This window comes from Callorhinus ursinus, unplaced genomic scaffold (assembly GCF_003265705.2).
Source record: "Callorhinus ursinus isolate GAN/ISIS: 27379988/994484 unplaced genomic scaffold, GSC_fseal_2.0 scaffold6, whole genome shotgun sequence".
In the NCBI taxonomy this organism is placed as follows: Eukaryota; Metazoa; Chordata; class Mammalia; order Carnivora; family Otariidae; genus Callorhinus; species Callorhinus ursinus.
This window is the reverse complement of record NW_027397068.1, coordinates 8054561-8126649: the sequence shown is the minus strand read 5'-3', so window position 1 is coordinate 8126649 and position 72089 is coordinate 8054561. Positions and strand designations below refer to the sequence as shown.

Sequence of the window (72089 nt, the reverse complement as noted above, 5' to 3'; positions counted from 1 at the left end):
ATTAATCCTTTCACATCCTAACATTTAAGCAATTTGCCACTTTGTTCTTAAATTTTAGCAACTTAATATTCATTTCTATGAATATTACTATTCATTAATTACATGAAATTAATAATACTATTCATTAATTACATGAAATTTTTATTAAGAAGCAAAAATTGAAATATGCATTATCTTACACAGAAATATTATCAAAAAATAGTTAAAATGTCACTATATGCCGATGACATGATATTATATATAGAAAACCTTAAAGACTCCACCACAAAACTGTTAGAACTAATCAACAAATTCACTAAGGTTGCATAATACAAAATCAATATCCCAAAATCAGTTGCATTTCTATACACTAATAACAAACTATTAGAAATAGAAATTAAGAAAACAATCCCGGGTCCCATTCAAGATGGCAACATAGAAAGATCTAGAATTTACCTCTTCCCACAGACACACCATATCTATAGCTATTATGTGGAATAATTTCCTCTGCAAGAAACCTAAAAACAGGTGGAACAACCCCCTCATACCAGGCAAACAAGAAAGAAACCACATTGAAGTGGGTAGTAAAGGCTGAGACATGATCTTGCCATAAACACCAGCCTCATCAGCAACCCCCAATCGGGAGGTAACACAAAACCTGGAGTTTCTCCCTAAGGAGTGAAGGGTTTGTACCCCACAGTAGGCATTCCCACTTTTTAAGACTGGCACCTGAGAGACAAGCCCTCAAAACATCTGACTTTGAAGATCAATGGGGATCACATCCAAGAGACCCACAGGGCTGTGGCAAACTGAGGAACATTTCTTAATGGGCCCACATAAAGACTCTCACCTCAGGGCCCAGTGCAGAAGCATCCCTTTAAAAAGACCTAGACTTTATATAAAAGAGACTCATTTCCGAATTTTGAAGCATTGGTCTGAGGGGCAGGGGCCTGCTGGGATGGTCTGAGGGGCAGGGGCCTGCTGGAATACTCTCAGGGTCAGAGACTGTCGAGAATCATCTTCCTTCTCTCCCCTGACTTGCTAAAGCCATCAGGCAACATGCTGTTTGTTTGCTTTGTTTTGATTCCTTTCCCATCTTGCCTGTTCTTCCTCTGCCTTGCTAAAGCCAGGGGAGAGTGCCATCTTTATTTTTCTTTTCTTTTCATTTCCCTTTTTCCTTTTTTCTTTCTTTTTATCTTCGTTTCTTTTTCCTTTCTTTTTTCCCCCCACTTTCTTTGCAGGTGCCATCTTTTTATGCTCCCTTTGTACTCTCCCTCTGGTACTCCAAAGCACCAGGATCTCCCAGAACAGAGCTTCTACACACATCTGGGGGTCTGATTTTTACAGCTAGTGACCCAGTTTTTCTGGCTGCCACTTAAGGGATGCTTCTTGATTGCCTGGCTCTGGAGGCCAAAGGGGATTGTGTTCCTGGGTCCCACAGAACTACAATTGGAGAGACAGTTCTTTGGAGACTGCTGCTCCCCAGGCTCAGTACAGATAGCAGACTGAAACACACCCCCAGTATTTCCGAGAAAGAGGTCTGTTTTCCTGTCCAAGAGCTTTAGCCTAAAGGATAGGCTTCTGGTTTAGCACTTACAGGAGCCTACATATGCGCTCTCACAGAACAGAAGCTGATGGACACAATCATTGTGCCCTCCTGCCTCACTCCAGCTCACTTCCTGGTATCTTCCAGAAAGAAGTTTATACCCTGGCCTGGTCAGTTAGTTTTTATGGCTGCCGCCAGGATACCTATACATCACTTGGCTCTGGCGTCCAGCAAGGCTTATACTCACAGGTCCCGCAGGACTCTAACCAATAGAGAAAGAGCTCTTAAACAGTTACCACCCCCAGGACACAGTAAGAAGCAACAGACTCAGGAACTCAATCTTTTTATGACAGAGATCTGTTAACTTATCATCATAGCTATAGCCTGAAGGGCAGGTTTCTAATTAAACACACATTAAGGACTGACTGTAAACCTTTCCTAAGAACTCAGAGGGCAGGCACTAACTTTGCCCTAACCTCTGCCCTACTTCAGAGAGCCAGAATCTCTCAGATGAGAGCTCTTACATGTGTCTGGTACCCCATTTTTGCACCTGGTGCCCTGGTTTTTACAGCTGCTGCCTAGGGGATACTCCTTAATTTCCTGGCTCTAATGGCCAGGATGGCTTGTATTCTTGGATCCCATGGGACCATACCAATCAGAGAGACAGTTCTTGGTGGGCTACTACCCCTGGAGCACTGCAGAAAGAACAGACTGAAACATACCCCCCAGCCTTTCAGTGAAAGAGGCCTACTTGACAGTCCTGGAGCTTCAGCCTTAGGAGCAGGCTTCAGGTTTGGCACAGATCTAGATACTACAGAAGTACTTTCAGGAAATGTAGGCTGGGGGGTGCCACTGTGGCATGCTCCCTCTGCCTCACTACAGCTTATTTGTATCTCCCAGAAAGGAGACTGTACACCTTTCTGGAGCCCACATTTTGGTGCTATAGGGGACACCTCCAGATCACCTGGCTCTGGGAGCTGGCAGGACTTACACTTGCAGTCCCATAAGACTATACATATTGCATTCTTTAAAAGCTGCTTCCTGAAGGTCTGGCTTCCCATCAGCCTGAATCTAAGTGGTGTAAGTGGTGACTGAGCTCCTCCCCTTTGAGACACTGATCTTGGCACACCCTCAACTACTGGGAGTTATTAAAAATAAAATAGGCTGCTTAAACAATCACAAAGGCTTGAGAGACAACCAAGAGCTAAGGCAGGGTTGAACAAAGTTCACTATATACCCAAGGCCAACCCTTCAAGACTGGGAGAGGAGGCTGTTTCATCAAATGCACAGAAAGCAAAACAAAGAGTCTGGCAAAATGAAGAAACACAGGAATATGCTCAAAATGAAAGAACAAGATAAAACCTCAGGGGGAAAAACCTTAATGAAATAGAAATAAAGTATTTGAACTCCTGATAAAGGGTTCAATGTAATGGTTATAAAGATGTTCAGCAAACTCAGGAGAAGAATATATAAACAGTCAACAAAAATATGGAAAATATAAGAAAGCTCCAAACAGGAGTCGCAGAACTAAAGAATACACTAGAGAGTTTCAACAGCAAACCAGATAAAGTATAAGAAAAGATCAGTGAGGGGTGCCTGGGTGGCTCAGTTGGTTAAGCGTCTGCCTTTGGCTCAGGTCATGACCCCAGGGTCCTGGGATCAAGCCCCATGTCGGGCTCCCTGCTCAGCGGAGAGCCTGTTCTCCCTCTCCCTCTGCTTGTGCTCTCTCTCTCTCTATCTCTCTGTCAAATAAACAAATAAAATCTTAAAAAAAAAAAGATCAGTGAACTCAGAAACAGGGTAGAAGAATTTACCCAGTCAGAGCAGGAAAAAAAAGAAAAGAAAAGAAGGAAGAGAAAAAAATGAAAAAAGTGAAGATAGCTTAAGGGACTTATGTGACAACATCAAGCAGACTAACATTTGCATTGTAAGAATCCCAGAAGAGAAAGATAAAGGGGCAAAAAGCTTACTGGTAAAAATAATGGCTGTAAATAAACTTCCCTAACCTGGGGAAAGAAACAGGCATCCAGGGACGCCTGGGTGGCTCAGTCAGTTAAGGGTCTGCCTTCGGCTCAGGTCATGATCCCAGGGTCCTGGGATCGAGTCCCACATCAGGCTCCCGGCTCAGCCAGGAGCCTGCTTCTCCCTCTCCCTCTGTCTGCCGCTCCCCCTGCTTGTGTTCGCTCTCTCGCTCTCTCTCTCTGACAAATAAATAAAACCTTAAAAAAAAAAAACAAAGAAACAGGCATCTAGATCAAGGAAGCCCAAAGAGTTCCAAATAATATGGGACCCACACCAAGACAGATAAAAATGTCAAAAGTTAGAGACAAGGATAGAAGCTTAAAAGCAGCAAGAGAAAAACAATATGTAGACAGGAGAGTGCCAAAGGGTAGAATTCAAGGACTTTGAAGCTAATGGCCCGGTTTTCCAGATTTAAGGGGGTCTCTAAGACCATCAGAAAATCCCACATTCAGCACCACACCATATCTAGCAAGCCTGAAGAGAAATTGCACAGCATTACCAGAGGAGAGTGTCTGGACAGATGGGCAGACATAATACAGTTTTCTATGGTTTAGTTGTGGTAGAAGATCCAGAAGTTCCCTTGAGTCCCCAAGCAAACTTGCAGCCATTTAAAAGATGAGAGAAAAAGCAGAAGCTTGGGCTTAGTAGTAGGTGGCAATATCCAGAATCATAAGCAATGCATGCCAGTGCACAAAGACCAGAGGCCCAGTTACTCCAGTAAAACTAGTGAGGTCAAAAGACAATCTACTTCAGACAAAAGACAAAACAACTTAACCAAAACCCAGTGAGGATCCAGAAGAAGGTCAAAACCTTGGTGCATATATCTGAATTCCTCTTTCTTTACTTTATTAGAGTTATTCAGAAAAGCAGAGGATAGATGATAGATAGATAGATGATAGATAGATAGATAGACAAATAGATAGGAGATTTATTATATAGATCGGCTCACACAGTTATGGGGACCAAAAATCCCACAGTCTGCCAACTACAAGCTAGAGAGCCAACAAACAGAGTGGTATAATTTAGTCCCGGTTCAAAGGCTTAAAGCCAGGGGGCTGCGGGTATAAGACCCAGAGTCCAGAGGCCCAAGAACCAGGAGTTCTGATGTCCAATGGCAGGAAAAGATGGATGTCCCAGCTCAAAAAGAGAGGGAATTTGCTCATCCTTCACTTTTTTGTTCCATTTGGGACCCTGAAAATTTGGATGATGCCCACCCTCATTGGTGAAGGCCAATCTCTTTATTCAATCTATTGAATCAAATGCTAATCTCTTCTAGAAACAGCCTCACAGACACACCAAGAAATAACATTTTACTAGCTATCCAGGCATCTTTAAGCCAATCAAGTTGACACAAGATTAACCATCACACCCACCTTTACAAGCTCATGAAAGTGCCATCATATACACAGGCACCAACTTAGCAAGGAAAAAAGGAGAAAGGAAGTGACTCCAAAAGTCTGATGATTTACCTACAAGAGACTATTTTAAACCAAAACAAAAAAATTAACCAGAAAAAAAGTAAGTCACCTTTAATTGGAAAGTTTAAGTTATAGTTTTCATACGAGTGGGATAGAGGCTTAAGAGCAATAAAAATAAATGAACTTTCATACTTTCTGATAGACATAAATGTCTATTCAATTTTAACCTCAAAGTCTACATAACACATAGAAAAGATCTGAACTAAAAAGATGGCAGTGAAAACAGACACAAGATTCAAGAATACAGTTGGATGTAGAGGTGTAGATAGGAAAGGGAGAAGTCTAGAAGATTTTAAGGTTTCAGGTTCGGATGTCTTACTTGATGGTAGTACTATCCACCAAAGTGTGCTCTGGCCTCCTCCAGAGCTCACTGTTTAATGGAGGAGCTGCTAACTATGAATCTTCCAGATGTGGTGGAAAGGAAGTAGGGAAGGCATATAACCTTTTTATCCCCCCCACCAAACTTACCATCCCTTTCAGGAATGGGTATTGGTCTCAAGGGGATATTATTTCCTCCAGAAAACTGTGGCCCAAACTGTAGTTCAGCTGTGAAAAGTCTAGAATGAAGCTTCAGTAATGACTCAGATATAACAAGAAATAAACTAGAAAACCTAACTTACAAGAGATGAGTCCCTCTCCAGAGCTTGCAGAACCAAGGCATTCTGGGTTCTGTGGTTAGTAACAGCTGAGTGATCCTTCCCCCTACCGCCCCATCCCCCACCGCACCCCCACCTTTAAAGAGTTCATGCCTAGATATCTACTCTCCTTGAAATCTCAAAATCCCTCTCCTGCCTGCTGAAGGTTTGCCTTCCATGTACTGCCCTCCATTGAGAATATACTATTTGCCTTAATAACAATAAGCAATTTTACCCACCAGAATGTGCCCATACTTTATGGTCTCAACCAGCTAATCATGTCAGAATACATCACAATCCACCTTATGTCTATACAAGATATAGGTGCACGCAATACTGAAGAATGGAATAGTTTCCTTGTAGTTTGCTGATTCAAAGCAGAGAATAGGCAAGATAACCTTGACACACATGTTAAGAAGAATAAGACAACAAAGACCTGAGGTGATAATTTAGGTAAGAAATGAACCAAGTCCATGAAGGAAAATTTGACCAAATCTGGAAATAGAACTAGGTGTTTATTAAGGTGATGTCAAGTTGAATGTGCTAACCATGTTTCTTGTTTAAGATCAAGTAAACTGGGGGCGCCTGGGTGGCTCAGTCGTTAAGCGTCTGCCTTCGGCTCAGGTCATGGTCCCAGGGTCCTGGGATCGAGCCCCGCATCGGGCTCCCCGCTCCACGGGAAGCCTGCTTCTCCCTCTCCCACTCCCCCTGCTTGTGTTCCCTCTCTCACTGTGTCTCTTTCTGTCAAATAAATAAATAAAATCTTAAAAAAAAAAAAAAAGATCAAGTAAACTGGAGTCCTTGCACACTGAGCGAGGGAACTAGGTATAGGTATAGGAAATAGTGCACCTTTGACTTTTGCTTTGCATCTTCCCAAATCCCCAGCTGTGGCCTGAGAGCAGATGAAGAACTTGAGAATGCAACATTCACTATATAAGGTTGATCTGTGCCCTCCTCATCTTCTCTGCCTCTGCATAAGCATCACAATTTTATGCCCCTGAAAATCTTTTTTTTTTAAGATTTTATTTATTTATTTGACAGAGAGAGACACAGCGAAAGAGGGAACACAAGCAGTGGGAGTGGGAGAGGGAGAAGCAGACTTCCCGCCAAGCAGAGAGCCTGATGTGGGGCTCAATCCCAGGGCCCTGGGATCATGACCTGAGCCAAAGGCAGAAGCTTAATGACTGAGCCACCCAGGCGCCCCGCCCCTACAGATCTTGAGAGCCAGAAATCATGAATTACGACTACATTCAAGTTGATTCCATGAACAGAAGCAAATTCTACCAAATCTGCATTAGACAATAATCATTCTAACTGTGTAATGTCATTTGACATAATTTTTCTAGTACAGCGGTCTGTATCATGCAACCAAAGGATAATTTAGGTTAAGTTGCCCCCTAGAGGTGGCCAGAAAAAAAATTAACTGTCAAGAAAGAGTAAGGTAAAGTCCAAATAAAATGTTAGTAAATAGAAAATGCAGGGGAAAAAAAAGAAAATGCAGAAATGGATAATAGAATCCCTGCAAAACATATTTCCCCTTTTCAGAACAAAGAATAGAGATATGATTCCAAAAAATAGGATTCCTTCTGGTAAATTTGTTTAACTCAGTAATACAAACAAGATACTAGAGCATAAATAAAGACAACAATATTTTTTTTAAATTTGATTTCATATGGATTTTTTTTTTAGATTTTATTTATTTATTCATCAGAGACAGAGAGAGAGAGAGAGAGAGAGGCAGAGGGAGAAGCAGGCTCCCAAGGAGCAGGCAGCCCGATGCGGGACTCGATCCCAAGACCCTGGGATCATGACCGGAGCCGAAGGCAGACGCTTAACCATCTGAGCCACCCAGGCGCCCAAGACAACAATATTTTTTAAAGACAGTTGCCTTCCTCAGAATTAATATTGATTTCTAAATGTACATTTGTTTTAACAAATTGCATATTGGTTCAACTTTTTGATGTTGTTGTTGCAGTTTTTAAAGTTCTGTTGCTATATCTTTAAGAAACCCTTTGTGTCACTTGACTATATACCCACTGACCCAACTGAAAAATGACTTTTAATCAAGGAAAACAGGGAGAGGCCACAAGAGGCGTTGATGCCCTGCTTTATGTGGCATACATAATACAGCTGGAATTTCCAGGTAGGAATCCAGTGCAATCCTCACTCCTGATGAGTGTTCTAAGGGAAAGAAAAGGACCAGTTTAATGATCACTGAAGGCAGTGGGCCTGTGATACTGTTAACTAAAATTTAGAGGAAGAGCCTGCAGAGGAAAATGGGTTTGGTTCAACTGCAATTATTGATACTTTCAATAATAGCATTTGTTTGGGGAAAAAATACTATTGACAGGTATGAGAGAAGAGTTCAAAAGCTCAAACTAAAATAAAAAATGATCCAGGGAAGGCAGCATAAAGTTGATTTGAACATGATGAATATTCAGAATCCAGAAAAAAATAAGCCTCAAAGTTAATGAGCTGGGAGAAGGAATAGGGCTAGTAATTGACCATTTCTTGGGTAATGATTAATATATATAAAAATGTTAGTTACTAAGTGGGAAATGTTCACTCCTTTCCTAGCATAATGGTTTCCATATTCTAAAAAAGATATCTCTAAATTTAACCATCTAAGAACATTTCTTTAAAAACAAAAAATTCTTACACATTAGAATGTATATTCTATTATGTTTCTACATAAGTATGTCAAACATCTCAATAAATTTGTAAGATCGATTGCTTATCTGCCCAGTTTGTATCCATCAATTGATGTCACATGACTAACATTATTTAGCCTTTATAAAGTGATAAGAGACATGTATGCAAAACATCCACGAATATTTAAAAATGAAAAATATATTCTGGTAATAATTGTTCTATTTAAGTAACTTCAGATGACAAAGAACATAAATCAGGGGTGCCTGGGTGGCTCAGCTGGTTAGGCATCCAGTTCTTGGTTTCAGCTTGGGTCATGATCTTGCGGTAGTGGGATTGAGCCCCACATGGGCCTCCCTATCCTGTGTGTCATCTGCTTGAGATTCTTTCCCCCTCCCCACCTCCCAGTCTGCTCCTCCCCATCCCCTACACTCATGTGTGTCCTCTCTCTCCCTCAAATAAATAAAATCTTAAAAAAAAGACAAGGGCGCCTGGGTGGCTCAGTTGGTTAAGCGACTGCCTTCGGCTCAGGTCATGATCCTGGAGTCCCGGGATCGAGTCCCACATCGGGCTCCCTGCTCAGCGGGGAGTCTGCTTCTCCCTCTGACCCTCCCTCCTCTCATGTACTCTCTCTCTCTCTCTCATCCTCACTCTCTCAAAATACATAATAAATAAATCTTTAAAAAAAAAAGACAAAGAACATAAATTAATACAACTTGCTCTACATTTTTAAAAATTCTAGATTTAGCTCAGATTAGAATTTGATAGATGGCAAAAGCTTCCAGGCCTCACATTTTATCATGACCATATTAGTAGCCTAATTGTGAATTGTTTAAGTGGTACCTGGAAAGCCCATCCCAACTAAAGGTTTCTTTCCAACTTTCCGCCACAATTTCTGCAAACTCCTCATTAAGAACCTGCCACTTTGAGTTCACAAAGGGTTTTGGGGCTTCACTGTAGTGATTAAAATTTTTGCAACTTGGGGCACCTGGGTGGCTCAGTCGTTAAGCATCTGCCTTCGGCTCCGGTCATGATTCCAGGGTCCTGGGATCGAGCCCCGCATCAGGCTCCCTGCTTGGCGGGAAACCTGCTTCTCCTTCTCCCACTCCCCCTGCTTGTGTTCCCATCCCTCACTGTACCTCTATCTGTCAAATAAATAAATAAAATCCTTAAAAACAATTTTTTTGTAGCTTTTAAAAACTAAGGATTTTTTTTACTCATGCTATGTCAATTGCAGTTTGGCCAGGTGCTCTGTTCCGTGTCTTCTTATATCTGACACAGGCTGATGGAGCAGTCTCCATCTCAAACAATGCCAGTCAGTGTGGTAGGGGGAATAAAGCTCTTTAGGGTCCCACATTGGCTACTAAATGCTCTGGCCTTGAAGTAATACATATCACTTCTGTTCATAGCTCATCACATGGCTCTACCTAACCATAAGGGAACTAGGAAAAGCAATCCTATCAAGGGAGAAGAAATGGAAGTATCTGAGGAATAGCATTTGATTCCCAGAGAAGCATCATTAGTTTTCTTCTATGACAAACAATGCTGCAAAGAATAACCTTGTACATCGGGGCACCTGGGTGACTCAGTCGTTAAGCGTCTGCCTTCAGCTCAGGTCATGATCCCAGGGTCCTGGGATCAAGCCCCACGTCGTGCTCCCTGCTCAAGCAGGCTTGAGCTTGAGCTCAAGGAGAAGCAGGCTTCTCCCTCTCCCACTCCCCCTGCTTGTGTTCCCTCTCTCACTGTGTCTCTCTCTGTCAAATAAATAAATAAAAATCTTAAAAAAGAAAGGAAAGAATAACCTTGTACATCTACCATTTTGCAAGTATTATCCATAAAATAAAGTCCCAGAAATGGGATTGCTGGACCAAAAGTTGTACAGTACCCATTCATAATTTTGATAGATATTGTCAAAGTTGTGTTAGATAGCAGCTTCTACAATCCATTTAAAATTGGGCTTGCAAATTTCAAATTATGCATGAAGTTTTTTTAAATACCTCAACTGAATAAATCTCAATGGATATAGATGCTGTGTACACAAATAGCTGTATTACATGGCCATTTGAAATAAATGTCATAAGAGTACTGAACACTCTGAGTTAGAGTTGTTCAGAACAGCTGAAATGACTCATCAAGGTTTCAGGGAGAAAGTGGGCTTTAAGTTGGGCCTTGCTCCCCTGATACTCCTTTCCTTAAATCCCTATTAGCTATTAGGAGCGAACACTCTGGAGTCAGAGCACCTGACCTTAAATCACAGCCCCACCACTTCAGTTTACCTTTGGCAAGGTGCTATAATTCTTGATGGCCGCTATATCTTCCCATAAACCCTTGAACGCTTTCTTTGGCAACCTTAAATGTCTGCTTTCTATGCTATCTTGTAATGCTAATTGATGTTATAAATGACAGCAGCCAATCACTGACTTTCTCAGTTACCCCAAGTCCAACCCAAAGTCCAATCAGTAGCTGACTTCACAGCTATCTCCCCACTTGCTTGTGATTGGAAGAGCAGTAATTTCACAGGGTTGGGCTAACTAATGGATAAACATCCAGGAGTCATTTTGAGTGACAGACTTTCACTTCTGTAGAAACTATAAAATTGACTTTCCATCACCCCAAAAATAAACTATTTAAATTGTAAGGTCCAGAACCTCAGCCTCTGAAAGCCATTTTTTGGCTGTGATGCAGCAGTCAGATACTACAGATGTCAATAACTTTACAGATGATATCAAAAAAGATGACTGCATAGGGTAAAATACTGACACTCTGCTAAAGACTACAAAATGATACATGGACATTACTCAGCTAATTTGTTCTCTTCAAGTTAAGAACAATAAATGTCCTTTTATTTAAATGACTGATAGTTGGGTTTGGCACTTCCTTTATTTGACAGACAGACTAGACAGATTGATAGATAGATAGATATAGATCAACAGATATAGGTCGATAGATAGACATAGATATATAAAATGTGTGTGAATATATATTATATATGACTTTTTAAAATATATACATACATCATATATATTATGTTTTTCCAGCTCTATTGAGGTATGGTTGACAAATAAAAATTGTATATATTTAGACTGTACAATGTGATGTTTTGATGTACACATACATTGTGAAATGATTACCTCACTCAAGCTAATTAACATATCCATCACCTCACATAATTACCCTTTTCTTAGTAATAAGAAGACTTGAAATCTCCTCTCTTAGCAAGTTTCATGTATATAATACATTATTATTGAGTATAGTCATGATGCCGTACATTAGGTCTTCAGGACTTATTCATTTTATAACTGAAAGTTTATACCCTTTGACTAACATCTCTCCTTTTCTCTCACTCTCCCAGCCCCTGACAATGAACATGCAGCATATTTCTCTAAGATGGTGATTTTATTTTGTCTGAGTATATATGAAGAAGTGGGATTGCTGGATCATATGGTAGTTCTATTTTTAATTTTTTTAGGAAACTCCATGCTATTTTCTATAATGACTGTATATATGCCTTTTTCCAAATTATGATTTTCCCTTTGAGATTCTAAAACAAAATTATTTGTGTGATTTAAATAAAATGGATGTTGTTACTGGCTTTTTTAAGATTTATTTATTTATTTGGGAGAGAGAGAGTGCATGAGTTGGGGGAGGAGCAGAGGGAGAGAACCTTCAAGCAGACTACCCTCTGAGTATGGAGCCCAGCATGAGGCTCAATCTCACAACCCATGAGATCAAGACCAGAGTCAAAACCAAGTTGGATGCTCAACTGACTGAGCCACCCAGGCGCCCCTTTACTGACTTTTATAGAAGTATCTATCAAATTCCATAGATATAGAACACATAAAATTACAGACTGATACATGGTAATAATCACTTTAGTTTGGCATTATTCTATCTGGACTCATAGATAAAATCAATAATCCATCTTAGGTAATTGGGATTTTTGTTTTACCCCAGTAAACATTATTATTCTTTCTTAGATTCCTTTTTTATTATTATTTTCATGTTTATATCAATCAGGAAACAGAAAGCACCCAGCAATTTGAACAGAGAAAATTTAATATACAGAATGGTTAAATGATACGTATTAGTTATCTTCTGCTATGTAACAAATTATCCCAAAATTTAACAGCCTAAACCAGCAGACATTTATTATTGTCTTAGTTCGTTCAGGTTCTTATCACTATATACTACAAACTGAATAGCTTATAAACAACAAGCATTTATTTCTCACAGTTCTGGAGTCTGGAAGTCCAAGAAGAGAGTGCCAGGATGGTTGGGTAAGGGCTCTTTCTCAGACGACAGACTTCTTATATCCTCACATGTTGAAAGGGGCTAGGGATCTCTCTGGAGCCTCTTTTATGAGGGTACTAATCCCATTCATGAGACTCTACCCTCAGGACCTAATTTTCTCTCAAAGGTCCTACTTCTTTTTTTTTAAGCATGGGAGAGAGGTCAGAAGGGGCAGAGGGAGAGGGAGAAAGAATCTTAAGCAAGCTCTACACCCAGTGCAGAGCCTGACATGGGGCTTGATCTCAAGACCCTGAGATCATGACCTGAGCTGAAATCAAGAATTGGATGCTTAACCCACAGAGCCACCCAAGTAGGACCTGGCACCCCCAAGGGTCCTACTTCTTAATACTATTACCTTTGGTGTTAGTGTTTCAGCATATGAATTTGGGGGGAACACAAAATTTCAGATTATAGTAATTATCTCACAGTTTCTATGGTTCAGGAATCTGGGGGTGCCTTAGCTGTATGGTTTGGTTTTGGCTCGGTCTTTCATGAGCTTGGTTAGATTTAGTAAGCTCATTTCAAGGAAAAACAAGCCTCATACTCTACAAAGGAGGCAGATAGTCAGTGGTTGCTGCTCAGTTCCTTATACTATATGTTGGCTAAATTTAAATTAAAAAAATAAAAACCTTAAAAAAAATAGGGGGGGCCATACATGGAACGAGGCTTCTTAGACCCTAGTTCCATAAGGGACCCTCCTGCCATAAACAGGCCTGGAGGAAGTGAAGTTTAATCCAGTCCTCATGCCCCATCACTTGTCTTCAGGGAGCAGCCCCATCCAGGTGCTGTGCTTTCCCCAGGCCCCTCGCCATTCTAACAAACAAATTTTTTTCCCAAAAAGAAAACAAAAATTTTGTGAAAGGAGGAATGTCAGCTGAAACTAATAGTATCTTTTCACTCCCAAAGTGACTACCATAAGAGAAGAGAGGAATTTATGAGCAATGTGGAGGATTCAGTACATAAGTGGTCATCGTGGTGGCCATGCAGCGAGACCATACTGCCTTACTTACTGTTTGGGTTGAAAAAAATATTATTTAAATATAGAGTGTCAAAATCAACAGTATAGTTTTACACCGCCTGTGAAGAATTCTAGAAGTCCCAATGGATGTCTAAAGAAAACACAGAGGAAAAGTTCTCCTTCTGCATTTCTAGGCAAAAAGGATCTAGTTTAAAGCCAAGGTCAATTTGCATATTATTAGGGGCCCCAGAACAAGTGGTAAAATTGAAGAGAAGGAAGCTTTAGTTAAATCACAAGCTAAACTCATGGGAAAGGCTAAATTACACTTGGAAAGTGATTTCTGTTGACAAAAGTGGACTTTTTTTGAAGGAAAAAAAATGTTCTCAAGGAAAAATTTTGCCAAAGAAGGAAAAGCCATGCCAGACAGAATCATTCCCAAGTTTCACCAGTGGTACAGATGATTTAGAATAAAACTTCTTCCACCAGTTATACGGAAGTTCAGCCTTATGGTGGAAGACAAAAATAATATTTGAGAATTACTTTGGTAAAAACAAGCATTGCTAATTCTCAGTGGTGTTCTGACCATCCAAGCACCCTTGAATATATGGATTCTGACATCACAATGGTATTTATATGCATCCATCCATTCATTCACTCACTTATTCTTTCAGTTACCAAAAATTGTTGAGAGTCTCCTTTATGCTTTGTACCATAATGGGATTGGAGGATACATTAATGAGTAAGACATTGCCTCTAACCCTAGCCACAGGCTAATTACAAAGCAGTGTGGTTATTTTGGGCTAGGGTAAAGATCATCAACCCTGTCAGGCCCAACATCCCTTTCTGTGTTTTGTAATGCTCTTTTTACTATCCTGAAATAAAAGTTGTAGATAATATATCCTCTCTATACATATACTTTTTTAAACATTAATATGTTTTAAATATAATTAACATAAAAGGGAAATAAAAGGGAGAAAACATATAATAATAACAGATGTATTTTAATATGAAATTTTCTAGCAAGACCACACTAGAAGTTTTTATGAATAAATTAGGTACTTGCATATTTCTACCATATTTAGTGCTATGGACTAAATTGTGCACACACACATACCCCACCCCCAAAATTCATATGTTGAAGCTCTAACTGCAATGTGACTGTATTCGGAGTAAGGAAGTAATTAAGATTTCATGAGTTCATAAGGGTGGGGCTCTGATCTGATAGGATTAGTGTCCTTATAAAAGAAGACACCAGAGAGCCCTCCCTCTCCGTCCTGTGAGGACACTGCAAAAAGGCAGCTATCTACAAGCCAGGAAGAGAGCCCTGACCAGAAACCAAATCTGTTGGCACCTTGATCTTAGACTTCCAAGCCTCTAGGACTGTGAGAAACAAATGTCTGCATTTAAGCTACCCAGTTTATGGCACGTTTTTATGGCAGCCTGAACTGACTAATACACTTTTACAATCACCATGAAGGAAACATGTCTACAAATGTAGACTACAAATGTAGACTGATTCAAGTATGTTGCTTTTGCCTCAAAAACCACAAGAAGCCTTTTCTGAAATGAAGAAAAACTCTTGGGTAAGTTCCCAACCAACCAACCAAACAAACAAAACAAAACAAAAAAAACAGCCTATCTTCACTAGATTTACTTAGAAGCTGCCTTCCTAGAAAATTCAGAATTTATTTCAATGGTGCAAAAACTACATTGTGTTTATATGTAAAGTAAGTTCTGTTCTAGGCTAGGTATGTATAAATATTTTTTAACTATACAAATGTCCAGCGGGACATTCAAAAGTCATATAAATGTGAGACAAATCTTCATTGTGTGAAACTGTCCCTTAAATTGCAAGATGCCAGCATACCAGTTCCCCTCACACAAAATTCCAGTAACATCTCATCGTGACAACCAAAAACGTCTCCATTAGTCTCAAACTATCCCTCAGGAGGCAGTACTGCCCCCACTGAGAACCACCATCCCAAGGTTTAGTAAGAGGGGCATTCAACACAGCCTTAGGGCCTTAGGAAAAACTGATGGGGAAAGTTACATCTTAACTGAACCACTAGGAATTGAGGGTAAGTGCACAGTGGTGAAAGGGCTGAAGATGAAAGAGAGCAGAGAATATTCAGGATACTCCAAATATTTCGGTATGGCTATGACATTGAGTCACATTAGTATTTACTCTGCTACTAAAAACATGAAGAAAAAGAATCAAGCCTAAAAATCAAGTTTGAATGGTACATAAAAAAGAGTTTTCTGATTGCCCTCCAAAAGTTTCCACACACTATTAAGCAGGCAACATTGCACAATTCTCAACTTAAAAGTTTTTATCAGAGAACATCAACAAGAAACTGACCTTTCAGGTTTAGAAATTATTTTTGAGTTTTTCATTGAATTAAACAGCAAAAAGTGGCAAGTCAAAGGTAATATTAGTCTCTTTCCTCCTATGTCAGTTGGCATGAGATCCATCACGTCTCTCACCTCTAGGATGAGAGTTCTCTGCCCTTCTCATCAGAGCTGCTCTCTGAGCATCAGACTATAGACAACAGGTCACAAGCTGACAGTTTGCCACATCTGACCATGGACAGGTTCGTTCTTCCCACAGTAGTACTGCTTAAGCAGATTTTTCTTTTTAATTTTAATTATTTCCCAGCACATAAAATTCTGGATTTCTAGCTTCTCTGATGGTATCAGAAGAACTGGCAACTATGGGTCTGCATGTCCCCATGTCAACAGAGGAGGGGCTGGACACTTTTGATGGGGCTCATGTGCTCTGGTTTTCCAGTCCCCTCCTCCCCAACGAACACCCAACACCTAAATTTGGTATCAGTTGTCATTTGTCATCTGATCATATAGTGTTTTTCTTATACTAGTGTGGTGGGTTGAATGATAGCCCCCAGAAAGATATTGTCTGTGCCCTAATTCCCAGAACCTGTACATCACCCTCGTTAGAAAAAGGGTCTTTGCAGATGTCCTTTAATTTAAAAATCTTGAGATGAAGAGATATCCTGGATTATCCAGGTGGGCCCTAAATCCAGTGATAAGTGTCTTTTTAAGAGAGACACACAGAGGAGACAAACAGAAGAGGAGAAGACAAACACACAGAGAAGGCAAAGTGAAGACAGAGGCAGAGATTGGAATGATGTGGCCACAAGCCAAGGAAGCCAAGGAATGCTGACAGCTACCAGAAGTGGCAAGAGGCAAGGGAGGGTTCTCCTCTGGAGGCTTCTGAGGGAGTGAAGCCCTGCTGACATCTTGATTTCGGACTTGTGGCCTCCGGAACTGTGAGAGAGTACATTTCTGTTTTTTTAAGCCACTAAATTTGTGGTATATTGTTATGATAGCTCTAAGATGTCTCCTTGGTAATGGAAGAAGTCAGAGCTAATGATAAAGAATGTGGATTGCAAGCACATAATTAAAGTAAAAAATATAGATAATGTCTCCAAAGGAATAAGTTCAGTAAGAGAAAAGGAAAAAAAAGGAAGAGATGAGACCCAGGTGCTAGGTGTAAGGAATATCTATTATGGTGAAGGATGGGAAGACAAGAATATATCCAAGGATCTGGAAAAAGAACACCCTCATTTTTGTTGAGAGCTGACATAGTACAAAATGGGGATGAAAACAAAGTGTAAATGAGATCAAGTGTATTTAATGGGTTCAAGATACATAAACATTCATTTAAGGAGTTTGCCACCAAAGGAAGAAAAAAACTTGAAAGTATCTGGAAATGACAGTAGTTTCACAGGGATGAGTGGTGTATTGGCTTTGGCTTCTTTTGTTTTGGGTTTTCTTTTTCTTTTCCAAAATATCAGAAAAATATGGTTGAAGGAAAAGGAAAAGTTTTCTTTCCTCTCTTCTTATTATTCTGAGTCTGGGACAAATATTGACTAATAATTGAATTGTGATCATTAAAATAATGGATTGTAGGGCGCCTGGGTGGCTCAGTTGGTTAAGCAACTGCCTTCGGCTCTGGTCATGATCCTGGAGTCCCAGGATCGAGTCCCATATCGGGCTCCCTGCTCGGCGGGGAGTCTGCTTCTCCCTCTGACCCTCCCCCCTCTCATGCTCTCTCTCTCTCTCATTCTCTCTTTCAAATAAATAAATAAATAAAATCTTTAAAAAATAAAAAAATAAAATAAAATAAAATAATGGATTGTATCAAATCTTTCAAATTTTTGGGATATAGTTGGTACAACTGCTACCTGTAGTTGGAAACAAAGTTAATGTTACAAACAAAAATTAAATGTGTCATTATTTACCAATCCAAAATTAGATATTATTCGCCTATTGTGTTTACAATAGATATTCAGCAGCAGTGAGTTGCATACTTTTTACCTACTGTTTATAATTAGAGTGATACCCATGTAGTACAAATACAGACATAGTGTCCCTTGTTCCTCAAGGCAGAAAATACTAGAAGGATTTGGAAAGGAACTATCATCTCTACCTAGTAATGCAGTTATATAAATACAAAATTTTCTGAATCATAATTTAGTAATTATATATATTAAATTTAACTTTGATAGCAATGCACAATGTCTATTTGAGATTAGTAAAAATAGCTAATATCTTTTAAGTGTTTACTAGTGTGTTAGGCCTTATACAAATTAATTCATTCAATTCCTCATGATAATCCTGTTAGGTAGGTACAATTATCATTCCCATTTTACAGATGAGGAAATTAAAGCACAGAGAGGTCAAGTATATTACCTATATCACACAGCTAGCGAGTCTTAAAGCTTCCATCAAACTCAGGGAGTCTAGTTTCAGAGTCTGCACTAGCAACCAGAAAGGTCTAAAATGAAAATCTTAAATGAAAATACAGTAATTTTATTTACTCAAATACAACAGCTATGAGTTGATCCAGAGATGGAAATTTTATTAGCTAATATGATCAAGTGACTAAGACATCAGAATTAACATATGCATTGGCTTTAGAATTAATTATATAAAATCGTACATTTTAAGGTGTTTATGATTCATTACTCGTCTCAAAATGCTGACAACTCACCTGACTTTTACCTATAAAGAAGGCAAGAAGAATTTTAAAGGAATAGAACCTCCTTATAACATAATTCATTAAGATATGTATCTGATAAGGGATTAATATCCAAAATATATAAAGAACTCATATGGGGCACCTGGGTGGCTCAGTCAGTTAAGCATCTGCCCCTGGCTCAGGTCATGATCTTAGAGTCTTGGGACAGAGCCCTGCATCAGGTTCCCTGCTCAGCATGGAGTCTGCTTCTCTCTCTCTGCCCCTCCCCACTGCTTGTGTTCTCTCTTTCTCTCTCTCTCAAATAAATGGATGAAATCTTTAAAAGAAAAAAGGAACTCATACAGGTCAATGGCAAAAAAACAAAAACAAACAGTAGCAAGAACAAACTCCTACAATTCAATAGCAAAAAAACAAACAGACCTGAATAGATATTTTTGCAAAGAAGATATAAAAATGCCCAACAGGTACATGAAAAGATGTCCAACAAGACTAATCATTAGGGAAATGCAAATCAAAACCACCATGAGATATCACCTCATGCCTATTAGAATGGCCATCATGAAAAAGAGAAGAGATAACAAATGCTGGCAAGGATGTAGAAAAAAGGGAAATTTTGTGCACTGCTGGTGGGAATGCAAATTGGTGCAGCCAACTATGGAAAATAATACAGAGGATCCTCAAGAAGTTAAAAACAGATCTACCATATGATCTAACAATTCCACTTCTGGGAATATATCCAAAGGAAACAAAAACACTAACTCAAAAAGATATCTGCACCTCATGTTCATAGAGCATTATTTACAATAGTTAAGATACAGAAACAACCTAAGTGTGTATTGACAGATGAATGGACATAGAAATTGTAGTGTATATACAAAATAGAATATTATTCAGTCATTAAAAAAAATAAAAGGATATCCTGCCATTTGCAATGATGTGGATGGAACTTGAGGGCATTATGCTAAGTGAGCTAAGTCAGAGAAAGGCAAATACTATATGAACTCATTTATCTGTGGAATCCTTAAAAAAAAAAACTTAAAGAGAAAGATCAGATTGGGGGCACTTGGGGGCACTAAATGCTCAGTCAGTTGAACATCTGCCTTCTGCTCAGGTCATGATCCCAGAGTCCTGGGATCAAGCCCCACATCGGGCTCCCTGCTCAGCGGGGAGCCTGCTTCTCCCTCTCCCTCTACCTGCAGCTCCCCCTGCTTGTCCTTGATATCTCTCTGTCAAATAAATAAATAAAATCTTTAAAAAAAAAAAAAGATCAGACTCATGGTTATCAGAGGTGGGAAATATAGAGAAGGGCAATTGGAGGAAAGTGGTCCAAAGGTACAAAGATAAGTAAGTACTAGGGATGGAACATACAACATGATGCCTACAGCTAATACTGCTGTATGGTACATAGAAAAGTTGTTAAGCAAGGAAATTCTAAGAGTTCCCATTACAAGGAGAATTTTTTTTTTCCCATCTCTTTTTATTGTAACCATATGAGATGATGGATATTAAGTAAATTTGTTGTGGTAATCATTTCACAATATACATAAGTCAAACCTTTAAACCAACCTGAAAATCATAGTTATTTATGTCAATTATATCTCAATAAAATTGTGGGGGAAAAGATGTGTTTAAGAGTGTCCGGGTGGCTCAGTTGGTTAAATGTCTGACTCTTGATCTCAGCTCAGGTCATGATCTCAGGGTTGTGAGTTCAGGCCCCATGTTGGGCTCCATGCTTGACATGGAGCCTACTTAAAAAAAAAAAAAAAAGAAGATGTGTTTAATTATACTACAAGTTAAACTACATGCCTCAGTGCTTAGCAATGATACAATATCAGAATTTACTATACAATAAACATATCACTGTGCATAAACCCATCCAAAAACACACATAGAGATCGATGATCTTGCATATATTATATTATATTATAATATAATAAATATATTTCTTATGGAAAAATATAATGTACATAGAAAGGCTTCTGCTGTATTTGATGGGATTTAAATTCTGCCAATGGACAGGTATTCACAGTTCAAGAGACTCACACATTCAGCTACAGATGGAATTTGGCTCAGTGTATTTTAAATAGCATCCTGAGGGATTATTGTCTTTGTAAATGCACAGAATGAGAGCAATTTTAAGTTCATAATTATATCTAGCATGTGGTGATCCATTATCATCCTCTGAAAGCAGGCATGTGCTACTTAGCTTTTAAGAATTATGACAAAACTGATTACAAAATTGTGAACATTAATAGCTTTTATCAAATATTAAAATAATTGCAATTACTAAGATTAATGCCACAGCTAATAACAATTAGCAGTGAAATAAATATTAAAATGGAAATCTTGGAGGAAATATCAGTTTGTCAGACCAAATAGTTGCCAAGTCCTGGTGATTCGGCCCTCATCACCTCTATCACACTCCTGCCTTTCTCCCCATTCCCTCTGCCACCTCTCTCACTTGGGGTCCAGAGCCTCAAAACTGTTCCTCTGGAAAAGTGCACTAACCTCAACTGATTCTCCCAACATACTGCCTACAACCTCTCCCTGCTGCAATCCATTAATACATAACTCCCAGAAAACTCCCAGAGCCACACTGCTCCAAGTTTATCACTCCCCTACAGAGAACCTTCCATGACTTCCCCATTGCTTGCAGAATGAATGCCATGTTCTCCAGTCTATCATACAGGCACTCCATGAACTGGCCCTAGTAGAAATCTCAACCTTGTTTTCCACATTTCCTCTTCCCAGATCCTTCATTCAAAATAACTTTCTCTTTTCTACATGCAGTCTAAGCTTTCCACCTCTAGATCTTTGCTTATAATACCCTGTTACTTACAATGCATTTCCTTCTTAGAGTGCCTGGGTGGCTTAGTGAGTTAAGCATCCGACTCTTTTTTTTTTTAATTTTTATTGTTATGTTAATCACCATATATTACATAATTTGTTTTGGTGTAAAGCATCCGACTCTTGATCTCAGCTCAGGTTTGTTTGTTTGTTTGTTTAAGATTTTATTTATTTATTTTGAGAGACAAAGAAAGAGAGGGAGAAAGCACGAGCAGGGGGAGGGACAAAGGGAGAGGGAGAAGCAGACTCCCCACTGAGCAGGGAGCCTGATGCAGGGCTTGATCCCAGGACCCTAAGATCATGACCTGAGCTGAAGGCAGATGCTTAACCCATTGAGCCACCCAGGAGCTCTGTCAGTTCAGGTCTTGATATCAGAGTCGTGAGTTCTACTTCTGCTTTGGGAGCTCCACACTGGACGTGGAACCTACTCAAAAAACAAAACAAAAAAAAAAAGCCTTTCCTTGTCTATCTCTAAAGTCCCTCTCTGTATAAACTCAACTCAGATTTGACCTTCTCTTTGAAGACATCTTTGTTCTCACCATACACTACTCATAGCATTTTATATCTACATTTCCTACAAAATTTTGCCACTTGCTATCTTGTATTATAGTTATTTACCTACATCTGTAATCTATCCCATAGAGAAGGAATTTTACCTGATTCATACATTCACTGCACAAACAGTTATTGAGCAACAACTATCTGCCAAATACAGTTCTTGGTGCTGAGAACACTATGACGAATAAGAAAGACATGATACTTGTCCTTGTGGAGCTTAGAGATGAGTACTATGAAAAAACAAAAATAGGGTAATTGTGGACAGTGAGTAACTGGGGAGGGACAATAACTATTTTGAACAGGAGAATGGAAAGCAGAGACCTGAAAAGTGAGAACATCCAGCTGCAAAGATCTGCAAAGAAAAATACAAGTGTGGAGTCTCTGAGGCATATCTGAGAAACCAAAAGAGAGTCAATTCAGTGGAACTATGAACTATGAGGAAAAAGGGGAAGAGTGGTGGAGTTGAGAAGAGGGATGGGCAGGGGCCAAGTCCCAGAGGCCATGGAGAGGAGCTGGGGTTTTATTCAAAGTGCCACCAGAAGTCAATGGCAGATTGAAATGGAGGAGTGATAGGATCTGGTTTACATGTTTTAGTTGTCACTTCCATTCAACCTATGTGCAAGATTGTGTGCAGGCAAGAAGGGAAACAGAAAACCCAGTCTCTGGCTTGGCCTACGGTTATGTCGATAGAAACAGAGATAGACAGAGGTGGTCAGATTCAAGGTATGTTTCAGACACCCAACTGTCATTGAACTTGTCAACAAATTAAAGGCAGAGAATGAGAAAAAGAGGAGAATCAAGAACTCCTCCAAAGCTTTTGCCCTGATCAAAAGGATAGGTGAAAGTCCATTAATGGAGATCATGAAGGCTAGAAGAGGAGCACGGTTAGGGGTACTGGAAAGTTCCTTTGGACATGTGGATTCTTAGAGACCTACTAAATACTCCACCTGAAGACATTACACAGGCAATTAGATACAAAAGTCAGGAGGTCAGGGGAGAGGTCTGAGCTAAAGGTACAAATTTGATAGGAGAATTTAGATGTTTTTAAAGGAAAACAGATGAGAACACCAAAGACAGATAATAAACAAAGAAGAGAAGTGGGGTGCTACAACATTTAAAGAAGAGAATTCAACAAAGGAGACTGAAAAGTGGCCAGTGAGGTGGCAATTACATGAAGAGAGAGGTCACAGAGGCCAAATGAGAAAAGCAGTTCAGGGAGGAGGGAATGCTAAGATGTTAGATAAGCTAATCAGAAAGAGACCATTAGCAGTACCCACCCTCCTTAAAGCTAGCAAGGGGGCACTTAGCAGGTGTCACTCTGGCACTCCTCCAGCTGGCCGTGGGGCAGGGACTCCTCAAGGCCAAAAGAGATCCCATAAAAAATCTGCATCCTTCTAGATGACATATGCATACCCAGAACCCCAGAACTCCCTGCCTATATAGTCTCAAGCCCACCTTCAAGGCCTGCTTGGGCCCTTCCCCAGGTCTATTCTGAGAGCTAACTGAACCAGTGTGTGCACTCATTGGCCCAAGGGGTAGTAGCCAAGGGATGATTGATTGCATGGGGTGAGGTCAGAGCTGTGATTCATGAACTGAGGAGTCCATTCTTATGCATGCAAGGTCATTTAAAGTATGTGTTCATTTCCTAGGGCTTCCAAAACAAGTTACCAGAAATTTGGTGACCTACAATAGAAATTTATCCTCTCACTGTGCTGGGAGCCAGAAGTCCAAAATCAAGGTGTCAACAGAGTTGGTTTCTTCCAAAAGCTGAAGGAGATATGTTTCTTCTGAAGACTTCACAAAGTCTTCCGCGCCTATCTCCCAGCTTTTGCAGGCTGCCAGAAATCCTCAGCATACCTTAAGCTTGTAGCCGCATAACCCCAATCTCTGCCTTGTCTTCACATGACCTTCTCCTCCGTGTCACTGAATCACTATATAAAATCTCCCTCCTTTCTCCTTTCCAATCATTGGATTTAGGGACCACCTGAATCCAGAATAACCTCATCTCGAGATCCTTAACTAAATCACATCTACAAAGACCCTATTTTCAAGTAAGGTCACATTCACAGGTACCAGAGATTAAGACCTGGACATATCATTGGGAGGGGCACTAATCAAATCATGAAAAGGTGTGAGATATGGTCAGGAAGAAAAGGATGGGCTTGTAGGCCAGGTGTCAGGGGACAGTTGTCTCTATGTTGCCACATTCCACCAGGACTGAAGAGTCTGAGAATTTGAAATTCAAACTTGATTTTCTAGGTCTTTATAAAGTTATATTTGTCAAGATAAAAGAATGGAACATATTTTTTTAAACAATCTGTAAGCTTGATTTATAACTTCTTTGTTATATGGTTTAGAGACTGCCATTTGAATGCTTGCCCTGTGCCTTGCAAAAGTTAGGGGTGGGTCTGACCATTGGAAAATATGAAGGTCATCAGTGACCTGAATGACAGAAGCCTGACTAGAGTGGGTTAGTGAAAGGAGGTGAGGTGAGAAAGTACTAAGTACTCTCTCAAGTAAGTTAACTGTGAAAAAGAAGAGAAACTGGGGGATGCCTTGTTAAATGTCTGCTTTCAGCTCATGTCATGATCCCAGGGTCCTGGGATCAAGTCCTGTGTGGAGCTCCTTGCCCAGCAGGGAGCTTACTTCTCCCTCCCCGATGCTTGTATGTACTCTCTCTTTCTCTCTCTCTCTCAGACAAATAAAATATTTTTTAAAAAATAAAAATACCTTGTTTGGGGGGTGGAGGGATGGGGTAACTGGGTGATGGACATTAAGGAGGGCATGTGATGTAATGAGCACTGGGTATTATACAGCTGATGAATCACAGACCTGTACCTCTGAAACCAATAATACATTATATGTTAATTAATTGAATTTAAATAAAAAATTTTAAAAAAATAAAAATAAAAAAATTTTTAAAAAGGAAGAGAAACAGGAAGTTAGTGGAAAAGGGGTGTGGAGAGTAGGGTTTTTTTTGTTTTAAGACAGGAAATATGTTTACATGTTTATATACTGATGGGGACAATCCAGTAGAGGGAGAGATATTAGCAATGGAGGAGAGAGAGAGAAAAATCGCAGTCTTTGAGCAGGTGAAAGCATGTGGCTCCTCTAACACAAGAGGATGACCTCAGACGTGTATAGAAAGTTCATTTACTAGAACAGAAGTTAATGGAGAGTGCATGTGCTCAGATACAGACAGGTAGACTTGGAGGTAAAATGAGCAAGTTCTCATCCCACTCAAGAGAGTGGGATCTAATCAGAGCTGAAGTTCTGATAGGCAACTCTGACAGAGGGAGAAGGGGTCAAGGGAGGTGAGAGATTTTAAGGAAGTCATTATAGTGATGGATCTCAGGATCTAGACTGGACAAGGAATTTACCTTGAGGTAAATTTACCTTGAGGCCCTTGAGGCCCTTGAGGCCATGAGGACGGAGTAGACAGTGAGTGGGGATGGGCCCACAGGAGGGTGATAATGAGGTGAGAGTGGGAATCTACTATCTCAACATCGAAGTCATACAGGAATGGTTTGGCTGATGATCAGAGTTTGATATTAAGCTTTTGTGATGAAATAACAATTATTGTCAGCACTTTATATCCTTAGACCTAAACTTCAGAGATATGATCTCATTATCATCATCACCCAGCTGAGAGGAAGCAAAGTGGGTAATGCACATTGCTGAATTCCACTGTGTTCTAAAATCCACCAGCGGGTATCATGTGGCTTCTGTGAAATCATGCTGTTTAAAGGTTGGCAGAAGAATGAGAGAAAGTAGAAACTCTGTGTACATTTGCCCACGGGAGCCTAGCTGAAGAGGTAAATAGGGGCTGGACTCCAGCCCAAGTTCCACACACCGTATCCTGCAGGGAGTGCCCAGAAGGAAGGGCTACCACTGTAGGGGATAGTGGTAGCCTGCTAATAGAAATTCTTTGAACTTCTTGAAGACTTTCTATCCAACCCAATGAGAAAAATGTAGTAACAGAAGTGACCAGAGAAAATAATACACCTGGACTTCAGCTTAAAGGTTGGCCTTTAACACACAAGACCCAGTACAACTCACTTCTTGCAGACTGATGAACTGGAGAAGTTCAACCTTACGGTATCTAGAAGACTCAGAAAAGTAGCACTTTTGAATGCCAGAGTTGACTTCCCTCCAGTCACCTCTCAATCCAACTGAGCACAGCCATGTCCTTTATCAGCAATGTAAATGTCTATTTTACCAAATATCTATGTCTCAGAGCCTTTGCAATGGAAGATAGTTCATACCTCTTATAATATCCCCTATAGGATGAAAAGAGAGAATAACAGAAATAAAAAATGAAAGATACTATGACCAGAAGGATATTGATCATATTTCCACTTTCTAAAAATGTTTCACAGTAGTGGCCATCCAGGCAGTCATGAAATATATGTACTTAGACATATATCTGGTTTCCATTTATTTCCCCCACCTCTTCTTGTGGAGTCTCAGGGAAAAAGTTAGTACTTCATAAGGCAAAAGAGAATTTGTCCAGTATCTCCTGGGAATATCTGTGCTTTTCAAATTTGGGGCAAGAACAGTGGCATCTACTAGCTCAGAAATTCCCTAGAGCCCTGACACCACAGAGATGTGAGAAAGAGGGAGGTAAGGGGGTTTAAGCTCCTCTGCCATTTTTCATAGGATTATATACCTTTGGCATAGCCCCAAGGGTCAGACTGGGTCTTTGGTTGATATCACTGTGAGTCAGGCCACAGCAAGACAAGATGTACATGGACATATATTCAAATTATGCCATGCATTCATATTCAAATTATCAATCAAAGCACTAGTCACACTTTGTTTTATACAAAATGAAATGATACTTCTACGGTTTTTTCTCTCTGTAAAATGCCACCTATACAGGCTCACCTTTTAGTAGCGTGCCGAGAGATACTGGTTAAGAATCACACATTGCTGAGAATTGGTGCTGCTCCAAATCCATGACCTCTGATTGCAGCTGAGCCCCCAGCTCCTGCTGTCTTTCTCATGTTACTATTCAGCTTCCTTCTACACTTCTCTCAGCAGCTAATCCAAAGCTCTACTTTTCCCAAACCTTCTTTCCCTTCACTTTCAGCCAATCGCTTCATTTTCTACATAGAAAAAAAAAAAAAAAGAAATCCCATAAATATTCCTTCCATGTCCCACTGTTATCTATTCTCACCCCCATTCTTCCTTCTTTCTTGAAGCACTAGAAGTATCCCTCTTACAGCCTGAGTTGATCTCATCTCCTTCATTCCAGAGAAGATTGAGTCCTTCCAGGCTACTTAGGGTTAAAGAGAAAATGACGGGATAATTTCCATAATTCTCTCCTCTACTACATCTCCTACCTCTCCCTCTCTACTGGCTCTGTCCCTTCAGCAGATAAATATTCAAGTCTCCCACCTTCTCCCAATCCATTCAGGTACCTCCAATAGAGAAAATTCTTCCACTCCAGAGTTTGTAGACTAGGGTCCATGGTCTTCAGAAGCTTCCTGAAATTCTATTTAATATTGTGTTATTGCATATGCACATTTTTTTGCATTTTTATAGAAAAAGTGTTGGTGATTTTCCTCGAAGTCTTAAATAGGCTGGTAACCCAAAAATGGTAATGAGACACTCGAGACCTCTCTAAAATGAAGATCTACTTGTGTCACTCCCCCAATTAAAATACTTCAATAACGTCCCATTAGCTTCATGTTACAATCCAAACACTTTGGCATAGCCTGATCTGACACCTGCTGGCCTCTTTTGAGCATTTTTGATGTGTCCAGGCTTCACCACTAGTGAATTGGAGAACCAGAATTCATACATCTCTTTGAATTCAAAACCCATGTCTTAAGCAAAGTGACTTACAGAAAATGGCTTCTATTTGTTTAAAGTCATCTCCTTTAGGGGATGGACCAATTCTTCAGAAATAAATGAAAGGCATTTTCACAGCTTTATTTAGGGTGGGGACTCTACTTTTGTCCTATCTCCAGGAAGGACAAGCAGGCTGTTTTGTGTTTCTAAATATCAGTCTAACGGATTTTCAAATTCTTTTTAATGAGCCCTCAAACTCTGTTTTAGAAAAAGATGGGGGTTTTAATCCCACTTTAAGGCATTAAAAGAAAAAATCTCTTGCATAGAATTAAATAGAGAGACAGAAAGAGGAAGGAGGAAGGGATAAAGAGAAAAATGAGCACAAAAAAAAGCCGGAGAAATCGAAGATCAGTGCATTGTATCAATGTCAACATCCCAGTTGTGATATTATATAGTCTTTTTGCAAGAAGTTACCATTGGGGAAAACCGGGGAAACAGTACAAAGAATCTTCTTCTGCTATATATTTCAACTATATATCCAATGTGAATAATTATCTCAAAATAAAACATTTAATTTAAAAAACCAACACCAACACCCAGGGTAGATCCCAAGGGATGAAAATGGAAATAGTGTTTTCAGTTTCTCCACAGAGCACAGGCTTGAACCTGCTCTCACACTGCACCTGTGATGTAGTGGAACCTCAGGGAGAATCACTCTATGAGGTGTCTGAAATGACTGGGCACCAAGATATGCGTCCTTGGGCACCTGGGCATGAAGCCCCTGCACTATAGAGATTTACCTGGTTTTCCTGGTTTGAGGATGTGTCTACTTCAGACTAAAAGCTGATGTGAGGGTAAAAGGTATACAGGAATTCACTACACTATTTTTTTTTATAACAGGGATAGGTTGACCAGTATCCCCCCAAGAAATCATGTCTGCCAGAAACTCAGAATATGAAGTTATTTGGAAATAGTCTTTGCAGATGTAATTAAATTGAGGATCCCAAGATGAGATCATTCTGGATTTAGAGTAGGCCCTAAATCCAAGGACTGGTATCCTTCTAAGAAGAGGAGAGTACATAGAGAGACACAGAGAGCAGGCATATGAAGGCATGGAGGCAGAGACTGGGGTTACATAACCACAGATCAAGAAACACCACAAGCCACTAGAAGCTGGAAGAAGCAAGGAGGGATTTTCCTCTCAAGCCTTCAAGGGAGCATGGCTCTGCTGACACCTTGATTTTGGACTTCTGGCCTCCAAAACTGTGAAAGAATAAATTTCTGTGTTTGTAAGCTGCCAAGTTTGTTGTAATTTGTTACAGCAGCCCAAGAAACAAATACAGCAACTCTTTCATAAATCTAAAATTATTCTGAAATAGAAAGCTTATTAAAAAAAAAAAAAAACTGGGGCGCCTGGGTGGCTCAGTCGTTAAGCGTCTGCCTTCAGCTCAGGTCATGATCCCAGCGTCCTGGGATCGAGCCCCGCATCGGGCTCTCTGCTCCGCGGGAAGCCTGCTTCTCCCTCTCCCATTCTCCCTGCTTGTGTTCCCTCTCTCGCTGTGTCTCTCTCTGTCAAATAAATAAATAAAATCTTTAAAAAAAAAAAAAAAAAAAAAAAAAAAAAACTGGTGTGAGGTCTGATAGGTCATCAGCAACAACACAGAGCCTACCCTGCAGAGAAAAAAGGCAGGAGCAGAAGGAAATCTTTGACTGTCGGGGTGGGGCGCAAATAAGACAGAGGTAGAACCTGACCTGAATACAAAGGCCCTGAAAAGAATATCTGAGATGTCACAAGGACACTGCTGCTCCCAGAAGCAGTGGAACTGGATCATTTAAGCCACTGGGACTGGAATCCAAGGGACCGCTAAAAACTCAGGAGGTAGAAGAGGTTTTGGCAGCAGGAGATGCTAACATTTATGTATGCCTATCCCATGTAGGGTTTGTACAATTTACCTATGATATAGAAATATTCTGGAGGGTCTACAAGAATGCTATGCAGCCCTATGAGGGACTGATTGGAAGTAGGGTCTTTGTGGTCCAGAAATAACTAAACTGAGCTGGGGTTCAGGACAGAACTCCAGATAAATTATTTCCTTAAACAGTTGACATGGCAAAATCAGCAGAAAGGCAGCTGTAGGATCAAGACCTATGGGGTGGGGGAAAGTGATGGGAATAAAGAAGAGTTTGGTAGTACCTTTTCTGTATGGTTAGGATACAGAACTATATGAATTTCAGACATTCAGGGCTGCAGCTCAAGTCCTAGGACTGTGAGGAGACATAGGACTTTGAGTCTCTCTGTAGTTTGGTCACCTCAAATGCAAATGCTCTGATCCTTGTAACATAACTTTTCTTCATTGACAAAACAATTCCCTCACCTTGTTCATATTCTGTCTCAAGTGATGGAATAAGAGACTTTATAAATGAGAAAGAAGGAACAATCCTGTACCGTTTGAAAGGAGCACAGTGTGAATTGCACATTTTGCAATACTTCACTCTCTTCTCACACACACACTATCAAAAAATAATATTACTGGCCTAAATTGATAACAAATTTATCTAATCTTTAAAATAACTGCAGAAGGAAAAAAATACACTTCCAGAATTAACCTTATCCTACTCATAACCCAGGCTCTCTACTGAGGAGGTCATTTTCATTTGTAAATCATCTCTATTTATGGAATGTTCCCAATAAAGAAATATGTCTCTTACTCCCTGGTGCTGATTCTGAACTCCTTGAAAGCAGAGAGTGAATCTTATCCTTAATGACTAGATCCAGACTCTTAAAGAGGTCTACAAACTTCTGAAAGTATGTATGAATTTTTGAAAGAATGTTCATTTTTCCAGCAAGAGGGTCTGTAATTTTCATCACATCCTCAAAGATTTTTTTTAAGATTTTTTATTTTATTTATTTATTTGAGAGAGAGAGCACAAGAGGCGGTAGGGTCAGAGGAAGAAGCAGACTCCCTGCCGAGGAGGGAGCCTGATGCGGGACTTGATCCCAGGACTCTGGGAGCATGACCTGAGCTGAAGGCAGTTGCTTAACCAACTGAGCCACCCAGGCGCCCCAAATCCTCAAAGATTTTAAACCAAACACTCAAGCAGTTTGGAACCACATACTACAAACTTAATTAATGCTTGCTGAACAAACTAATCACTTTATTTATATATTCTGGCAATGCCCTCAGGTCAAAGAACCACCAGAAACAAACCTAAGGCTGAACAAGTTGGGTTTATTCCTTGATGCAGAGGTGGGGAATATACCCCATGGGGAATCATGTGGTGTCTCAGTAAGAATGGTAGAAAGTACCAATTACAGGATTTGGACTTTGAATAGGCAACTCGGGGAAGAGTATATGATCGAGGATCTTGATCAATCTTATCAATCCTATCTAGCACAAAGATAAAGCTGTAATTAGTAAAGAAATAACAGCCACTCACTTTTTCCCTTTCTCAGTTCCTAAAGTGGAAAGGTTTTCTGCAATGTAAAGTAACTCAGTAAAGTGTTGATAAAGTTTAAAATTTTATTGGATTAAATATTGCTGCTGGAATCTAAGGTAGAGAATTATATCTATGATAAACTATACATCAGATTTCATATGCACATACTGAATTTACATTCCCACAATAAGGTACCTTAGTCAGTATTTCTTCTTGTGCATTTCACAAATAGTTTTCTACAGAAGGTGCACCAAGAAGTAGTTTCACTCAAGGCTAGGCATTTTATGAGTGCACAATTTAAAAAATTTTAAGGCCATAGGAGATGGCCTAATTATACATATAATTATACTAATTATATATACACATCTAATTATACATATCTTTAAAAGACTTCTTTTTTCAAACTAATGGCCAATGGCTAAGTGTATTCTGGGAAGTCCATGAATTTATATGCTTATATTTTCATTCTGTAATAATCTAAAGAACAACAATAGTACAAACATATATGGGATGACTATCTCATCACCAAGGAATATACCAGGTGATGTCTGTCCCTGTGTATATCTAAAAGTAGAATCTTCTTTGTTTCAGGTAATACCAGATGACTCACGGGATACTAGGATATTGAACCAGTATTAGTTGGATCAGAGGAAAATGGCTGGGAAAACTGAGTTCGTGGCAAAGCATATAAGCACACAATAATTCAGGGACAAGAAAGTCAACAGAACCTACATTTAGCACAGGGAATAGCAGACTGTAGGTACCTCACAAAATAAGATTGGAGGGAAGAGGGGGAAGATATTTACTAGGATGTGAACAGTGATGGTGGTGGGTGGTGGCACTAATTAAAGACTACTTTTTCAATTATTTTATCCTTCTTAACAGGGCTGAAACTTTCTTTAATAATCATGTATGTTTTAAAATAAAAATATTTTTTAAAAATTTTATATTGTTCAATATAATGCTATTGATAGGAATTTTTAAATTATTTGAGGTGCCTAATGCTTTATAAAATACTATGAGTCTTCCAGTTTCTAGTCTGACATGTAAAGAGCTTTGACACTGTAACTTCCACTCTCACCTCTGCAAAATGCTGAACAAACTAAAAATCAGCATCTCTGTTTCATGATCTCTGGGATCATAACCTGAGCTGAAGGCAGACATTTAACCGACTGAGCCGGCCACCCAGGTGCCCCAAAAAGGAACCATCTTAAATAAACCCAGAGCACTTTATCATCCTTAAAACTGCCTGCCCCCAGGAAAACTAATATGTGTCAGTTGCTTTCCTATATGCCAGCAATGAACAATTGGAATTTGAAAATAAAAACACATCATTTACTCTAGCAACAAAAGAGGAATACTTAAGTATAAATCTAAAAAAATATGCCCAAGATCTACATGAGGAAAACAACAAACCTGATGAATGAAATAAAAAAAACATCTAAATAAATAGAGGGGGTGCCTGGCTGGTTCAGTTGGTGGAGCATGTGACTTGTGACTCTTGATCTCAGGGTTGTGAGTTCAAAACCCCTGTTGGGCATAGAGATTACTAAAAAAAGAGAGAGAGAGAGAGAGAGATTCCGTATTTGTGAATAGGACACCTTAATGTTATTAAGATCTCAGCTCTTCCCATTTTGATGTATAGATTCAATGCAACCCCAGCAAAATCCCAGCTAGTTATTTTGTCCATACTGACAAAGTGATTCTAAGGTTCATATGGAAAAGTAAGACTCAGAATACCAACACAATACTGAAGAAGAAGAACAAAGTTGGAGGACTGATACTACCTGGCTATATGATTTACCATAAAGCTACTGTAATCAAGACAGTATGGTATCAGTTAAAAAATGGACAAATATTCTGTTCAATGGAACAAAATAGAGAGCACAGAAATAGACCCACACAAATATAGTCAACCGATCTTTGACTACTACAAACCTACTACAAAGGAGTAAAGGCAATTCAATGGAGAAAGGACAGTTGTATTAGTTTGCTAGAGCTGCTAAAACAAAATTATCATGGACTGGGTAGCTTAAAGAACAGATATCTTTTTCTCCCAGTTCTAGATGTTAGATGTACAAGACCAAAGTGTTGATGGGTCTGGTGTCTTTTGAGGCCTCTTTCCTTGGCTTGCAGATGGCCACTTTCTCACTATGTCCTCATATGGTCACATCTTGGTCTATGTACGTGTCTGGTGTATCTAACTTCCTCTTTTATAAGGATACCAGTCATATGGGATTAGGACCCACCCTAAAAACCCATTTTAACTTAATTACCTCTTAAAAGGCCCTATCTTGGGGCGCCTGGCTAGCTCAGTCAGAAGAGCACATGACTCTCGATCTCAGGGTCATGAGTTCGAGCCCCACATTGGATGTAGAGATTACTTAAATAAAAACTTTTTAAAAAATGTTTTAAAAAGGGGTGCCTGGGTGGCTCAGTTGTTAAGTGCCTGCCTTTGGCTCAGGTTCTGATCCCAGGGTCCTGGGATCGAGCCCCTCATCCGGCTCCCTGCTCAGCAGGAAGCCTGATTCTCCCTCTCCCTCTCCCTTTGCTTGTGTTCCCTCTCTCGCTGTGTCTCTCTCTGTCAAATAAATAAATAAGAATCTTTAAAAAAAAAGTTCTAAAAAAAGTATCCCTTAAAAAAAAGGCCCTATCTCTAGATTCAGTCACATTCTAAAGTACTGGGGATTAGGGCGTCAACATATGAATTGTGGGGGGTGCACAATTCAGCCTATAACACTAGTCTTTTCAACAAATGGTGCTGGAACAGTTGGACATCCACATGCCAAAAAGAAAAAACAAAGAAAAGAAAGACTCTAGACACAAGCTTTGCAACTTACCAAAACTTAATTCAAAAGAGATCCTAAACCTAAATGTAAAATACAAAACTATAAAATTTCTAGAAGATAACATCAAAGAAAATCTAGGTGACCTTCAATTTGGCAATGAGTTATCAGATACAACATCAAAAGCAGAATTCATGAGAGAAGTAATTGATAAACTCAAATTCATTAAAAGGGAAAATCTTGTTTCCTGTGAAAGACACTGTTAAAAGAATGAAAAGACAAGCCACAGATCTTTGTAAAACACATCTGATAAAGTATTTATATCCCAAATATATAAAGAACTGTTAAAAATCAGCAATAAGATATAAACATAAAACCTGATTTAAAAGTAAGCAAAATATCTGGGACAGACATCTCAACAAAGATATACAGAAGACAGGGGCGCCTGAGTGGCTCAGTTGGTTAAGTGTCTGCCTTCAGCTCAGGTCATGATCCTAGGATCAAACCCTGCATCAGGCTCCCTGCTCAGTAGGAACCTGCTTCTCCCTCTGCCTCTGCCACTCCCCCTGCTTGTGTTCTCTTTATCGCTCACTCTGTCTCAAATAAATAAATAAAATCTTAACAAAAAAAAAAAAAAAAAGACATACAGAAGGCAAAGAAGCACAGGAAAAGCACGTTATTAGGGAATTAAAAATTAAAACAATGAGAAATCATTACACACCTATTTGAATGGCAAAAGTTCAAAAAAAAAAAACAACATCAAATGCTGGCAAGAATGCGGAGGAAAATGAACCCTCCTTATTGCTGGTGGGAATGAAAAATGGTACAGCAACTTTGGAAGAAAACCCAATAGTTTCCTCCAAAGCTAAACATACTCTTACCATACAATCCAGCAATCACTGGATGGTATTTATACAAATGAGCTGAAGATGTATATCCACACAAAAAAGTTCACACACAAATGCTTATAGCAGCTTTATTCATAATTCCAAAACTTGGAAGCAACCAAGATGTCCTTCAGTAGGTGAATGGATAAACAAACTGTGGCACATCCATAGACTGGAATATAACTGAGCAATAAAAAGAAATGAGCTATCAAGCCATGAAAAGACATGGAGGAGCCTTAAATGCATTTTCTAAGAAGTCTGTCTGAAAAGGCTAAATACTGCATGATTTTAATTATATGGTATTCCAGGGGCAGCTGACTGGTTCAGTTGGTGGAGCATTCGACTCTTGATCTCAGGATAATGAGTTCAAGCCCCACACTGGGCAGAGAGCTTACTTAAAAATAAATAAATAAATAAATAAATAAATAAATAAATAAATGGTATTCTAGAAAAAGCAAAATTGTAGAGACAGGAAAAAGATCAGTGATTGTGGGCCACCTGGGTAGCTCAATCTGTTAAGCGTCTGCCTTCTCCTCAGGTCATGATCTCCAGATCCTAGAATCACACCCGCATCAGGCTCCCTGCTCAGTGGGGAGTCAGCTTCTCCCTCTCCCTCTGCCTCTCCCCTTTGCTTGTGCTCTCTCTCTCCCTCAAATGAATAATGAATAAATAACATCTTAAAAAAAAAAAGATCAGTGATTGCCAAAGGTTGTGTGAATAGGTGGAGCACAGAAGATTTTTAGGACAATGAAATTATTCTATAAGACATCATAATGCTAGATACATGACATTATCCATTTGTCAAAACCCATGGAATTGTACAACACTGCTACGAACTAAATTGTGACCTCCAAAATTCATATGGTGAAGCCCTAGCCCCCAATATGACCATTTTTGGAGATAGGGCACCTAAGGAGATAATCAAGGTTAAATGAAGTTATACGGGTAGTGCACTGATATGATAGGATTAGTGTACTTATTAGAAGAGACACCAGGGGCGCATTCTTTCTCTCTCGTTCTCTCTCTCCCCCCCGCCACTTTCTCTGCAACTCTACCTATCTAGCTGTCTCTGTCTCTATGCTTGAGCACACAGGAAAGGCCATGTGGGCACAGAGTGAGAAGGTGACTGTTTACAAGCCAGGAAAGGAGCTCTCCCCAGAAACTGAATTCTACTGGACCTTGATCTTAGACTTTCAGCCTCCAGAACTGTAAGCAAATAAATTTCTGTTGTTTTAACCATCAAGCCATCCATCTGTCATATTTTGTTAAGGAAACCCAAGCAGACTAATAAAAAAATAATAATAGTAAAAACTCATTAAGGGGTTGGGGATATATGAGAATCCTGTACTGTTTGCTCTATTTTTCTGTAAACCCAACAGCTGCTGGTGAAAAAAAAAATGTATTAATTAAAAAAACATTTTAAGAGAGGGGCGCCTGGGTGGCTCAGTTGGTTAAGCAACTGCCTTCGGCTCAGGTCATGATCCTGGAGTCCCGGGATCGAGTCCCACATCGGGCTCCCTGCTCAGCAGGGAGTCTGCTTCTCCCTCTGACCCTCTTCCCTCTCGTGCTCTCTGTCTCTCATTCTCTCTCTCTCTCAAATAAATAAATAAAATCTTTAGAAAAAAAAAAACATTTTAAGAGAGAACTTTTAGGGCCTTTACTATACAGCATGTGTTTGATAAAGATTAGAATCTGACCATGCTCTCTAGCTATAAATATATCACCACAAATTGAGTTATTTGTTGTGTATGTTCATCAAAAGTTTTTATCTTTTCGGTCTTTTTTTTTTATTATTTTTTAAAAGATTTTATTTCTTTATTTTTGGGGGAGAGAGAGAGAGAGAGTGAGCATGAGCAGGGGTGGGGTGGGGGGAGGGGAGGGGCAGAGAAATAAGTAGACTCCCCACTGAGCAGGGAGCCCAATGCAGGACTCAATCCCAGGACCCCTGGATCATGCCCCAAGCAGAAGGCAGATGCTTAACCAACTGAGCTACCCGGGCGCCCTATCTTTTTGGTCTTTAATGAAAATATAACTTTGCTGACAAGGAAGAAACTGCTAAAATATTTACGTTTTGACTTTTTTTTTCAAGTTTTTAATTAAATTCGAGTTAGTTAACATATAGCATAATATTGGTTTCAGGAGTAGAACTTAGTGATTCATTACTTACATGTAACACCCAGTGCTCAACATATTAGCATCAGTCAGGGTTCAGTCTGAAAAACAGAACCACAGCCCCTCTACCCCCCACCCCATAACAAAGAACTACCCAGTCCAAATCCTGTGAGTTTCTTAATTTCCAAACATAACATTTTTGGACCAGATAATTCTGTGTGTGTGTTGGGCAGGGTGAGGCATGCTGACTTGCCCACTGCAGGATATTTAGCCATATATCTAAATTCTGCCAACAGGATGCCAACAGCAACCCTCATTCCTGCACCACTATTCCTCCCACTCCCCCATTCCCATCAAGATCATCAAAAATGTCTCCAGAGATCACCAAATGTCCCATGGGGTTCAAAACTGCTCGCCGTTGAGAACCACTTTTGTGAAGGGATTTGACACAGGGATTGTAAGAGCTGGTTAAGCAGGCTCCGTAAAGGCTACTGTCCCCAAAGCTGATGAAGGAGGTTTAAGTCCACAGGGCAGGCAGTCAGGAAGGGAAGATGGATGTATAATGGGGACAAGCAAGAACAAAGTGAACACACATCTGGTGAAGAGTCAGAGAAACTGAAAGAGGAGCGGGGAAAGGTGGAGTGGTTGCAGCTCCAAGCATCTGAACTAGCAGATAAGTGGCCAAGTGTGTAAGCTACGAAGTGGTTACTGCTTCATTTCCATGCTACTAATCTTGCACAAGAATATCTCTTGTGGCCTACCCTAACTGGAAATTCACAGGAAAGGAAATTCTGGGAAATGTAGTTCAGCCCAGTCAACACATTACAAAGCCATCACAAAAATAGTCTCGCTTTAATGTTATAAAATGGTGTTCAAAGCTAATCAAGTAAATCTCATCATAGATTTTATTTATTTTCAAATGATCTTCAAAGAAAAATACAGAAATACTCCAGTGAATCTGCAGGGACCTTCAACAAACTATACATTTTCTACAAAATATCAATTCTGTTTAGTTTATAATCAAATTCTGTCGCATACATTACCTGCACTGTGGCCATATATAAATCCGACTTTTAAAATCAATTGAAAACTCAGTATAATACGTGTGGAATATTTACAATCTATAGTTGCAGAGGCTAGATGTTAATGATGAGGAGGACTCTTATCAAAACATAATCTAAGGGGTGCCTAGGTGGCTCAGTCGGTTAAGCGTCTGCCTTCGGCTCAGGTCATGATCCTGGAGTCCTGGGATCAAGCCCCGCATCAGGCTCCCTGCTTGGCTGGGAGTCTGCTTCTCCTTCTGCCTGCCACTCCCCCTGCTTGTGTTCCCTCTCTCGCTGTCTGTCTCTGTCAAATAAATAAATAAAATCTTAAAAAAAAAAACATAATCTAAATAAACCTCCCATTTGCTCCCATCCTCCCACCTCTCTGCTAAGTATCTAACTTTATCCCATCAAGGTAATTTTGAATGACCCATATTTACATAATGCATCTTCTATCGATTTTTTCATTGCCTGCTAATCAGTTTAGAATCCATCTGCCCGAGTCTGAAGGTGTCCTTGCTGGGGCTGGTTACAGACTCTTCCTTGTGAATGATCATGTAGATTAGGAAAGATGAAGTGTGTCCTCTATCTGATATATAAAATCTTGTACTGGAAAACAATTTAGAGGGTATTTTCATACTAGTTCAATAAAGTCTTTGTGAAGGTGTCCTTATCTGAATCAGACATGGACTGGGAACTCCTGACTCACACTGGGTGGACACCCATGGGGTTAACAGTGCCTCCTCTAAAATCCTATGAGCCAAATATTCCTGCCCTCCTGTTACCCTGGAGCCTTAGGGGTTCTGGCCACCAGAAGGATGTGTTCTGACCAGCAACATATTTTATAATGATATGGATCCATCTCTATCAAGATCATATCCCTTATCTATCTGCCAGTGAGACTGTAAACTTTCACATAAAAGTATAAAAAGAATTCCAAATGTACATGTCCTCATTTTAACTGCTGGAAGGAAATCATTTCTCCTCAAGAATTTCCAGGAAAATCAGGGGTGCTTTCACTAGCCAATGGGTCAGTCCTGATTTATGGTTAACCACTATAAATGGCCAGGCCAAGAACCCACAGCCTCAAGCCTCAATAGTCTCTCAGAGGCATCACTCTGAGATGGAACTCTTCTCCCAACAGCAGCGCCCAAAACTAGGTTATCATTCTTTTTTTTTTAAGATTTATTTATTTGAGAGAGACAGAGTATGTGTACAGAAGGAAGGGCAGAGAGAGTCTCAAGCAGACTCCATGCTGAGCACGGAGCCCAACGCAGGGCTCAATCTCACAACCCTGAGATCACAACCTGAGCTGAAACCAAGAGTCAGCTGTTCAAACGACTTTGCCACCCAGGGACCCCGGTAATCATTCTATTGTGGGTAGAACCAAAACACCACTGCTCACAAGAGATGGCACTAATGCTTATGCAACACATAGAAACCATTCTTTCTGTATTACCACTCAGATAAACTTGCCCATGCTCCCTATAATCTAAGACTTCCATTGTGGTCCTCTCTCTTAACTTGCCCAAACGTATGTCTGAATTCTTATTGAATGGTAGAGTTCACATCTTTTCCCTAGAAGGAACTCAACTTATGTAAATGGTGTAGGGGTGAAGAGGCATGTCCCCTAATTTCATTCATCAGAGTCTATTTGAACCCCAGATAACACAACATATTACATTTCTTTATATTTCTTCCCTCTTCTTCAACAAATGCCAATAATAGGTTCATAAATTGAATCTAGGTTACTGTTATGGAATTATTTAAAAGTAGATGCAAAAATGGAATCTCATGACATGACTTTTCCTGCCATTTTCCCATGTATATGAGCTTCCATTTCTTCCTCATCTGTAAAATTGGGGTAATAATAATAATAATAATAATGCCTAGCTCACAGATTTGTTGTAAGGATTAAATAAGTTAATATGTGCAAGTTAATTAGAGAAATGCCTGGTATGGGAAAAGTGATCAATAAATGCTTCCTGCAATTATTACTGTCAAAATAATAATAGATAGGGAGAGGTGCCTGAGTGCTCAGTCAGTGAAGCATCTGCCTTCAGCTCAAGTCATGATCCCAGGATCCTGGGATCGAGTCCCACATCGGGCTCCCTGCTCAGTGGGGAGCCTGCTTCTCCCTCTCCCTCTACCCCTTCCCCCCTGCTTGTGTTCTGTGTCAAATAAATAAATAAAATCTTTTAAAAAAATAATAGATATGGAGGAAGGAAGGAAAAAATGAAGGAAGGAAGGAAGGAAGGAAGGAAGGAAGGAAGGAAGGAAGGAAGGCAGGCAGGCTGAGGTGCAGATTCTGTGGGACATCTGGACACAGGGCTCCTTTGTCCCTAAACCCATTGCATTAAGTTCCTTGGGTTCATAAAATCTACACTTTGTCTGTACAATGCCAAACATTATTTAGCTGAGAACATTATAAGGCCTAGATATTTCAGTAAATCTTTTGCTGAGATTAAGTATGATAAAGCTCATTTTTTTATAACAGGACCAAGTAAAAATTCAAACAGCCAAAGTTTTCTCTCCTTATGTATTTTATACTCTACGCTTTGTCAAAGTTTGTATAGGTGGAGATTTTCTGTGGATTAAAAAAGCAGGCAAATGTGGCAAAATATGAACAAATTTTAAATCTAGATTATAGGTATATAGGTATTCATTATACTATTCATCTTTTCTGTATGATTAAAATTTTTCATAATAAACAGTAGAGAAATGACAAAATTTAAAGTATATCTTATAGTTACTAAAAATCTAGGCTGAGGTGCCTGGGTGGCTCAGTCGGTTAAGTGTCGAAATCTTGAATTTGACTCAGGTCATGATCTCAGGGTTGTGGGATTGAGCCCCACCATCCAGCTCTACACTCAGTGGGGAGTCTGCTTAAGATTCTCTCTCTCCGGGGTGCCTGGGTGGCTCAGTCGTTAAGCGTCTGCCTTCGGCTCAGGTCATGATCCCAGGATCCTGGGATCGAGCCCCGCATCGGGCTCCCTGCTCCGCAGGAAGCCTGCTTCTCCCTCTCCCACTCCCCCTGCTTGTGTTCCCTCTCTCTCTGTGTCTCTCTCTGTCAAATAAATAAATAAAATCTTTAAAAAAAAATTCTCTCTCTCCCTCTCCCTCTGCCCCTCCACCCTCTCTCTAATAAATAAATAAATCCTTTTTAAAAATCTAGGCTAATACTTCTGGCTTTTTTTAAAAGATTTTATTTCTTTATTTGAGAGAGAGAGATCATGAGCTGGGGGAGGGGCACAGGGAGAGGGAAAGAGACAAGCAGACTCCCCAATGAGCGTGGAGCTTATGCAGGGCTCAATCCAGGACCCTGAGATCATGACCTGCGCTGAAGTCAGAGGCTTAACTGACTGAGCCACCCAGGTGCCCCAATATTTATAGCTTTTATATCTACGATGCTGTACACTGTTAACTGATATAATAATAACCCTATGCAGTATAAAATCTTTAAATATGCCTCCTGAATCATCAAAGATTAATGATATTTAAATTTTAAAAATAAAAGCAAGGGGCTCCTGGGTGGCTCAGTCATTAAGCATCTGTCTTCAGCTCAGGTGATGGTCCCAGGGTTCTGGGATCGAGTCCTGCATTGGGCTCCCTGCTCAGCGGGAAGCCTGCTTCTCCCTCTCCCACTCCCCGTGCTTGTGTTCCCTCTCTCACTGTGTCTCTCTCTGTCAAATAAATAAAAGCAAAATTAATAAACAAGATTGGTTTTGTAACATAGTTTAAATAGCATAGACTTGGAAACCTCAAGTCTATCAACGGAGAACAGGATAAATTATTGTACATCGATACAACAGAATATTACACAGTCTTTAAATAGGAAGAAGCTGATATGACAAGAATGCCAAGATATATTGTTTGTTTTTTTAAAAGATTTTACTTATTTATATGACAGAGAGAGAGCACAAGTAGGCAGAACAGCAGGCAGAGGGAGAAGCAGGCTCCCGGCTGAGCAGGGAACCCGACGTGGGGCTCGATCCCACATGACCTGAGCTGAAGGCAGACGCTTAACCGACTGAGCCACCCAGGTGCCCCACCAAGATATATTGTTAAATGAAAAAAGAAAGGAATGGAACAGTGTATATGGAATACTCTCGTTTGCCTAAGAAAAGAAAAAACTTTTATCTGTACATATAATTTTTATATGTATATTTAATAGCTCAGGAAGGATATCCTAAACATGGGTAAATTGGAAGGAACTCGGGGACTGAGAAATAAAAATGAGAGGAAGCCTTTTAGAATATACTCTCCTGAAAGATTTTGAATTTTATGCTAAGTCACTGTATCACCTATTTTGAAAATGAAGTGAACATTTTTAAAATAAACATTTAAAATAAAATAAATAGAAAAATAAGAAAGGTGAGCAGTATATTTTAATCCATACTTGGGAAAGTTACAATATTAACATGAAATTAGTATCTAAATGATCGAGTATCAAGGTACCACAAAACTGGAAAAACCCATCCGTTCTTTTTGCATAAAGATGAGCAATTAACAGATCACTTTGTAAGGAAAGCCTGAGAGGAAGATGAAAGGTCTAAGTAATAAAATCACAATTCCTGCCCATTTTCAAGATCTCAGGAGGTTCCTGATATACCGGTTTCCTTCAGGAGCACAGGAAACTTCTCAGAGTGGTCATCTGACCTTTGCCCATTCCATATCACCATAGCCCAGGGTTGGCTCTGGCTAGAGAACATGGACTCAAAAACCAGTTCCAGTACCACCTGGTCCCACCATACTGTCAACTCCAAATCCACCATCTTTTTTTAAAGATTTATGTTTTATTTGAAAGAGAGAGAGAGGAGAAAGTGCAAGCGTGCGCAAGTGCACATGACTGGGAGGAGGGGCAGAGGGTGAGAATCTTAAGCAGACTCCCTGCTGAGCGGGGAGCCCAACACAGGGCTCGATCTCACAGGCCATGAAGTCATGACCTGAGCTGAAATCATGAGATGGATGCTTAACCAACTGAGCCACCCAAGCACTCCTCCAAATTCAACATTTTAGATTCCATTTTCTTTCAAATTTTAGCAAATTTTCAGTCATTTTCCCTACTTGTTTGTTTATGCCAAACACAATGGGTTAATAAAGAAATTTTTTCAAACCTTGAATACAAATTCAAATATTTGTTTTACTCCCATTCTGGTTAAAATTTTGAGTACCACAACTCTGTCATGTCCAAATTCACCCAATGACAAAGTAATAATCCTTGGTTCTACCTATCTGGGGAGATTTCTGTTTTTACATGGCTCATATTTATTTAGCTATGTAGTAGCAGCCTCTGTGCTGGGTTCCAGTGACCCCTATATCCTGGTATTCACACCCTTGTATAATCCCCTCCCATTTAGTATAGAGGGATTTAGACTCATTTCTAACAAAATATAGCAGAAGGATGTCACTTCAGAGATTAGGTTATAAAAAGATTATGGCCTCCATCTTAAGGACTCTATCTTTAGATCAGTTGGCCAGGGAGGTAGTCAGTTATGTTGTAAGGCTGCTCTGTGGAGAGGCCCATGAAAGTGAGCTTGAAAACAAATTCTTCAGTCCCAAATGAGCCTTGAGATGACTGAAATCTTGGCCAAGAGCTTGACTGCCATCTTGTGAGAGACCTTGAGCAAAAGGCACCCTGCTGAACTATTCCCAGATTCCTGACCCTTAGAAACTATGAGATAATAAATGATCGTTACTCTAAGCTACTAAGTTTTAGGGTAAATAGGCAGCGATAGATAACTAATACATGCTAAAATTATTAAAGCTGCAATTTAAATAAACTGATGCAATACCTGATACATTCTTTAAAATACAGTAAATCTGTTGTCCAAAGAAGATAAATAACAGAGTAGATGCTCAGCATGTTGACTGATTGTGTGATAGATGACTGGAAACCTCATTTCAATAATTCAATAATTAATAAAATAATAATCACATTTTAAAATAATGAAGACCTTGGAATGACTCATCAAAAAAATGAAATATTGTTTACCATAGTAAGTTTTGCATATTTTTATATTCTGTATGTGAAAATCCTTGATAATATTAATATATTATGAATCTGTTTTTGCATAAACATAATCACTAATCCCCAGTTCTGCCAGATAATAAACAGTTTATTGAACTTAAAATTCATTTGTAGTTTGAAATTTTATTTCAGTTATAATTCCTCTCGAATCAACGCCTGAAACAGCACTTGATATAAAGAATGGGGCATGAGTGCCCTCTTGTGATAGAATAGGCATTTAAATGCATTTGTAAATATTTTTCAATTGCATATGAAATAATTTAAACTAAATCATTTCACAAACACAAAACGCCCTTTATTGCTAGGTCAACTTGTATCAGTATTTTTTAAATGTGGGGAGGACAATTACCTGAAGAACTTGGTTAATGTTAATAGACAATATGAATAAATCACACTAAAATTCCATTCCTTCGATTGTTCTTATAGCTACAACAAAAGCTGAGTATAATAGAGGCTCTTCCAACCAATCATCACTTAACTGTCTCACAAATGTTCTACATTCCTGCCTAATGACTAAGACAGGCTCCCAGTACAAGAGTCTCAGGACCAAGCAGGTAGGCTCCAGTAATGCCTCCACTCTCTAGCTCTCACTGGATGAGGTGTTCACTTTCTAAGGGTCATTGTTTGATCCTGAACCTATTTATGTCAACTGTACTTCTATTCAAATTATGTAATTAAAGTAAATAGTATGCAAAATGATGTTTTATTAAAAGAAAAAGGAAGTGTTATTAGGTAAAAAAAATAACTAAGTGGGATGCTTTGGAATGACTTCAGAAAAGATATTCAAGAAAAAATTGAAATTGTACATGAGTAAGAAAACTATAAAAAAAATTAAGAATAGAAGTCATAAAAACCTAAAGGAATTCTAAAACCAACAGCATCAAAACATCAGCAGACTACTTAAAAAAATAATTGCTAATAAAAGCTTTGGCCTAGGGGCTCCTGGGTGGCTCAGTCGGGTAAGCAAGCATCTGCCTTCAGCTCAGGTCATGATCCCAGTGGGGAACCTGCTTCTCCCTCTCCCTCTCCTTCTGCCTGCAGCTCCACCTGCTTGTGCTCTATCAGATAAATAAATAAAATCTTAAAAAAAAAAAAAAAAGCTTTGGTCTAAAATCAAAAAACTGGTATATTAGTTTTTACATTTTATACTAAAATAAAATATTTTAGGTACATATTATCTTTTTGAATGATTTTCTATTTTAATCAAATTTTTTGACTTACTGAGTCTGAAGGATTTTTTTCCCAAATGCTCATATTTTATATATATTTAGATAAAAATTTGTATGGAATATGAATTTGGCCAGATTTTAAAATGAATTTGGGTCTGTGGGGCCTGAAATATAGGAAATCTGTCTCTCATTAAATATCACAAAATGAATTCCACAGCATATTAAAAGGATCATTCACCATGACCAAGTGGGATTTATCCCTGGGCTGTAAGGATGGTTCAACCTATGCATATTAATCAATATGATATATCACATTAATAGAATGAAAGAAAAGAATCATGATCATCTCAATAGATGCAGAAAAAGCATTTGGCAAAATTCAGCATCTACCCACAATCAATGAAAACTCTTAAAAAGTAGGCAAAGAAGGAATATATCTCAACATAAGAAAGGCCATATATGACACGTCCATAGCTAACATTGTACTCAATGGTAAAAGGATGAAAACTTTAAGATCAAGAACAAGACAAAGGTACCCACACTCACCACTACTATTCAACATAGTACTGGAAGTTCTAGCTAGAGCAGTCAGGCAAGAAAAAAGATCAGAATAAGAAAGGAAGAAGTAAAATTGCCTTGATTTGCAGATGACATATAATATAGAAAATCCTAAAGACTCAACCTAAAAACTGTTAAACCTAATTAATGAATTCAGTAAAATTACAAGATATAAAATTAACATACAACCAAACTAAGGGTCCTAGAGGGGAGGGGGGTGGGGGGATGGGTTAGCCTGGTGATGGGTATTATAGAGGGCACATACTGAATGGAGCACTGGGTGTTATATGCAAACAATGAATCATGGAACACTACATCAAAAACTAATGATGTAATGTATGGTGATTAACATAATAAAAAATGGTAATAAAAAATTAACATACAACCATTAGTGGTGTTTCTATACACTAAAAATGAAATTTCTGAAAAAGAAATAAAGAAATCAGTCCTATTTACAATAGCATCAAAAACAGTAAAATACTTAGGAATACATTTAACTAAGGAGGTAAAAGATCTCTATGCTGAAAACTACAAGATATTGATGAAGTAAATTGAAGAAAATACAAGTAAATGGAAAGATAACCTGTGTTCTTGGGTTGGAAGAATTAATATTGTTATAACGTCAATACTACTGAAAGCGATTTATAGATTTAGTACAATCTCTATCAAGATTCCAATGGCATTTTTTTACAGAAGTAGACAAAATGCTCCTAAAATTTATATGGAACCATAAAAGAGCCTGAAAAGCCAAAGAAATCCTAAGAAAGAACAAAGCAGGAAGTATCACTCTTCCTGATTTCAAGCTATACAATAAAGCTATAGTCACAAAAACTGTACAGTACTAGCATAAAACAGACCCAAATCGGCCAATGGAACAGAATCAGGAGCTGAGAAATAAACCCAAACATACGACCAACTAATATTTGACAAGAGAGTCAAGAATACTCAATGGAGAAAAGACAATTTCTTCAGTAATGGTGCTGGGATAATTGGTATTCACATGTAAAAGAATGTAACTAGACCCGTATCTTGCACCACTTATAAAAATTAACTTGAAATGGATTAAATAGGGGCACCTGGGTGGCTCAGTTTTTAAGCATCTGCCTTCGGCTCAGGTCATGATCCCAGGGTCCTGGGATTGAGCCCCGTGTCAGGCTCCCTACTCCGTGGGAAGCCTGCTTCTCCCTCTCCCACTCCCCCTACTTGTGTTCCCTCTCTCGCTGTATCTCTGTCAAATAAATAAATAAAATCTTAAAATGGATTAAATACTTAAATGTAAGACCTGATATCATGAAATTTCTAGAACAAAATATAGGAACAAAGCTCCTTTACATGGGTCTTGGTAGTGATTTTTTAGAAATGACACCTAAAGCATAAGCAACACAATCAGAAATAAACAATTGGGACTAAAACTAGAAAGCTTCTGCACAGCAAAAGAAACCATCAGCAAAGTGAAAAGGCAACCTATGGAACGAGAAAATATATTTGCAAACCATATATCTGATAAGGGGTTAATACCCAAAATATATAAAGAACTCATACAACTTAATAGCAAAAAAATAATAATCCAGTTTAAAAACGGGCAAAGCACCGAAATAGACATTTTCCCAAAAATAATGTATGAAAGGCCAACAGGTATATGAAAAAGTACTCAACATTACTAGTCATTAGGGAAATGAAAATTAAAATCACAGTGAGATATCACCTCATGCCTGACCACAAGAGATCAGTCTTGTGGTTAAATAGAGGTGGGGGTGGGGAGTAAATGTTTTTCCTTTATTCTTCTTTCTTTTCTTTTTATTGTGTCTATATAAGAAGATGGATGTTAGCTGCACGTATTGTGGTAATCATTTCGCAACATATATAAACTAAACCATCATCCTATGCACCTTAAACGTATACGGTGATGTATGCCAAATATTTCTCAATAAAACTGGGGGAAAAAAATCAAACCCCCATAACATTTGGCACTGACATCGAGGAATATTTGTATAAAGTATTGACTCCTAAAATTACACTGCTTTTACATCTGTTACTGACATCAATATTTGGTATAAAATGTTTACGCAGATAACAAATGTCTGGAATCCTCACCAAAGGATGCATTTACAAGTCTGAGCATAGTGTTTTGTGGTGATGTGACAAACTACAGTATCAGATAAAGAAGCTTCTACTTCATTTTTTAAATTATTTTTTAATTACCCAGGAAATTGTGAATATAACTAGCCCAAACTAATGTAAATGGCCAATATTTCTCTGAATTGACATTAATGTTAAATTTTGTTAAATGTTAAATTTTAAATGTTAAATGTTAAAATTTTCAAGCACCACTTTCAAGCTCCTTCCGTTTTTTTCCCTTGAACTTATACAATAAGTTTACACACAGTAATTGTCACATTGATTAGCAGATTTTGATATATAATTGTCCTACTTTGGATTCCATGAGAGAAAATAATAACCAAGTTAATACATGCCATAATACATGTATTCACATATCATATAATCAATAATTATTTAGCATCTGTTATGTGCCAGTCTCTGTTCTTAGCCAAAACAAGAATAAAACAGATAAAAATTCCCGGCCTTGTAGTGCTTACATTTTGTTAGGGGGATATAAAAAAAACAAAAACCATAAAAGTTAGATAATGTGCTAGAAAGTGACATATGCTATTAAAAAAAAAAAGGAAAAAGCAGTTGGGGAATGCTGGGCCAGGGCTGCAATTCTAAATAGGCTGGACTGGGAAAACCATACTGACAAGGTGACATTTAGATTAGGACCTATAAGAGGTAAGGGAATAAATCAGGAAGAAATGTGGAAGAAGAGTAATCCATGCCAGGAGCCTTGACAAAGCTTAGTCATAAAGCAGTTTCACCTATAAGTAGAATGACAGTATAATTTATGCTTAAAGCAAGACATATGTATTAGACAGCCTGTGGCATAAGCTCTCTCTTCTGTATTTCTATTAAAAAAAAAAAAACTTATCTGCTACCCTAAAGTCATGAAAATAAAGTGGGTTTTTTTTTTCATAAATTTATAACAGCACGATAGTGATAAAAGGGCCCTGGACTCCATACCTGAAAGTCCAGCTGCAACTTCTGCTCCACCCTACACACCATATTAGGTGGCAACAACAAGCTAGTGAACGTGAAAATAGAGAAATACAGTTGTCTAAATTAAAATATTTGTCCATTTTCATCCAAGTCAGGTTTAAAAAAAAAGAGTACCTACAATTTTGCCAAGTTCAGATTCATTTAGTGAAAAAATTAATAATCCTTGAACCTCACTTTCTGGGGTTTTTTCTGTCCTGGGAAGTTTTCTGTCCTGGGTACTACTTTGCATATGTACATGTTTACCAAGTCACAGCTATTAAAGTCATGACCTTAAATGAAAAAAATGAAACATATGATAAAATCTTTAAAAATAAGCAGGGAGTGGAGTGGAGTGGAGGGGGGGTGGGAGGGATGGAGTGGCTGGGTGATGGACATTGGGGAGAGTATGTACTATGGTGAGCACTGTAAATTGTATAAGACTGATGAATCACAGACCTGTACCCCTGAAACAAATAATACATTATATATTAACAAAAAAATTAAAAAAAAAAATAAGCAGAGAGTGCCTGGGTGGCTCAGTCAGTTAAGCATCTGACTTCAGCTCAGGTCGTGATCTCAGGGTCCTGGGATCAAGCCCCGCATTGGGCTCTCTAATTGGCAGGGAGTCTGCTTGTCCCTCTCTCTCTGCCCCTCCCCCTGCTCATGCACTCTCTCTCCCTCGCTGTCTCTCAAATAAATAAATAAAATACAGTAACCAGTAAGTTCTTGTCAAAACAGCCAGAAGCTTTCTGTCCCTTTCTGGCATTCAAGATGTCAAAGTAAGCAGGATGCCTGGGTGGCTCAGTTCGTGAAGCACCTGCCTTCGGCTTCGGTCACGATCCCAGGGTCCTGGGATGGAGTCCCACAGTGGGCTTCTTGCTCAGCGAGGAGCCTGCTTCTCCCTCTGCCTGCCACCTCCCCTACTTGTATTCTCTCTGACAAATAAAGAAATAAAATCTAAAAAAAAAAAAAAAAGATGTCAAAGTAAGGATGTGGTAGATCTATTGTGAAATTCTAGATTTCCCTGGGTCTTCACGTAATAGCTGTGACACAGGAGCCAAAACTGTTTATCATCTCTGTGAAGGCGCTCAAAGGACGACTGAGTAGACTTCCTGCTGCTGGTGTGGGTGACATGGTGACGGCCACAGTGAAGAAACACAACCCGGAGCTCAGAAAGAAGGTACATCCAGCAGTAGTAATTCCACAACGAAAATCATACTGGAGAAAAGATGGCATGTTTCTCTATTTTGAAGATAACATGGGGGTCACAGTAAACAATAAGGCAAAACAAAAGGTTCTGCTATCATAGGACCAGTTGCAAAGGAGTGTGCAGACTTGTGGCCCAGGATTGCATCCAATGCTGGCAGGATTGCATGATTCTTTGGTGTTTAAAGATTTATTTATTAATTTTGAGAGCAAGAGCAAGGGAGGGAGAGGGAGAGGGAGAGAGTGAGTGGGGCAGGGAGGTTGGAGGGAGGGAGAGAGAGAGAATGCCAAGCAGACTCCCCCCTGAGTGAGAAGCCCCATGCAGGGCTCTGTCTCACAACCCTGAGATCATGACCTGAACCAAAATCAAGAATCAGATGCTTACTGACTGAGCCACCCTGGCATCTCTCTTTGGTGTATTTGTTTAAAAAAAAATTAAAAATTATTTGCTCTCCCCTGCACTCTAAAAAAGAGAGCAAGGACACCCAGCCCTTTGAGGAAACATTTCTGTAAGTGTGGGAAGACAGCTTAACCATTAGTTTATTGGATAACTTTACATAAGTCACTTGCCTTTTTTGCATCTATTTTCCTTCTCTTTTTAATGGAAATGATAACATATGTCTTACCCACTGCACAATGTTAATGTTAGGTAACATATGTTAAAAGGCTTTGATTATAAAAGTGTTATGTGTCATCATAATCATCACTAATCATTTACTGATTATCTAGTATAATTAGAGCAATATGATAAATGTTTATTGGCGACCGAGAGCCCGGATACAATAAAAAAATAAAATAAAATTTAATAATACCTGCCCTACCCATGGAATAAGATTAGAATTGGATGAATAACATATGAGCTTCATAGAAATGTGTGCAAATACTAGCATTGTCTGAAATAAAGCCAAGCACTTAGCAAAGATTACAGCTGGAATAAATTATTGGGTAGTGCTAAGTTTTTGGAGATTATATAAAATGATGCAAAAACTTGCAAGGAACATCCACTGAAAGGGACTGAGTCTTGAGAGAAAGGTAACACAGCAAGTAAGTAAGAAATAATGAACAAAAGTTATAAAGTTATTTTACAGGACAAACTAGAGATATAACCAAAACAATATTTGTAATAGTGAGAATTTCATCATTTGAAGGGGAGAAACTTAGTCTTATTCACATGTAAGTTAGCTTGACAAAGTAGCCACAGGACTATAATTGGGGTCCTAAGTTGTGTTAGATCATTCAATTGGAAGAGCAAGATCAGGTAAAGTCACTCAAGAAAACGCTTTTCTAGACTGTAAAATTGTTAATGTAGACTTCTAGAGAAGATGGATCCTAAGCTCACTTCGTCCATGGGCACAACTAGATAACAGCCTCATCAGTGTAAATAACCCAGAACAACCCAAAGACTAGCAGAACAGACTCTTCACAGCTAAATGTAGAGCAGAGGTCACATTGAAGAGGGTATGAAGGGCAAAGATGAGGTTGGGAGCTAAACAGACCTCTGGGGCTGTCCATGGAAGGGAGGAATGTGCTGGGCAGGGAGGGGGCAAGAAACAGAACCTCACACCAGGTACCCCAGGCATGGGGAACCCACACAGGAAGAAGAATCCCTATAACATTTGGCTTTGAAAACCAGAGAAGCCCAACAGTCAGTGGGATTTAACACCTGGAACTTTAAAAATCAGTAGGCTTGGCTCTGGGAAGGTTGTGGCAGGGATGGGGGGGTGTTAGGAACTGAGTCCCTACCCTTAAAGAGAGAGCACAACAAACACCCCATGGAGGTACAGTATAGAAGCAGAAGTTTGAAAAATGCCTAAGGTATACAAGAGGTTGATTTGTTTACTAATCTCAGAGCATGTGCCTTGGGAGACTTCTCAAAGAACAAAAGAGCTGGTGGACCCCATTTCCACCTCCTGCCCTCCAGCCTAGATACACAGACACCTATGCAGAAAAGCGTGGCACCAAAGCTCTCCACCTAGCTTGCTGACAGCATGCCCCATCCCCATATTTTCTTGCAGACCTGCCCCTTCCAATACTCCCTTGGCCAGAACCCATCCAAAACAGTGTCAAAAGGCTGGCATTGTGCAAGCAGACCTGACAGGGGCAAGCACCACTCCAAATTGACTACTGCAAGATAACCACACACAGCAGTCTGAGTACAGGCCCAGCAGTGGGCTAGGTCAGACATCTGGTCTGACTGCAGTCCCCACCCACCAACAAAAGCTTCTCAGGGGACAATAAAGGTAATCCACCCTGTAGCTCAGTGCTACTGCATCTCTGGCAAATACCTAGTCTGACTCAGCTCAAGCCCAAGGTGGCCCCAAACTGGCCCACTAACAATACAGGGACCAAACCTTCCCCACAATGGGCAGAGAGACATTGCAGACAAGTGGACCAAAGGAAAAAATGGCTCAGCCACAACAGTAAGGCATGTGCAACACACATAAGACACTCTTGAAGAGCCAGGTTCCAGTGAACAGGGGACACTGCACTGCAGGGCACTACAGGACCTCTTCTTCATAAGGCCGCTACTTTCAAAAGCAGGAGATGTAGGTGAGTTTCCTAACACATAGAAACAGACACAGAGAGTTAGAGAAAATGAGGAGACAGAGGAATATGACCCAAATGAAAGACCAGGACAAAATCACAGCAAGAGAGCTAAACAAAACAGAGATAAGTAACATGTGTGATATAGAGACTTTAAAGTAATAGTCATAAAGACCAATGGACTGGAGAAAAGAGTAGAGGACCTCAGTGAGACCCTCAACAAAGAGAAAACATTAAAAAAAATCAGAGATGAAGAACTTAAGAAATGAAATTAAAAATACAATGGACGGGGGTGCCTGGTGGCTCAGTTGGCTAAGCGTCTGCCTTAACTCAGATCATGATTCCAGGGTCCTGGGATCACGCCCCGCGTCAGGGGCTCTCCCTCTCCCTGTCCCTCACTTGTGCTCTCTCTTGCTACCTCTCTCTCAATTAAATAAATTCAATCTTTTTTAAAAAATGCAATGGATGAAATAAATAGTAGACTAGAGGAAGCAAAAGAAGGGATCAGGTATGGGCACCTGGGTGGCTCAGTTGTTAAGTGTCTGCCTTTGGCTCAGGTCATGATCTCAGGATCCTGCTTCTCCCCCTCCCACTCCCCTGCTTGTGTTCCCTCTCTTGCTGTGTCTCTCTCTGTCAAATTAATAAAATCTTAAAAAAAAAAAAAAAAGAAGGGATCAGTAACCTGGAGGACAGAGTAATGGAAAGCAATCAAGCTGAAAAGGAGAGAGAAAAAAATAATAAAAAATGAAAACAGACTGAGGGAACTCAGCAACACCATCAAGCATAATAACATTTGCATTATGGGATCCCAGAAGAAGAAGAGAGAGAAAATGGGGCAGAAAATTTATTTGAAGAAATAATAACTAAAAACTTCCTGAGGGGCGCCTGGGTGGCTCAGTTGGTTAAGCGACTGCCTTCAGCTCGGGTCATGATCCTGGAGTCCCGGGATCGAGTCCCACATGGGGCTCCCTGCTCAGCAGGGAGTCTGCTTCTCCCTCTGACCCTCTTCCCTCTCGTGCTCTCTGTCTCTCATTCTCTCTCTCTCAAATAAATAAATAAAAATCTTAAAAAAAAAATAAAAAAAATAAAAAAAAAAATAAAAACTTCCTGAATCTGGAGAATGAAACAGAAATTAGAGCCAAGAGGCACAGAGAGCCCCAACAAAACCAACCCAAGGAGGTCCACACCAAGACACATAGTAATTAAAATGAAAAAAAGTAGTAATAGAGAATTTTAAAAGCATCAAGAGAAGAGGTGCCTGGTTGGCTCAGTTAGTTAAGTATCCTACTCTTGGTTTTGGTTCAGGTCATGATCTCAGGGTTGTGGGATCAAGCCTCCCACTCATGCTCTCTCTCTCTCTCTCTAAAATAAATAAACGGGGCCTCTGGGTGGCTCAGTCGGGTAAACATCTACCTTCGGCTCAGTTCATGATCCCAGGGTTCTGGGATCAAGCGCCACATCAGGCTCCTATCTCGGGGGGAGTCTACTTCTCTCTCTGCCTGCCGCTCCCCCTGCTTGTGCTCTCTTGCTCTCTCACTGTCTCTCTCTGACAAATAAATAAATAAAATCTAAAAAAATAAAATAAAAAAACTATTAAAAAAATAATAAATAAATCTTTTTTTAAAAAAGAAAATAGGAAAATTTTTTTTTTAAAAAGTAACAGAGAACATAAAACAAGTAACAAAATGGCAGTAACTACATACCTATCAATAATTACTTCAAAAGTGAATGTACTAAATGCTCCAATCAAAAGACACAGGGTGAGGCACTTGGGTGTCTCAGTCAGTTAAGCGTCTGGCTCTTGATTTCAGCTCAAGTCATGATCTCAGGGTTATGAGATGGAGCCCCGTGTCAGGCTCCGTGCTGGGTATGGAGCCTGCTTAAGATTCTCTCTCCCTTGCCCTCTGCCCCTGCCTCCCCTCCCTCTCTCTAAAATAACAAACAAACAAACAAAAATAGGGTGATGGGATGGATAAAAAAGTAAGTGTCATCTATCTCCTGCCTACAAGAGACTCCTTTCAGACCTAGAGACACATACAGTTGAAAGTGAAGGGATGGGAAGGCATTTACCACACAAATGAAAGTGAAAAGAGGGCGCCTGGGTGGCTCGGTCAGTTAAGCATCTGTCTTCAGCTCAGGTCATGATCCCGGGATCCCGGGATCAAATCCATCATCCCAGCGCTGGGCTCCCAGCTCCACGGGGAGCCTGCTTCTCCCTCTGCCTGCCGCTCCTCCTGCTTGGGCTCTCGTTCTCTCTTTCTCTCTGACAAATAAATAAATAATATCTTAAAAAATAAAAGAGTTAATACCTATGGGGTGCATGGGTGGCTCAGTCAGTTAAGCGTCCGACTCAATTTTGGCTCAGGGTCATGAAATCAAGCCCTGTGTTGTCCTCAGCAGGGAGTCTGCTTCTCCCCCTCTCCCTGTTCACACTCTCTAAGAAAATAAATAAATAAATCTCTTTTAAAAAAATAAATAAACAAGGAAGAGTTAATACCTATTCTTCTCAAACTATTCAGAAAAAATAGAAGAGGAAGGAAAGCTTCCAAATTCATTCTGTGAGGTCGGTATTACCCTGATACCACAACTGGATATAAAGACACTACAAAAAAAAGAGAACTACAGGCCAATATCTCTGATGAACACAGATGCAAAAATCCTCAACAAAATACTAGCAAACCAAATCCAATAATACATTAAAAAGCCATTCACCACCATCAAGTGGGATTTATTCCTGGGTTGCAAGGGTGGTTCAATATTTGCAAATCAGTCAACATGATACAACACATCAACAAGAGAAAGATAAAAATCACATGATCATTTCAAGAGATGCAGAAAAAGCATTTGACAAAGTACAACATCCATTCATGATAAAAACCCTCAACAAAGTAGGTTTAGAGGGAACGTACCTCAATATAATAAAGGCCATATATAAAAAACCCACAGCTAAAATCACACTCAATGGTGAAAAACTGAGAGCTTTTTCCCCTAAGGTCAGGAAAAAGAGAAGGGTGTCTACTCTCACCACTTCTTTTCAGCATACTACTGGAAGTCCTAGTCACACCTCTCAGACAAGAAAAAGGAATAAAAGGCATCCAAATTGGTAAGGAAGATGTAAAACTTTCACTATTTGCAGATGACATGATACTATACCCTAAAGACTCCACCAAAAAATTACTAGAACAGATAAATGATTTCATGAGGTCACAGGATAAGAAATCAGCGTACAGAAATCCATTCCATTTCTATACACAAATAATGAAGCAGGAGAAAGAAGTTAACAAAATAATCCCATGTACAATTGCACCAGAAATAATAAAATACCTAGGAATAAATTTAACCAAGGAGGTGAAAGACTTGTACTCTGAAAACTATAAAACACTGATGAACGAAATTGAAGACAACACAAACGGAAAGATACTCCATGCTCATGGACTAGAAGAACAAATATTGCTAAAATGTCCATACTACCCAAAGCAATCTACATATTTAATGCAATCTCTATCAAAATACCAATAGCATTTTTCACAGAGCTAGAACAAAAAAATCCAAAACTTTGTTTGGAACCACAAAAGACCCCAAATAGCCAAAGCAACCTTGAAAAAGAAAAGTAAAGCTGGAGGCATCACAATTCCAGACCTTAAGTTATATTACAAAGCTATAGTCATCAAGACAGTATGGTACTGGCACAAAAACAGACACATAGATCAATAGAACAGAACAGAAAATCCAGAAATGAATCCATAGCTACATGGTCAATTAAACTTCAACAAAGCAGGAAAGAATACCCAATAGAAAAAAGAGTCTCTTCAACAAATGGTGTTGGGAAAACTGGAGAGCAACATCCAAAATAATGAAACTGGACCACTCTCTTAAACCATACACAAAAATAAATTCAAAATGGATGAAAGACCCAAATATGAGACAGAAAACCTCCTAGAGGACAACACAGGCAGTAACCTCTTTGACATTGGCCATAGCAACTTCTTGCTAGACACATCTCCTAAGGCAAGGGAAACAAAAGCAAAAATAAGCTATTGGGTGGTGGGGAGCACCTGGGTGGTTCACTCGGTTAAGCGTCTGCCTTCGGCTCGGGTCATGATCCCAGGGTCCTGGAATCGAGCCCCACGTCGGGCTCCCTGCTCAATGGGGCACCTGCTTCTCCCTATCTCTCTGTAGCTCCCCCTCCTTGTGCTCTCTCTCTCTCTGTCAAACAAATAAATAAAAAATTTTTTAAGATTTTATTTATTTATTTATTTGACAGAGAGAGAGCACAAGCTGGGGGAGCAGCAGGCAGAGGGAGGAGAAGGAGAAGCAGGCTCCCAGCTGAGCAGAAAGCCCAACACAGGGCTGGATCCCAGGACCCTGGGATCACGACCCAAGCCGAAGGCAGATGTTTAACCAAGTGAGCCACCCAGGTGCCCCATAAATAAAATCTTTTTAAAAAATAAATAAATTATTGGGACTTAATCAAGATAAAAAGTTTCTGCACAGCAAAGGAAACAATGAACAGAACTAAAAGGCAACCCTTGGAATGACAGAAGATATATGCAGATGATACATCTGATAAAGGGTTAGTATCCAAAATCTACAAAAACTTACCAAACTCAACACCCAAAAAACAAACCCAGTTAAGAAATGGACAAAAGACAAGAATAGACATTTTTCCAAAGACATACAGATGGCTAACAAACACATGAAAAGATGTTCAACATCACTCATCATCAGGGAAATATAAATCAAAACTACAATGAGATATCACCTCACACCTGTCAGAATTAATAAAATTAAAAATACAGGAAGAAACAGATGTTGGCGAGGATATGGAGAAAAGGGGACATTCTTACACTGTTGGTGGGAATGCAAACTGGTGCAGCTACTCTGGAAAACAGTATGGAGGTTCCTCAAAAAGTTAAAAATAAAACTACCCTGTGAACCAGCAATTGCACTAATAGGTATTTACGCAAAGGATACAAAATTACTGACTCAAAGGGATACATGCACCCAGATGTTTATAGCAGCATTATCAACAATAGCCAAATTATCAACAATAGCCCAATGTTTTATAGCAGCATTATCAACAATAGCCATCAACTGATGAACAGATAAAGAAGATGTGGGATACACACACACATACACACACACAGAATGGAATATTACTCCGCCATCAAAAAGAATGAAATCTTGCCATTTGTAATGACATGGATGGAGTTAAAGACCACTATGCTGTGTTACATGCAACTAATCAATCACTGAACACTATATCAAAAACTAATGATGTACTATATGTTGGCTAACTGAATTTAAATAAAAAAAGACCATAATGCTAAGTGAAATAAGTCAGAGAAAGACAAATACCATATAATTTCATTCATATGTGGAATTTATGAAACAAAACAAATGGGGGTGCCTGGATGGCTCAGTTGGTTAAGCAGCTGCCTTCAGCTCAGGTCATGGTCCCAGGGTCCTGGGATCGAGGCCCACACTGGGCTCCCTGCTCAGCAGAGAGCCTGCTTCTCCCTCTCCCTCTGCCTATTTGGGCTATCTCTCTGTCAAATAAATAAATAAAATCTTTAAAAAAAAAGCAACAAAGCAAATGAACATGGGGGAAAAAGATACACATTAACAAAATTAAGATTATAAATCATATGATTATCTCAATAGATGCAGAAAAACTTTTGAAAAAAAACAAGGAAAAAAATCTCAACAAACTGGGTATAGAGGGAATGTACCTCAACATAATAAAGGCCATCTATGACAAGTCAACAGCTAACATCACACTCACTGGTGAAAAGCTAAAGGCTTTTCCTCTAGGATTAAGAACTAGACAAAGATGCCCACTCCTGCCACTTCTATTTAACACAGTACTGGAAGTCTCAGCCACAGCAATTAGTCAGAACAATAAATAAAAGTCATCCAAATCAGAAAAGAAAAAGTAAAATTGCCTGTATTTGCATATGATATTATATATAAAAAAACCTAAAGACTCTGCAAAAAAACTGTTAGAACTAACAAAAGAATTCAGTAAAGTTGCAGGATACAAAATAAATATGCAAAAATCAGTTGCATTTCTATGCACTAACAAAAAATATCAGAAAGAGAAATCAATGGCTCCATTTACAACTGCATCAAACATAATAAAATACTTAGGAATAAATTTAACCAAGGAAGTGAAAGATCTATACATCGAAAACTATAATATATTAATGAAAGAAATTGAAGAAGACAAATAAATAGAACGATACTCTATACTCATGGATTCAAAGAATTAATGTTAAAATGTCCATACTATGCAGATTCAATACAACGCCTATCAAAATTCTGATGGCATTATTCACAGAAATATAAAAACTAAAAAAATTTGTATCGAACCAAAAGACCCTGAATAGCCAAAGAAATCTTGAAAAGTAAGAACAAAGTTGGAGGTATCGTACTTCCTGATTTCAAACTACATTACAAAGCTACAATAATCAAAACAGTACAGTACTGGCACAAAAACAGACACATAGATAAATGGAATAGAGGAGAGAGCCCCCCCCAAAAAACCCCACACATATATGGTCACTTAATTTATAACAAAAGATACATGAATATACAATGGGAAAAGATAGTCCCTTCATTAATGATGCTGAGAAAACTGGATAGACGCACGTAAACGAATGAAACTGGACCATTATCTCACACCATGCACACAAATCAGCTCAAACTGGATTAAAGACATTAAAACTCCTAGAAGAAAACATAGTCCGTACACTCCTTGACATTGACTTTTTGGATCTGACACCGAAAGCAAAGGCAAAAAAAGCAAAAATAAAGTGGGACTACATCAAACTAAAAAGCTTTTGTAAAACAAAGGAAACCACCAACAAAATGAAAAGGCAGCTTAATGGAAGAAAATATTTGCAAATCATATATCTGATAAGGGGTTAATGACCAAAATATATAAAGAACTTAAACAACTCAACAACAGAAAAATCTGATGGAAAAAATGGGCAGAGGATCTGAATAGACATTTTTCCAAAGGAGACATACCCATGGTCAATAGCTCATCATTAATCATCAGGGAGATGCAAATCAAAACCACAGTAAGATATTACTTCCCATTTGTTAGAATGTTTATAACTAAAAGACAAGATATAACAAGTGTTGGTAAGGAGGTGGAGAAAAGGGAACCACTGTGCACTGTTGGTGGGAATGTAAATTGGTGCAGCTACTAGGGGAAACAACATAGAGATGTCTCAAAAAATTAGAAATAGAACTTCCATATGAACCCATGATACTTATCTACTTCTTGGTATATAAGCAAAGGAAATGAAAACAGGATATCAAAGGATATTCTGCACTCCCACATTCACTGCAGCATTATCCACAATAGCCAACATATGGAAACGACGTAAGTGTTCATCAACAGATGAATGGATTAAGATGTGGTATATATATAAACTATTATTCAGCAATAAGAAAGAAGGAAATCCTGCTATTTGGGATAACATGAATGGACCTTGAGGACATTAAGCTAAGTGAAACAAGCCAGAGTAAGACAAACACTATATGATAGCACTTATATGTGGAACCTAAAAAAGCTGAACTCATAAGACAAAGACTAGAATACCAGGAACTGAGGAGTGGTGACAATGCGGAGATGTTGGTCAAAGAGTACAAATTTCCAGTTACAGGATGAATAAGTTCTGGGGATCTAATGCACAGCATGGTGACTATAATTTAATAATACTGTATTACATACTTGAAAGTTGCTAAGAGAGTAAACTCAAATGTTCCACTACAAAAAAAGAAACAATAATTATGTGATATGATGAAGGTGTTCACTAACAGGTACGGTGGTAATCATTTTGCAATATATAAGTGTATTAAATCAACATATTGTACACCTTAAACTTACACAATGTTATATGTCAATAATGTCTCAATAAAGTTAGGGAGGTGGGGGAGAAATACTTGAATAAAATCACTGGCTTTAAGGAAAAAGAGAAAAAATTCTTTTGGGCATAGACATAGGGCTAAGTCACTTAAATGGGAAAAAAATTCAAATTGTCAGTAGATTTCAACAGAATAAAATGGCATAATTTATACAGGGTACTCAAGAAAAGAAAGTATGGCTCAATAATTTTTATATTTGAAAGTCAACCAAACTGTCTTTCAAAATTAAATGCCACAGTAAACGGTTATCAATATGCAAGAACTCATATTGTTCACATGAACCTTTCCTATCAAATCTACTAGGGAATGAGCTTCAGAGAGCATAATGACTAGAGAAACATTGACATAAGAATTACTGGTGAATATTAAATATTTATTTAATTGTAGAATTAAGATTAGATGAGGGTTATGAGAGACTATAGTATACAATGGTTATATGAGTTTACAATGTTGATACAGTGCAGCTGTACTATACATCTTTTTTTTAAAGTGAGGAAATGAGGAGAGCATACCAAAAATAATTTGTTTCCAGCAATCATATGAGTGGTGGTAGTATTTTTGAGACTTGTTTTTCTGAGACTACCCTGCATATAATGTGGGATAAAACAAACAAATAATTATGTGATATTATAACATGCCAATATTCTTGAGGACTGGGATTATTCTTGATGAGGAAAGGAGATTTAGAAATTATGTTATAATTTCTAAAGCATTAATGGATTTAGGCATTGAGTTTCAACATCAGCTAGCATCAAGAGAGACAATCAGACACTATATACTTTTTAAATTTGTGTAAGACTGAGTAATGTATTAAATATACTATGAGAATATAATCCACAAATCAAGACTGTAAGAAACTATATGGGTCAAATGACTCAATTTCCTCAACAAATAAAATATGAGGGGAAGATAAAAAGAGACAGAGGAGGAACTCACAGATTAAGAGAGATTTAAAAGAAAGAACTAAACAATGCTGTTTAGGGATGCATACATAGCTGATAAAATTATAATGAAAGCAAAGAATTGATTACTGTAAAATTCATGATAGTCATTACTTTTAGGTGGGTAGAAAGGGGTTTGTGATTAAGATAAGGCATATACAGGGCATTTGGGGCAGCTGGCAAAATACTGTATCTTGACCTAGGTGGGAGTTACAAGGATGTTTAACTCTTAATAATTAATTAATGTATGCACTGGTTTTATAGAGTTTCCAGTCTCTAATATGTTAGGCATAAAAAAGATAAAAAATAAATGTTTAAATGTAAATCATAGTATGTTGCTCTCCTGCCTGAAACCCTCCAATAGCTTTCCATCACATTCACAACAAAACAAAAATTCTTTCCTTCCAATCTCAACTCCTGCCATCCTCAGCCTTTAAAATGAATCATGGAACACTACATCAAATTAATTAATTAATTAATTAATTTTAAAATGCCCATTACATGAAAGATGACATGAAAAAATAAAAAAATTTTAAAAATTAAAAAAAAAAGCATTCTAGTCAGGGCGCCTGGGTGGCTCAGTCGGTTAAGTGGTGAAACGTCTGCCTTCAGCTTAGGTCGTGATCCAAGGGTCCTAGGATGGAGACCCGCACTGGGCTCCCTGCTCAGTGGGGAGTCTGCTTCTCCCTCTACTTCTGCCCCTCCCCCTGCTCCTGTTCTCTTTCTTTCGCTTTCTCTTTCAAATAAATAAAATCTTTAAAAAAAAAAAAAAAAGCATTCAAGTCACTTTGGTTTTCTTTCTGTTTCTTGATTATGCCAATTTTATTTTACATTAACTCTTCTCTCTGTCTTGGAACTCCACCATTTCCTTTGTTTAGAGCAATTTCCCCCTACATTTTGCATAAAGGGTCCCTCTGCTCTGTAGAATCCATTCTCTATTAAATTGAATCATCCTGTTTATATTCTTTCTAGTACTTATCATCTGAAATTACCTTGCTTAATTATTTACTTTCTCTGACTGTGTCTTCCATTAGAACAAAAGCTCTTCGAGAGGAAGGACTTGTCTGACCTGGTCACTGCCGCAATCACTGCTCCTAGAACAGTGTCTGGCATATAGAAGATACTCAACAAATTAAACCGCTCAGAAAGAATGAATAGTATGAGAAGAGAACCAAGGACAAAATCATGGGGAATGTCTACATTAGGAGACAGGTAAAGGAAGAGAAAGTGGTGAAGAAATCTTCTGAACAAAGGAAAAGAGGTGTCCCAGGAACCAGACAGTAAAGTGTCCTGGTAAATTTGGTTCTTGAATCCTTACATCATTTATTGCTTGTAGCTTAGAATTTGCTCCTTAGATCTGATGCTTGATATTCTTCGACTGGTACTGACTTCTGGTCTCCCCCTGTTCCAACCACCTCTTGACTTGAGAAGCTTCCAACTGTTCCAGGAAAAGCTCATCCAACCCATTCCCCTGAGACTCACCCTTGGGACAGCCTTTTGTGGCTGGAATTCCTTCCAGATTCACCTCAGGAATGTGAACTAAACAGAATCAAATTGATTGTACGGTAAATTTCACAGAAACAATTTCTCAAACATCTTCATAATCATTATCACTGAAACAAATCACCAACGGTAAAGATCAAAGATAAGAGTTAGAAAAAGAATTGCACACACAGAAAGAAGAGCTTTAAAGAAGAAATTGGAAGTGACAATTTAAAAAAAAAATATTTGTTGAAGAATTAGAAATGCTAAGTATCAAACAAACTGAAATGGGGAATAGATAAGATCTGAAGCATCATGTCCACAAACTGTTATAGTTGTCAAATTTCATACTTACCAAAAATATGTGCTTCAATAGGGAAGAATCAAGATTCTAAGGAAGAAATCTTGGAAAATAATGACAAAGGGATCTGTACAAAACCAAAAACAGAAATGATAAGGAAACAATATTTTATAGACACATGATAGGACAATCCATTGTTATATTACTTTGCTCTCTCACCTGAAAGTATTTTTCCCCTCCTCTATTCTAGTCAAATAACCAGAAAACTTTGGAATTTGCTTCTAGAAACAATCTCAACTCTGCCTTCTCCCCTGTCATGCTGTTTCTCTCTCTTTCTCTCAAATAAATAAAATCTTTAAAAAAAAAAAAGCAGATCTGAGTCTTAGAGAAATTAAGGAATGTGACATTCTTTGCATATCAATAATTTGGACTAAAATTCATAACTATCACAGACATTTAGATAAAAGAAGCTAGAGTTCCTTATGAATACAGCACAAGAGACTGCAGAGTTTTAGGGCACCTGGGTGGCTCAGTCAGTTGGGCATCCAACTCCTGATTTTGGCTTGGGTCTTGATCTTGGGGTCATGAGATCAAGCCCTGCAGCAGGCTCCATGCTCAGTGTGGAGTCTGCTTAAGATTCTCTCTCTCCCTATCCTTCTTTCCCTCCCCCCCACCCACGTGCTCTCTCTCTCTCTCTCTCTCTCTCTCTAAAATAAATAAATAAAATCTTTAAAAAAGAAGAGAGATGGCAGAGTTTTGAAAGAATTAAGAATAAAAGGCAAAAGACAAATGTCCCAGTAACAATGAGAAAGAAAGAACAGCAAATAGAAATAAATCATATGCAGTAGATGCCTGAAACTGCAGAGTACTAAACCATGGGTATATCTTTTCCCTATACATACGTACATACATACATATCATAAAGTTTAATTTATAAAATTAGGCACAGTTAAGAGATTAATAACTAAAAATAGAATCTATAACAATATACTGTCATCAAAGTTACATGAAGGTGATTTCTCTCTCTCCAAATGTATTATACTGAATTCACCCTTCTTGTGATGATGCGAAATAATAAATGCCTATGCGATGAGATGGGAGGTAATGACATAGGCATTGTGACACGGTGTTAGGCTACTACTGACCTTCTGACAATATGTCAGAAAAATCATCTGCTTCCAGGCCACGGTTGACCATGGGTAACTGAAACCACCGAAAGTGAAACGGGGATAAGGCAGGACTACTATATTGTAATGGAGTATTTACTTGTCAGCTTCCAGCCTCTGCCTCATCCCCCCCTCGAAAAGGTGCTTACTTACAGACAGGGAGCCAGTTTAGCCAATGTACCGTCGTCGCCCAGCACACAGCCTTGCACATATTAGGCACTTAAAGTCTGCTAATTAATGAATGCAAAATTTCATTTTGTTTTCAAAAAATAAAAAGATACCTTCATCTGCAAAAAAAAAAAAAGAAAGAAATCATATGCATTAGGGTTCTCCAAAAAAACAAAACCAATAGGAAATACAGAGTATAAATATATCTAGCTATCTAAGTATAGATATCTATCTAGATATATTTATATATGTATACAACAATGGAATATTACTCAGCCATCAGAAAGGATGAATACCTACCACTTACATTGATGTGGATGGAACTGGAGGGTATTATGCTAAGCGAAATAAGTCAGTCAGAGAAAGACAATTATCATATGGACCCATATGTGGAATATAAGAAATAGTGCAGAGGATCATAGGGGAACAGAGGGAAAACTGAATGGGAAGAAATCAGAGAGGGAGACAAACCATGAGAGAGTCTTGACTCTGGGAAACAAACTGAGGGTTGCAGAAGGGGTGGTGGATGGGGAGATGGGGTAACTGGGTGATGGACATTGAGGGCACATGATATGATGAGCACTGGGTGTTATGTGCAACTAACGAATCAGTGAACACTACATCTGAAACTAATGACGTACTATACATTGGCTAATTGAATTTAAATAAAAAAATAAAAATAAATTCACTTACGTATACAGAGAGAGAGAGTGAGATCTACAGTGTAGGCCAGTAGGCTGAAGACCCAGAAGAACTGCAGTTCTAGCCCAAAGGCAGTTCTGCTGGCAGAATTCGTTCTTGTTCTGGAGAGGTCAGTTTTTGTTCAATTAAGGCCTTCAACTGATTGGACGAGACTTATCCACATTATGGAGGGTAATCTACTTTACTCAAAGTCCACTGATTTAAATGTTAATCTCATCCAAAAAACTCTTACACGGAAACATTCAGAAGAATGTCTGATGAAATATTTGGGTACTATGGCCCAGCCAAGTTAGAGCATAAAACTAACCACGTATCATATATCCCCTGAATGCCAAGGCAATTTCCATTTACCATGTAAGATACCTGCAGCTGTAAATACTTGAGAATCCACTTTAGAGATCACTTGATATGTAAAACAGAGAAAGAGATGTTAGGTTATTGCAAATATTTCAAAATAATAGGAACATCTATATTTAAGGTTCTAGTGCAAAAATTTAAAGGATGAAAAACTGTCAAATGGTGGAAGTGTCTGAAAATGGATTTTAAAAGGATGTATCTTGTAAACAGTTTGTGAGAAGTCATTCTATTTTTCCTAAAACTGGGAACAAGGGGTAAGAAAATAATCAAGAGACCATAGACTGGCACAATAGAGATAATTCTCTCCCACCTCACTCTTTTTTTCTTTTTTTAAGTAGACTCTATGCCCAGCGTGGAGCTCAAACTCACAAACTCATGACCCTGAGATCAAGACCAGAGCTGAGATCGAAAGCTAGATGCTCAACCATATGAGCCTCCCAGGCACTCTTCCCACCTCTTTTACAAAAAACTAACTTGGCCCTCTCTTCTTCCCAGCAGCCAGAATCTAAGAGTCAGAGGGAATGAAACTAACCCACTGTACTTCACCAACACGGCCCCCAACTGATATTTGACAAGGGCCTAGAAACATTCTCTGCTAGGTATAATGAGCCAAAGTAGCCTCAACTAAATCCCCAACAACTTCAGGCCTTCAAACAGGGCAAAAATTTGACATATTAAAAAATACAGTGTGGCCTTCACTATCATTATCCCACATCTTTATTCTAATGAATAAAAATCAGTAGACTGGCCCTTAATGTGTTAAATACTCTAAGAAACATCTCCATCAGATTTGTCTCCACATGACTTCCTTGAAATGCCAAAGAGTTACAGCTTATACTATCGTTCTTTAGTTTTTCTTTTTTTTTTCAAAGATTTTATTTATTTATTTGAGAGAGAGACAGAGAACACGAACAGAGGGGAGGCGCAAAGGGAGAGGGAGAAGCAGACTCCCCACTGAGCAGGGAGCCTGATGCAGGGCTCATCCCAGGACCCTGAGACCATGATCTGAGCTTAAGGCAGACGTTTAACTGACTGAGCCACCCAGGCACCCGTATTGTTCTTTAGTTTTTCAATACAGATTTTATATTTGCTCAAGCAGATCTCCTAATTCTCAGAATGATATGTATGTGTTGAAGATCTTTATCTTCAGAGCATGCAGTAAAAATATATAAGGTCTATTCATAATGTATATCATGGTTGGTGAATCTTTGAATTTAATCACTCTTTCCAAATAAGTTGATTTTCAATGTCTTTCTTAAAAGGTTATCTTTCATTTTCTATTCTTATACATAAGTATCTCCCAGAAATAAACTCTAAGTTTCCTTCCATTTCAATACCTTCATTGTATAATCATTTTCAAAGTTGACAAGCTCTAATTACCTACATAATATGAGGTAGAAAAATTCTTTCTACGACAGACCATTAAATAATATTTCTGAGATAAAGACTTCTGATCCATGGCCTTGCCCTGCAATAGTACATGCTATTTCAGGTTCCTCCATATACCTGAAACAGACCGTTGAGAACATCCCAGAAAAGTACTAGTGTGAGGAGAGCTAAGTAAACACGTACATCGTACATCAGGGAGGCCATATACTGTAGCCAATTCCCAACTCCACTTTAATTCCCAACCCCCCAGAAACTGCTCAGCCATTCATGATATTTGATACTGAAGTACTTACAAAATATAGTCAATCATTACACTGGTTGTATGATAAAAGATAACTGTCAAAACTTAGTAGTGAGCTGGGAAATTATTTTAACAACATACAACATACAACAGCCATGATTTCATCCTTCCAAAATATCTTTAAGAAATCTGTACTAGCTGTTTGCCATTAGCTGTTTGTCCTTTAGAGAATTACTAAATTCTCTAAAACCAGAGTTTAAAATACATAACACATGACTGTATATTATAAAGCTAAAGGGTGGGACACCAGCGTGGCTCAGTCGTTAAGCATCTGTGTTCAGCTCAGGCCATGGTCCGGGGATCGAGTCCCATATAGGGCTCCCTGCTCCACGGGAAGCCTGCTTCTCCCTCTCCCACTACCCCTGCCTGTGTTCCCTCTCTCGTGTGTCTCTAACAAATAAATAAAATCTTTTAAAAATAATAATAGATAAATAAGAAATAAAGCTAAAGGGTGAAAGTATTGATATAACACCTGCTTACAAACCTGACTTTGAAAATTTAGGATGCTAGGACTTATGTCCCTGAAGTTATCATAAAATGACAGCTAACAGCAATTATATAAAATTTACTGACAAGGTATGGGATTCAGTTATTATAAAATTTCCCAATCTGTTTCTAGGCAATCATTTGCCTGCAGCCCTTCTAAACAGTGCTTAAGAATTATCTGAACATCTTATTTAATACTGACTATAATTTATTTGTAAGAAGCTACAGTAGAATGGACAGTTGTAATATGCTTCTCACAGATACACTGAAAGCCAGCTTTCATTTAGACAATGTTACATAATCTTGGAGAATGGGGTAAAAAAAAAAAAATAGACACTAGCCACCAGGTAAAGCTGGTGTACAGAAACCAAAATATTAATTCACTTTCGCAAAGTTGACAAGACTAGAATATCCTTTACCATATAAATAAGTGGCATGTGTACTTTTAAGTGTACTTAATTGGAGCTCATCAAAATAGTATTTTATAGGTAAATTTTATTCAGGGTCCCAACAGAAAACATATAGGTAACTTGAGAAAAGTTCAAAATAAGCTTTACAAGGTAGGCAAGATGTAGGAAAACCAAAAAGAAGAGTATCTTGGACAGTTGAGCCTTGGGTCTAAAGGGGCAAGGGAAGAAAGAGAGGGGTGAAGTGGGCCACTTTAAAAGAAGTTACCCTTTAGTGGAGGCCAACAGCAACTCCCTCTTCCCTCTGATCTCCTGCTGGGATTCCCTACTGGCCCAAACCAGTGAGAAAACAGAGGACAAGGAATTTATTGATACAATCCATTTAGGTTAGCTTCCCAGAGCAAAAAGCAGGTGGAAAAGTTTAAGGAATGGCTCTAGTGGGAAATGTAAGAGAGTTAGCATAGCAGATATTTTTTTTAAAGATTTATTTACTTGAGAGAGAGAGCATAAGCAGGAGGGCAGAGGGAGAGAGAATCTCAAGCAGACTTCACACTCAGTGTGAAGCCGGATGCAGGGCTCAATCCCAGGAACCTGAGATCATGACCTGAGCCCAAACCAAAAGTCCAATGCTTAATCGACTCAGGTGCCCCCGTAGCAGATTTTTTTATAATGAGGTCAAGTGAGGTTGATGTATCCCTTTGGTCCATGAAGGAGCTTCAAGGGGTTTAAGAATTAGTAGAAGCAGAGGGGGCGGCCGGACCGAGCGAGCGCCCGCGCGTGTGGCCTGAGGGGAAGCCGCTGCCCGCCCCCTTCGCCTTCCCTTCTCTCCCCCTCCCCGCTCTGCCCCCTCCCCCGCCCCGACCGCGGAGCAGCACCTTGTCGGCGCTGGCGGCCAAAGTCAGTAAAAAGGAGCTCAACTCCAACCACGACGGGGCCGACGAGACCTCAGAAAAAGAACAGCAAGAAGCAATTGAACATATTGATGAAGTACAAAATGAAATAGACAGACTTAACAAACAAGCCAGTGAGGAGATTTTGAAAGTAGAACAGAAATAGAACAAACTCCGCCAACCATTTTTTCAGAAGAGGTCGGAATTGATCGCCAAAATCCCCAATTTTTGGGTAACAACATTTGTCAACCATCCACAAGTGTCTGCACTGCTTGGGGAGGAGGATGAAGAGGCGCTGCATTATTTGACAAGAGTTGAAGTGACAGAATTTGAAGATATTAAATCAGGTTACAGAATAGATTTTTATTTTGATGAAAACCCTTACTTCGAAAATAAAGTTCTCTCCAAAGAATTTCATCTGAATGAGAGTGGTGATCCATCTTCAAAGTCCACCGAAATCAAATGGAAATCTGGAAAGGATTTGACGAAACGTTCAAGTCAAACACAGAATAAAGCCAGCAGGAAGAGACAGCATGAGGAACCAGAGAGCTTCTTCACCTGGTTTACTGACCATTCTGATGCAGGTGCAGATGAGTTAGGAGAGGTCATCAAAGATGATATGTGGCCAAATCCATTACAGTACTACTTGGTTCCCGATATGGATGATGAAGAAGGGGAAGGAGAAGAAGATGATGATGATGATGAAGAAGAAGAAGGATTGGAAGACATTGATGAAGAAGGAGATGAGGATGAAGGTGAAGAAGATGAAGATGATGATGAGGGGGAGGAAGGAGAGGAGGATGAAGGAGAAGATGACTAATGGAACACTGATGGATTCCAACCTTCCTTTTTTAATTTTCTTCAGTCCCTGGGAGCAAGTTGCCGTCTTTTTTTTTTTCCTCCTCTTGTGCTCATTTGCCCTGTTTTTTGAAGTCTCTTTTCTCTCCCTTTATACCATGGTTCTCAACTTATTTTGGGGGGAAATACCTTGAGCAGAATACAGTGGGAAAAGAATCTCTACCCCTTTCTGTTCCAAATTCATTTTTATCCCTTCCTGTCTCAACAAAAACTTTATGGAATCAACACCACCGTGCTCTGTGGGAAAAAGAAAAACCTTCTGCTCCCTTAGCTCTGCTGGAAGCTGGAGGGTGCTAGGCCCCTGTGTAGTAGTGCATAGAATTCTAGCTTTTTTCCTCCTTTCTCTGTATATTGGGCTCAGAGATTACACTGTGTCTCTATGTGAATATGGACAGTTAGCATTTACCAACATGTACCTGTCTACTTTCTCTTGTTTAAAAAAAAGAAAAAAAACTTTAAAAAATGGGGTTATAGAAGGACAGCAAAGGGTGGGTTTGAGATGTTTGGGTGGGTTAAGTGGGCATTTTGACAACATGGCTTCTCCTTTGGCATGTTTAATTGTGATGTTTAACGGACATCCTTGCAGTTTAAGATGACACTTTTAAAATAAAACTCTCTCCTAATGATGACTTGAGCCCTGTGACTCGATGGGAGAATCAGCAGAACCTATAGGATCTTATTTGGAATTGACATTCTCTATTGTAATTTTGTTCCTGTTTATTTTTAAATTTTCTTTTTGTTTCACTGGAAAGGAAAGATGATGCTCAGTTTTAAACGTTAAAAGTGTACAAGTTGCTTTGTTACAATAAAACTAAATGTGTACAAAAAAAAAAAAGAATTAGTAGAAGCAGGGGGCACCTGGGTGGCTCAGCTGGTTAAGCAACCAACTCTTTCAGTTCAGCTTATATGATCTCAGGGTCATGAGACTGAGCCCCGAGTCGGACTCCACACTGGGTGTGGAGCCTGCTTTTGATTCTCTTTCTCCCTCTCCTTCTGCCCCTCCCCTTTCCCCCACATTCTCTCTCTCTCTTAAAAAAAAAAAAAAAAAGAATTAGGAGAAGCAGATTGTCATAGATCATTTCAGTAATGATCCTGGAAAATCACACCTCTGAGGATCCACATCCTTGTTCACCTCCCCTTATATTGACCCTGGGCTTGGCCATATGACTTGATATGATCAACGGAACATTAGCATACACGATACAAGCAAAAGTTTAATAGGTGACCTCTTGGAATACTGCCCTGACATGTCTACGCCATGAAGACATCCAGAATGAAATACCATGTGGAGAGAGGACCAGCCGTCCTGGATGTCCCAGCTGAGCCTCACCCCCAGCAGATCTGTTAACCGAACACCTCAGCATGAATAAGCCCAATCAGAAAAACTACCCAGTCAACCCACAGAATCATGAGAAATAATAATTGTTTTTGTTGTAAGCACCGGGTTTAGTATGGTTTATTAACCAGCAATAGATAACTGAACACAACCTGATTTGACTGAGGAAGGGCTAAACTCCAGTGCCATAAGAATCAATCATGTTCAAATGATATCCCTACAACCCAATTCTCTCTGCCTCTCAACTCAGCTCTACTCTCTTCCCCTCTGTGTGTTAACGTAATTCTCAGAGGTTCTCCTCTTGTGGTCAAAAGATGGTTGTAGCAGGATTTAGAGAAAAAGGAACCCTCATGCACTGTTAGTGAGAATGTAAACTGGTACAGCCACCATGGAAAACAGTGTGGTAGTTCCTCAAAAAATTAAAAATAGAAATACCATGTGGTCCTGTGATTCCACTGCTAGGTATTTACCCAAAGAAAACAAAAACACTAATTCAAATATAGAAAAAAAAACAAAAACAATAATTCAAATATCCATTTATTGTAGCATTATTTAAAATAGCCAAGATATGGAAGCAACCCAAGTGTCCATCAATAGATGAATGGATAAAGAAGATGTGATATATATATATATATAGATAGATAGATATCTATATATACACAATGCAATATTAGCCATAAAAAAGAATGAGATCTTGCCATTTGTAACAACATGGATGGACCTAGAGGGCATTATGCTAAGTG

General features: G+C 39.0%; 1 pseudogene; it reads left to right on the top strand.

Moving 5' to 3' along the window:
• Positions 1-22644: 22644 nt before the first annotated feature.
• Positions 22645-70636, top strand: LOC112819421 (protein SET pseudogene; annotated as a pseudogene).
• Positions 70637-72089: the final 1453 nt, after the last annotated feature.